This window comes from Saccostrea cucullata, unplaced genomic scaffold (genome assembly GCF_032062105.1).
Source record: "Saccostrea cucullata isolate Sc308-1 unplaced genomic scaffold, CSIRO_AGI_Scuc_v1 ctg615, whole genome shotgun sequence".
Taxonomy (NCBI): Eukaryota; Metazoa; Mollusca; class Bivalvia; order Ostreida; family Ostreidae; genus Saccostrea; species Saccostrea cuccullata.
In genome coordinates, this window is record NW_026926389.1 from 72,609 (window position 1) to 144,697 (window position 72,089).

At 30.9% G+C, this 72,089-nt stretch overlaps 2 protein-coding genes across 5 annotated transcripts; one reads left to right on the top strand and one right to left on the bottom strand.

Annotated features, from left to right (window-relative positions):
- Positions 1–819: 819 nt before the first annotated feature.
- LOC134271525 (mantle protein-like) lies at positions 820–11,329 on the bottom strand. Of its 2 annotated transcripts, XM_062753723.1 has the most exons (18): positions 11,195–11,329; positions 10,600–10,614; positions 7,760–7,780; positions 7,568–7,618; positions 7,198–7,275; positions 6,819–6,860; positions 6,654–6,689; positions 6,183–6,230; positions 5,944–5,979; positions 5,717–5,794; positions 5,525–5,566; positions 5,227–5,262; positions 4,668–4,751; positions 4,449–4,460; positions 4,242–4,331; positions 2,535–2,555; positions 1,665–1,693; positions 820–971 (listed from the first exon to the last, which is right to left on the bottom strand). In XM_062753723.1, exons 1-17 carry the CDS (start codon positions 11,223–11,225, stop codon positions 1,683–1,685), a joined length of 732 nt encoding a protein of 243 aa, XP_062609707.1. In that variant the 5' UTR covers positions 11,226–11,329; the 3' UTR covers positions 820–971; positions 1,665–1,682. The 2 variants fall into 2 exon arrangements, with proteins under 2 accessions (XP_062609707.1, XP_062609708.1); XM_062753724.1 differs by lacking the exon at positions 2,535–2,555.
- An 11,243-nt stretch (positions 11,330–22,572) lies between these two features.
- Positions 22,573–30,971, top strand: LOC134271521 (multimerin-1-like). 3 transcript variants are annotated; one of them, XM_062753716.1, is made up of 2 exons: positions 22,573–23,040; positions 30,470–30,971. In XM_062753716.1, exons 1-2 carry the CDS (start codon positions 22,599–22,601, stop codon positions 30,874–30,876), a joined length of 849 nt encoding a protein of 282 aa, XP_062609700.1. In that variant the 5' UTR covers positions 22,573–22,598; the 3' UTR covers positions 30,877–30,971. The 3 variants fall into 3 exon arrangements, with proteins under 3 accessions (XP_062609700.1, XP_062609701.1, XP_062609702.1); XM_062753717.1 differs by lacking the exon at positions 30,470–30,971 and adding an exon at positions 23,153–23,687; XM_062753718.1 differs by lacking the exon at positions 22,573–23,040 and adding an exon at positions 29,823–30,294 and having other exon boundaries at positions 30,470–30,969.
- Positions 30,972–72,089: the final 41,118 nt, after the last annotated feature.

Sequence of the window (72,089 nt, forward strand, 5' to 3'; positions counted from 1 at the left end):
TTTTTCCCGTTATTTCCCGATCATGACAAGTGCACGGCGAGAGTGACCGATCGGCTAGGGATGCGCACTTCTCCATCTCCGATCCCACCACTTACGTTTTGGAGGTTATTGTCTCCTCCACTCCTATTTTGAATTGTTTAAAGGATTTTGAACTCGAATACTGTTCGTTATCTTCACATATTTCTTTCTAAGCGCCAAGTGTTTGGGAAGGAACAGTTGCTGCCTATTTGTATTATCTACTTACATCAGTCACAGCCACCTCATGACCCTCAAGTCAAAGAACGAGCGCTCTTCTGACTGAACCACTGTGTCGGGGGTCAGTCGTCGTCGTAAACCATGACCAAAATGTACGACCCTCTCCCATTCTGGTCGAGGTTGAACGAAGAGAAAATTCTTCGTAGCTCATTAAAATATTGACAAATGTGAGTGAAGAAAAGTCAGATAATGAATTTTATGGCGCCTTTTCAATATTCAGTCGCAGTATACGAAATATTTCTTGTATACTGTTGATGTCAATTGTTGATTTCAATTGCAATGGAAACAAAACTTCCTACTGACTAAATATGACGTCACCATAGAAGGGCGTAAATATTCAAGAATGCGACACTTTTTTGTGATGAAGCAACCATGGGTAGAAGAGAGCTATATGCGGTCCCCGGATCGGTGTTTGAGACGCTGGAGATCAGCAAGATGTCTTTTGTTTGCTTGTTTGATGTTGCAAGATGCGTTCAAAGATCGATTCAATTCATGACAAAACAAGATAAAGTTCACTTTTTTAAAAAAGGTGATTATTATACACAACAACAACAACAATAAAAATGGTTTTAAAAATATATATCTATTTATACAGACGCCCGGGAGATGAAGAACTTTACATGAGCACCGATGGTTTAATGTATGTACATTTTTTATAAGACAACATATGTAACAGAAAGCCAATCCATTTTTCATAGTCACACACTTGACTGTGTCTGAAAAAGAGAAGAAAACACTTCATATATTTTTAACAATATATGTTGGCTTAGGCAAAAATTACATTATTTTTTATTCTAATGCATGCTCAATATAATTTTTTAAGACTGTACTTTTATTATAGATTTTTTTATCAACCATTACTTGTTATCATCTTTTTTAACTTTACTTCAGTTTATTTAATGATTACCAAAGACAGACATTATATTTTGTGGAGACATAAAATAAAAAAAAAAGTTTGTTATTACTATTTGATAATTGGCTTCGATTTCTTGTTAAAATCTTTGATTTTGGTTACATGGAGTATTTTTTGTCTGGTATATATATTTCAGTTAAAACATTACAATTTACACATTTCCATAGTCGCCAATCAATTAAATTAAAGAATTGTTACATGTATATGTAAAATGTTTCAAACAAATAAATTGCAACAATGACCAATGTCAGTTAATTTATTTTCTGGTCAATTTTATAGCCAAAAAAAGTACAATTTTTGCTGTAGGAGTAAGATTTTTTTTCTATTCTTCACCTCCTAATGTTATTGTACCTGAACATATAAGCTATGTGGATGCCATTTAAAATCCTACAATATTAGAGGCTCTTAATTCTCTAATGACTACCTTGTTACATTTAACATGTTAGATTGTTTATGTGTTTTTGTCTTCAGTTATCTTTTCATCATCATTTCTTACCTTGCTCAGTTGAGTCTTTTACTTTTTAACTGAAAAAAAGTAAAAGAAGATTTAATAAGACCCTCGATATCATTTTTTATTTGTTTTTAGTACTTCATTATATTTCCCCTTTCTTAATAAGTGCATGTTGTTGTTTTTTTTATGTATTTGATATAGAAAATTATCACAGAAAATGTTTAAATTATAATGAGGCAAACACATCATGAATAAAGAAATCAAGATAATTATTCAAATATAAGTGCAATACAAATTAAGGCGGCTTGTAAAAAGTGAAACAAAGATTATTTAAAATTTCAAGCTTAATTATCTTTTACTCTGATTTCGAAAGACAAATCCGAAGTCAATTATAACTATGAAATTTCTATTTCAAAAGATTCACATATCTTTTATATTAGCAAATAATATCATTTCTATCACCAGGTAAAGAAAGAAGTTGTTAGAACAATGCCAGTGTTTCAAATATAGAAAAAGATCGAGTGAAAAAAGTGAGGATTCAGTTTCTTGTAGTGAACTATGTGAAATAAACAAAGGGTATATAGCGATGTTAATTGAAATAAATTGATATATGCAATTTTATAGCATTTTGTAAGATCTGTAGAGCTGACATAAAATACGAACATTTTACAAATGTAAGTATTCATTTCTTTGCTCTTACATTCATTCTTACATTAAAAATCAAGTAAAGCGTTGCGTTGCAGGTGTAAAGATAAATATAATGTTTACATTGCACCGTGCATGGTTTATACTTTCCTTAACCATGTATGTGCAAGTCTCACGATTTCTTTTGTATTGAACAAAGTGACCCTTAGCATAAATACGAAAAGCAAAGGTGCAATATATGATAAAGCAGGTTGTTTTAAAGTCCCTTACAATAATCACCGTCGTTATCCCCTGTAAATAAAAGGAAATCGTAGATTTAAGTTTTCATTTTGTCATCTGAGTGATTGTTACTCCTGTTGCAGTGTGACGAATTTAAAGTGGCATCTACATGATTTCTCGTTTTGAGGTAAAGTGTGATTTAATTCAGAAAAAAATGTTATTTTGTTAACACACGGTACATCAATTGTTAGATAGTTGTTAATAATTCTATGGTAATTTTGGCGGAACCAATTTCAACAAGGACAGAATATTGACGTTCAAGAAAGGAGATATTCTTTCCTAAATTTCATTAAACAGTAAATAAATATCTTGTAATCCTTTTAAGACATGCTTTTGTCCAGTAGCTTCGAAATAGTCAATATCCTGAAATACTTGATAGTAGCCATGATGCCGCAATGAGGATCACTAATCAAATGCATTGTTATCAAAATGTATAAAAACATGGTAAAGATTGGAAATGCCATCTTTTCTGTTTCTTTTTTTTTTCAAAACGTGAGCTTTTTGCGTTAAAAAATGCTTATACCAAAAAAAAATCTGTAATTCAGCAAGAGAATAAATCAAGACGGACAAAGAAACAGGGTATTAATAAAGGAGGATAGAAATCGGTTTCAGTGTACATACAAAGAAGAGAGTATTTTTTAGATTTTCTACAGGAAAAGTGTGCTAAAATACTACAGAAACCTATGAGTTACAAAGGGTATCATAAATCTCCTACAACAACCCAAGTCTACATTTTCCTACTTATTCTCACCAATTCATTTTATGCATAATGGAATTGAGGGATCTTATGCATAATCAAAATTATTCATTGAATATCCTGCAGCTGGACCTCCTATTGCTTGGACGGGTTGAACGGCAAAGGGGGCGGGGCCTGACATAATGGCGGGGCCACCGAATCCTCCTTTAGGATCAGCGTAAATTCCAGGGGCACCTCCAATAAGACCCCCACCAATAGAGGCCATTGGGCCACCTGCAATTCCAGCTCCTCCTCCTCCTATGAAACCTCCACCTATGGAGGCCACAGGTCCACCTGCAGCAATTCCAGCCCCGGCTCCTACAAAGCCACCTCCAATAGAAGCTACTGGACCACCTGCATGAAATCCAGGTCCAGCTCCTATTAAGGCCACGGGGCCACCTGCGTGAATTCCAGCCCCTCCTGCTATGAAGCCTCCTCCAATGGCACCTCCTGGGCCACCGCCAACTACGCCAGCCCCACCCCCAATGAATGCCCCTCCTCCACTACCTTTTGAGTCTGTTATGTATTTTTCATGAAGTTATTAAATAGCACAAAATTCGTGTATTTATCAAATATATCTGTTTCTAACTTTTTATTTCAATGAGTAGTTTCAATACGTGATTTAAATTTTGAGGTCCTAAAATATATCTATCACATTTTCGGTACTCTAAAATGCATATAATTAAATAAAAATTCGCTCTTATAAAAAACTTTTCCAAAATTCAATAATTTTTTCTTGTATAGGGTCAATGGAATGAAATCAGACTTTATACTTTTTAGTTTATTACGAGGCACTATGCCAACAAACAGAAATATTTCTGCATCAAATTTTCCAAGAACTGTCCCAATGTTTGAATAAAAAAGATATTCTCATCTCAAGATTGCAAGCACTAGAATTTGATTTCAAAAGAATTTGAAAAAAGGGTAGTTATTTGCAAATGTTTGCGAGGCTGACAACTCACCATAGCCACCATGGGCCTTAGCCACAGGGACGTGGATCTTCTTCCTGTCAATAACTGGGAACTCAACACCAACTGTCTTTACATTGGCAACTAGAAGAGAATTAACAAAGACATATAAGCTTAAAAAGAATAAAAGAACATGGAGCCAAATGTCGCAATATTGTAATCCATACCACCTCGGATGTGTAACAGTTTCAAAAAATATACCTGGCACAGGCTCTGAAAAATTAAAAAAAGACAAGAATTAGATACTTAAATTGAAACCTTATCCAAGGAAATTTAATATTATCAGATGTTTACGCCTTTATCCAATAGATATCTACTAGTATATTTTCAGATCATTAGTTGTGATTGCACATTAAATGACATCATTATAAGGAATAACTTCGTTATAAGTGTGTTCAGGTTAACTGTGTTGCACTGTACCTTTCTTGACACTGTGGATATGTTTGAAGATATCGACTGGGATCTTCTTAACGACCAGTCTTGGTTGTGGTACGTTCTTGAATACTGTAAGAAATAGAAGAAAAAAAAATTGATCTAGAGTATACAGTAAAACCTTGGTCATCCGGACACATTGGCCTGTCTAACAAATGTTGAGGGGAATAACTGAATAGGAATAAAACCTAGAGTACAGTCGGCTGTTGGAAATCTGAACACTTTACGGTTTTAACAAAACTTATATGGAACAGAATTTGCATCTAATTTCTGCCATTAAAAAGTAATAGATCTGATGCACTATTTCATTTGGAAAAATCTGCTTGTTATGTGAAATATGTGTAAACGTGGGAATAAAATATTATGGGAAAGTAAGAACGTATCAAATTAAACCCATGATTTTTTTTTATAATCTTTGATCAACAAAGTAACGTTTTTTTACAGAAAAAAATATTAAGGGACGATATATCTTATCTCTTGAATTAACTTTAGATGTGAGAATGTACTGATATTTTTATTTATAAAGAAACTAAAGACGTCCACTCACCATGTTCAGTGATTGGCACTGGGACGGGCTGTTTCTCTGGAATAAAAAGTTAATTGTGTTAAAATGCATCATATGTTCATTACCATAATTATTATCATTAAATTTGCACTTTAAAAATACAATTGGTTTATTATTTTTAAGGATATATATTACTGTGCTAGATAAAAAAAAACGGAACGTTTATTTATAAAACAAAGTTTAAAAAAGGCTGAAAATTGATTGTTATTTTAAAATTATTTTATATGTCGTCAGGTAAATTTAAGTTCTTTTTATCTTACGCATTGCTTGTCATACTCACTAATTGTGACTCTTTCCTCGAACACTGGTTTGGGTCTGAATACTGAAAAAAATTAAAATTAAATAATGATAGTTAACCCAAAAATAAGACTTTTCATTAGAAAAGGACAGCTTTCTAAATTTAAATAAGTTATATGATTACAATTTTTACGTGAATGTTATTCCCAATCATATATTGTGCAAATATCCTTACTTTTATTTTCTTTAAAAACGGTCTTCTTCTTGACAACAATCTTAGGGTACGGCTGATCAACATGTACTGGTTTGACGACTGAAAAGGAAAGTAAAGAATGAAAGTCAAAGTACGATTTTAAATCGAAAGCAAAATGTAGAAATTAAGTTATAAGTGTCAATAGTGAAAAGAAAATATGTAACAGTTTATATATATATATATAGATACATCCATTGAAATATATTCACCTGTTCTGACTCTGTGAATTGGTGTTGGCACATCGACTGAAAAGAAGGGAAACAATCAGCCTTCATTAAACATTAAAATGTCCTTCTGTGATTTTTTTTAAAAATAGTTCTGAGAAGGAGATGTAAATTAGATACCGTGTCATCTCTTGTTAAAAGGGTTGCATATTGTTGATCTTGCAGCTTCAATTATCTTGGCAAAACTAGAAAATGGTGTGAAATAAATCAATATTCAAATTTACCTGTTTTGTGTACATCAAACTTCTTCACAACTTCAACTGGCTTGATAACTGAAAGAGGTAAAAATTGCGAATAAATATTTCAGCTCTTTTTCTGTGCTTTTTGGTATATCTCAATTATCGTTCTTGAGTCGTCCCTGCATCAGATTTAGCAAACATTATTAGAATTTGCGGGTCAGTTTTTCTTCTCTTGAATAGAAAGGCATTAGACTATATATAGTTACGAAATTATTTGTCTTTTTTGGCATGAAAATAGATCTGCATAATCAACTTTTTAATTACATTCTAAAGTCGATATTCTGAACTCGATGGATATATCCGAGGATTTGGGATATTGAGGTTAAATACATACATGTGGAAAAAGATAAGCTGAAACTTGATTCTTATTTCAAAGGATTCGAGATTTTAGTGTTTGAGATGCTGAACTCCTGCTGAATTATTTGATTTATTTAACAATAAGTAAATTGTACTCACTTGTGTGCTTCCTGATGAATGGCTTGTCATAAATGTCTGAAATTGAAACAACATTCAAGCTTATTTTTCTTGTAACAGGTGGTTGTATGTGTTTGTGATTGTGTGTGTTCGGGGGCCATTTTCCGGTTTTCATCTATGTAATCTATAGTGGTTTAATGTACTCACATTTCTGTACATGTACTCTGGTCTTTCTGATAATTTTAGGTCCTGGAAGAGAAGAATAAATATTTGCAATGAAGATGATAAAAAAGAAAAAAAAAGTAATTTAAATGTGTTATTTCACATTATTACATGCAACAACCAATGGGGCACTTGTAAGCATTACAGACTTCTTTTCATATCATATATGTTATATTCTTTGGGGAGGGGTATCATACGATTATCTATTTCCTGCAACTGAATCATTTGCAATTTATTTCTTCGTTGCATACATTTTCCCCAGACATCATGTTAATTTTATTTTTTCCACTAGGGAACACATTTGAATTCTGAAACTTCCCCTTACAGAGGTTTCTGCGTGGTCCCGCAACTTCATCATACTTACTTGTGACAATTCTTGGCACTTCGTTGCGGATGACCTTGACCTCTTTTTGGACGATCGGAACTTGATGGATGAGAGGAACTGCAAGGCAGATATTTTTTTTCATTTATCTGATTAAATTATATATATCGATAATTTATGCAGAATCTTTTAGAATTTTGATAAAAAATTAAAACAGGGGTACAATCTTATTTTGATAGAGTGTAAAAAATGCATTTAATAATATTACTTTTTTCTTTTTATAAAAACCACCAAGTGTGTATTCAGTGTTTTATAAATTTAAATACTTTTGAATGAAAAACAAGCTTCTTAATATAGATTCCTTTCAATTTTACTTCGGTTTGGGTATATGTTTAATGACGTCATCACTTACCATGCCTGTGCACGTCGTGTGCTACCTCATGTACAGCCTGCTTAGCATGCGCTGAAAAAAAATGACAGCATATGATAATGCGATCGCAATCTAAGATATTACAGGGAATGCGTAACTAAATTACAATGTAAAATGAAAAAAATGCATTACATTTCGTTTGATTAATTTGTAGTAAAACAGGTTAATACTTACGTACAACATGCACGGATGGCTCTGAAAACGGAGAAAAGGACAAAATATTACACTTTCATTGTAAATCCATTATTTTGTTTAGCTACATAAATATGTAATAAATATTTTATCAAACTAGTTTAAGGAAGCAATTTAAATGAACATGACGAAGTCTGCATAAATACCTATATCATTGAAAGTTTATTGAATCACTTTAGAATTAGATAAGGGGCATAACTACACATTCCGAAAGTACTTTTGGTAGGAAAAATTGAAATTTGCTTCTTAGATTAATTTACAGGTAAGGGGGTATGTAATTTGAAATTGGTGCGATTTTATTCGCAAAGTAACTTTTTCCGATGCCTGGTAATTTGTATGAAATTGATCTAGAACGTACATTTCAAATTGAATAAGATTTTGTATATCTATTTTTTGTAATCTTTGAAATCAACAGTCTTCTTCCATTTAAAAAAAATGGGTCAATGATGATAACTTTCATAATTAATGTATCCTATATAGACCTTATATATAAAAAATTCAACAGACCTGTGTCCTAATTACGGATCGTAATGACTTGATATATATTTATACGCAGTCACGATGCGCCAGGAACATAAAATACATATAAACCTGACTAGGCATGCTTTAGTTACCGCATTTATTATATATTCTGTTAATTGGCGATAGAAATAACGCACATGTCCGAGTTACCTCCCGTAGCTCTATTACTATAAGTATGATTTCTATCCAAGCCAAATAATGATGGTTCATAAAGTACGATTTTCCTATATTACTATACGTAAATTTATAAAACTTTTTTGATAAGAAATACTAATTGCAAATGTAAATATTTACTGACGACCGCGTTTAGCAGTAAAATCATTTTTTTTCTCAATTTGAAAAGCTACATTTTACCCACTCTCTAGAGATAAAGATCATTTTAATGATATTGACTGTCTAACATTAATTAGCAAACAGTTAAAAGAACAAAACCACATAAAATATACTAGTAGGATATAATAATTTGATCGTTAAACAAAACGACTTTTTGATATTAAAGCAATTTTCAGGCCCGTGGAAAACGCCCCTGAATGAATGTATAAAATTCATTAAAATGCATGCCCCCCTCCTTCTCCAATATTTTTAAAATAAATGTACCAGAATGTATCAGAATATCAAACTGAACCCTATCCCGTGTCTCATGAAATGGAATTTTTGAGTTCGATGAATTTTTTTTTTTTGTTTGTTTTTTTTTGTTTTTGTTTTTTTTTTTTTTTTTTTGTTTGCTTGTTTTTTTTCAAATTTCTTTTTTCTATTTGCATGACTTACATGTGCATGGAAAAAGCCATTTATTTTAGCCTATTCTGCAATGTGTAATTTTTTTATGTAGACTCCTCCCGAATGTAAAAGAAATGTTAAACTTAACCCCATTCAGTGCCCCCACAAAATTGAATTTGAGAGTTTGAACAATTTTTTTTTTTTTATTTTCCCATTATTTGCATGATTTGCATGTAAGATTTTGTAATGAGACTAAACCTCACATTTTTTTTCTAACCCTAGCCTTCCCGTTTCTCTACTATGATTATTTGAACAGCTGCTAAGGGCCTGAATATCTTTGACGAGGTTACATAAGTAAAAGAAGTGTAGAATACTGTGAGATTTTGTTAGGGAATCTACTCCCCCCCCGCCTCTTTTATCTAAACCGCTACTATAATTCAGACGTTCATCAAAACAACTTCTTGATACTTAAGCAAATTTCATACCCATAGATCGTGTTCCATTTTTTTAGTGTATTTTTAAGTGTAGTTTGGATATGTAAACTTTCATTAAGACGTCCCCACTCTCTCACCTATTTTCTAATAAATGTACCAAAGTGTCAAAAAAAGGTCAAATTGAACCCCATTCAGTAGCCCCACTGAATCGAAGTTTTGAGTTTCGAACAATTGGCATTTTTTTAAATATCCCCTTCTATTTGAATGATTTGCATGTAAGATTTTGTAAGAAGACTAACCCCCTCCCCTCTCCCCTTCTCACCAACAGCTTTTCCTCTCCCTTATTTAAAACGCTGCTCTGGGTCTAAATTTCTGCTCATGACATAACATAAATGAAAGAATTATAAAATTCTTGTCATATTAATTTACTGTTAGTCTGCTTTGAGATATAATTGCTTTTAACATTTAATGATTTACACACATTGTACATCCATATCACAACAGAATAATTATATAATATTTTCTGTATGAAATTGTTAACATGACAGATTTATTCGTTCTTGGCCGCTTACACCAATGCAGACATAACGACAATCGCAAGAACAAATGGCGTCTTGTAGATAAACATGACATTTTACCATGCATCAGGTACGCTTCATTGCCCAGGGCCCCATACATCATTGAACACTGCAGCGTAATAAAATGCACAGAGGATATCAATTGATCATTACACGCTTGGCTGATTTTACTTAAATACATTAGCATAATTTTGCCTAATTGCAGGTGCCGGATCCTTTTATCAGCCTGGTTTTGTCGAGTCGTTTGTTCGTGTGAGCTCTTTGCGACACACATAAGTCAACGTGAAACCAGTCAGAAAGGATGATGAATTATTTTCATTTACCACTCTTGTTTTATTTAAATTGCAAATAATTAATCCTCAAGTGATTCATTAAGATTAACACCATAAGTTTATTTGACAATCCGTTTAATGAATTGTTTAAAAAAAAAGTAAAATGACTCTTTTAAATTAGCCAATGATATGAAAGTGTGAAAATTCACGGGTCATTTAAGATAGTTTGATCTTTGCGTGTCACTGCCGAAAACGGATCTTGATCTGACATTTTACGACAATCTTGAAAAAATACTTACCGGCAAGAGCCCCGACTGAAAATACAAAAACAAAATCATTAAGCAAATTAATTTACCATAATAAGTATTTTCTTGCAAGATCTCTTTAAGACATTTTTTTCTTTGCACAAAAAATATGACAGCGTAACTCTATTAAGAATATTAATAAATTATCTTTAATAGGATTCATTATTAGTGATAATTAATGCATAAATCTTATTTTGGTAGTGATTGATGCATAAATCATTTCTAAATTTGCCATTTCCTTATTTTCTATATCATAAGCGAAAGTCATTTTTAATAACACTTTTTTTTCTATGAGAAATTATTGAAGATCTGACTATTTCAAATTGAATTCAAATTCACTCTTCAATTTTTTTTCTTTATTCAGTTGATTTGTAAATACACTGGCGGGAAAACTTGTAAAACAATCAATTTAAAATTCAATTTTCTTTAACAATTTTTGATTTAAAAAAGCCAAATATATTTTTGTTAGCATCAATAAAGTGTCACATTTATTCATTTTCAATCACCATTTCATTTAAAAAAAATATTTTGAAAAATAATTAATTTTCAAAAAATTTAATTACATAATTAATACAGTTTTAAAACTTACCAATAAGCGATAACAATAAGGCCGCAATCATGATCAACACACGCGGGTAAGGCAATGTCTTTATGAAGCCGTACGGCGCTAACTCACAACAAATGCTATATATACGTAGCTATTAATTGTCGACAACGACCTATCCATGGACCCGAATTCTTAGTAAGTTCCTTAAAACAACGCCCATTTTTCTGTGGTTTTAAAGGCCCCGCCTTCTGCTTGATTTGCATAAACCGCACCAGTCGAAGTGTTTGCTGCTCATGAATATTCATTTCCTACCTCGAGGCCCGGTGAAGGGTGAGCAAATATATCACAGGACTGACTTGCATCACGTAGAAAAGGTTACTAAATATCCATTTAAACAAATCAAAATGCAAACCTTTTCTACTAGGTAATGGATTAAGATAAGAGAGAATATACTTTACTAAAAGGTATTTAAATTTTGAAATTTGGCATCTGTCACTGAAAAGGTGAATCGATTTGGTTGTATTTGTTAACTTTTTTCGTTCCATATTGCAAGGAAACAAGTTATGTAGTCATTATGCTATGTTTTTTAATTGCCCTGAAGATATTTTATTTCTGTGTAAAAAGGACGCTTGTCATTTTTCCTTCTCGATGGACTACTTGAAATGGTGTACTGTAAATCTAATGGTTTTCTTTATTATCAAAATACAAAAAAAAAAATATTCATATTTCTTTGATCTCAGAATTACACACGTCTCGTGTTAGTATTTATATTAAAAGCATTTTACCCTTAAAAAATCAGCCTTTTTTTACTGGCATATTAAGTAAATTTCACGTTGGTTAAAATGCAGATCTTGAAAATTCAAAAGTACAAAGTATCAATGGCATCATACTTCTAGATACACAATTTAAATGGAAATACCAATGTTTTAACAATGACACAACATCAGCTCAGAGAAAGATTTTAATTCAAATCAACGACCTATGCCCTTTAATTCCATGGTCTCTTTCAAATCTCTTAAACTTTGGCCTCTTTCACAAGTATTAAGGTAATATATTGATGTCTATGACCTATATTATCTTTCACCTTATTTAGAATGTAATCATTCAGGAAAATATGGTGCAAAGGAATTTTTATCAATTTAATGTTTTTGTGACAACAAATTACAAACTGAAATATTTTACCACAACATTAAGAATCACGCAAAGCCTTTTGTTTTTTCTTTGCAAAATTTATTATCAGAGCTTCTGCATAAATTGTATGGATCCAAAACATAGATATATTATTCCCAAATGCTTATGTTATTATGACAAAATGATAGCCAAACTTTTGTAAGTATTTTCCTATCGCTTTGAATTTTTCATTTAAGCATCTCCGACTCCCTTCATTACAAACTTCTGTTCCTGACTTTTTAGAAAAGACTTTTTTTACTTAAATGCCTATGCTTTCAATAAAGCAGCATTTTTGTTAAGTAAAAAAAAATATTTCTCAGGAAATGGCCCTATATGGTCCTGCCATACGTGACATTACTGAAGAAAGGTGTTGGTTCTATACGGTAAACTATTAACAACCTTGACCTTTATCTTTTTTTCATCTATCAGCTCAATTTTTTTCATTGTTATTAAATATCAACATCACATTTCATTTTGTTAATAATTTTGATTTACATAACATCTGGAGACATCTGGAGAAAATGATACTTTTCAAGCCCAAAAGTCCATTAAACAATACAAATTTTGGAGGAAATCAAGGGCCTCTAAAAATCAGAGTTGGGATTAGATGCCATGGAGAATTGAGCTTTCCCTGTCCAGCGCTCATATCCGCCGTGTGCTCCTTGTAGAGTTCTGAAAAAAAAAATGAAAAACCTGTCGAGTATTGAGTTTCTAAAACATTTTCTATGAAAAACGTCAGTCATCACATTATTTGATGATAGATTTTATTTACTGCTAAGGTCATTGTATCGACCATAGAACGCGCGAAATGAGGACTTTCGAAGAAAAGTAAACTATTTAATGTAAAATATATGTTACAAAAAAAAATAAATTTGCTATAATGTGTGAACGTACTTAGAAGCGGTTGTGAAGATGGAGGTAAAAACATGATAAGAATGGATGCAATTTAGGCGAGGATTTTGTGAAGGTTTTATTTTCGGGGGGTTGGGTTGGGGGTTATAATTATTTTTGTTATTATTTTACTTTCATGCAATACAGTCTAACAACACCATCAAAATTGGTTTCGTGCATATTGTCAAGGTAACTGCGAAAAATATTTATTAGTTTAAAATACTATGACAGAATTATCTTCGTTCTTCGATACTTGTGAATGAAAAAGAAACCAAAAATATTATTCAATTTTCCTGACAGGTCATCTTTTCATTTCCCATTCGGAATCTAGCAAGTCAAAACCTTATGAAAGTAATGTAGCTTTACTAATGAAACAATGCATTAAGTGATGTAACGATAATGATGTGGTACCAAAAACGACAATTAAAGTCTTGTGATGTACATTTTGTAGGTCACAAAAGTCACGTCAATTTTATTACTTATTAACGCTTGAATTAAACATAAACTTTCTGAATTTTTGTAGGGTTTTATAATTATGCAAACATTGTTGTTTTTTTGTTTTCAACGAAATAATTTAAATGCTATTTTAAAAGATATTTATTACCAGGATGCTTTATTTAAAGGTTGTTGATTGCCCTCAATTATTAATTCTAAAAGATGAAGAACAAGATTTAAAAGCTATTAAATAAAATAATAACAACGACGAAACAACTTGATTTGCTGATTGACCTGACCTTTTTACCTCCGTGTGCAAACCTATCTCAACTTTATGTGTTATAAAAATCGTAAGCGTCTATTTATTCCTTATGACTTTTGAAAGGTTTGTTGAAGGTCTCAATTCAATACGGCAGAAGAATAAGTGATGCTTATTGATATTCCGAAGAGTACACAAGGAAACGACCCTGTATTCAGTCTTGTGTATTTTTCAAAGTTAAAGGGACATAGACACAGTTTTAGCTAGAAAATTTCAATTTTTTTTTTACCATTTTTATAGATATTTATATAAGGTCTTTCTAATGATCATCAAAAATTTGAACTTTAGTTGTTGAGATACAAGAGAGATTTAGAGCTCCAAACCTTTGTTATGTAAACAGAGTCTGTGTCATGTTTTGTTTACATAGATTAATATACTAATTTATGTCGCTAAAAGCAAATAATTTCAATAAAGAAGTTAATTTCAAATACAATTTGACAGTTTCTAGTGATTCGCTGAATTTCATTTTGTTATATATTTTCTATATGTAAACAAAAACAAGGCATGGGCCTTGTTTACATTTTGAAGAATTTTACGTTTTGTATCTTGATTGTTTATTAATAAATGATGTTCATTTTTTTGCTGATCATTAGATGATGCCTTAGTTAGGAATCGTAGGCATTAAAATTGTTTTTTTAAAAATTCAGTTGAAAGTGTTTCCATGTTCTTTTAACCCTGATGAACAAATTAAACAATATGTACCTTAATGCAGTAGTATCCGTGCTATAAATTTTTAACCATTCAGCAACAGAAATGCTTTTGTGGAAAAAGAATAGGAGGGAGGTCCCTGAAGCAAATGTACACAATATATGAACAGCAAATCTATATTCTTTAAAACGTAAGTAACCCCTCACTAACCCCAACCATTCCCTAATACAAAGTACCTGCACAGCTTACAACCCTTCATCAATGAAGCCAAATTACAATATCATTAGATGTTGTATGTATAATAGAAAAAAAAATAATATCTCCACACAAGGAAAAATGCAAAGTATGAAAGAAATATGCATGGAATACAAGAAACAGAGTAAAGAACGCAGTTAAATAAGTGAGAGATAGACATAACTAGTAGATCAGCATACCGCAACAATGTTTTAACAAATGGAAAGAATGCAACAACAGATCAAAAAGAAAAAAAATATAGATTTGAGCCAATACCCAGACGTAATACACAGAAAATCTCTTGCAAAGAACAAGCACCATTTAGCAGGAATCTGAGCTGAGGTGCAGGTAAACAGATTATGTTGAAATTTTGACGATATAGTTACACCGTGCGAGGAGCGCTAATATGGCTAGCATAAAAGTTTACAATGGCAAGAGGAACAGACATAAAATAGGCGCCTTATCATACATGAAAAGGACGAAACATCATTTGCTGGGTGGCACATTTATTACATAGTATCGGAAGGAACCATTGACAGAGTATAATCACGGTACTTATTAATGTGTCAGAAAACAGTGTTATGTAAACACGTTACAGAGTAATTGCCGCATATTTCTGTTACATGAACATTCTGATATGCATGCAGAAACATATACATATTTATATGTGGTAGGAAAAGTACTCCTTTCTGCGACTTCTTCAGCCAAATCCACCTAACAAAAACTCTTTTTGATTGCATGGTTCTCTTTATATATATTTTTTTTTCGTATTTGTGTGACAGGGCTTTCCATTCTCTTCTTTTTGAAAAGTTATCCGTATAAAGTTTGTACGATATTCATTTTTATTCAAAAAATTGATAACAAAATGCAATTATTTTGAGAGAAAAAAAATTGAAAACATTTGGAGGAAAATTAATCATCATTTACTATTTTTTATTTCCCCATAATTAATGATTCTGGCAATATAGTTTTTCCCCTGTCCGTCCGTCTGTTTGCAAAAAACTTTAACCTTGCCCAAACCTCTTGAATGGGGGGGGGGGTTGGTGGGTGGGGGGGGGGGGCTATGACTTTCATATTTCAAATGTGTGTTCCAAGTGACAAGTCCTTTAATTCTAAGTACCATTAAATTAGACGTCGATACCACGACCTTTCGTTTCACTTTTACCAAACATTTTCAAGTTTTAACCATACCAATATATTTTAAATCTTTGATGCTAGGGCTCTCATATGTCACATGTGTATTTTCCCTTAGCGTTTGACCCTCTTTTTAAAAGACTTTAACCTTGACCATAACTTTCAAAACGTTAGTATTAGGGCTTTAATAATTTACAGGTTTATTTCTCGTGACGTACGTGTTTCATTAAGTCTATAGATATTTGACCTTTTGACTTTGATCTTAGATTTTGGTCCATTTGTTATTTTTTTTTTACCTTGATCATAGATTTGGAACCGTTAAAATAAGGGCTTTCAGATTTGACAGGTGTACTCCTTTTGACAATATCTTCCTTTGGATACCGACAATTTTACCCTTTAGACCTTGACCTAGGATTTTGAATCCCTTAAGCATAAAGCTAGAAGCTTTCCACTAAATTATACAAGCACTAAGTAACATTCATGAAGTACTCATTTTCCCAAATTTGATTACTTTTGTTTTCAGGAATTCTTGGTCAACAAGCTTAAAAAAAATTATTCATAACCTTGATGTCAATTTTATCTTACTTCTACTTTTTATGTAATAATATCAGGCTTCAAATTATACATGAAAAAAGTATTACATTATAACAGCTATTAAAGAAAGGTACATATATAAAATAGATTTTCATATCCAATTCGTACTGATTATGTTCGAAAGAAATAAAGTTCATTAAAGAATCCTTGAGAAAACCGAGTTGCTTGATCATTGCTGTTGTTTCCCTGTTTATATTTTAAATCTTTTCATATTAAATGTCACTTGAAAATTGCAATTAATTAATTACGTAACTTGTTAAAATTGAAAGTTTCGGGTTTTTCCTCTATATGTCGTTAATCATTTCCCCTTTTTTCTTTTGAAGATTTATTTGTCTTCTTTTTTTTAACTAAGTTAAGAAGTTAAGTAAAAGTTATTTAACCCTTGAAAATTACTGCGATCAGGCAAAAGATAAAAAAAAATAATTAGAAAAGCAATTGCAGTTGTTTCTTATAAATGTTAAAAAAGAATAAACGTTGTCGACTTATTGTTGATTTGAGACTTTCTTTAAGAGACAATGCATCCGAATGTTAAGTAGAAAATAATGAGTGCTATTAATTTTTGCTATTAATATGTTATAACGATAGACAAGTGCACACAAATACAATTTTTTATCACATGCTTATCTAATTCTATCTAACTTTTGTTTAAATTTATTTTACATTCAAAAAATGGTAACTTATCATCGCACCTTTGGCATGAGGTACTGCTAATTGCATGTTATCAATGTTAACACAGATAGTTTTTTATGACAAAATCTGAATATGCATCTGTTTCATTTCCTTCTTCCTTCTCTTGTTTGATAATATATAGACTTTCATTTAATTGATTTATTTGTAGAATTTTTTCCGAGATTAGAAAAAAGTACTATCTGGACATGAATAAGTACATGCATAAAAATTCTTTTGCTATATTGCTTCTATAAATATGTATTGTAATAAAACAGCTTTGAAAAAAAATAATTTCAATCGGTTAAAACAGTCATTTGACTGAAAGAAAAAAAATACCTAGAATAAATGAATATAGATATTTTTAACAAGATTTATATAGCGTCAATACTAAACTAATTTATCATATTTCAGTAAATTTCCTCTCCTTTGCCTATACATTTCAAGAAATAAAAGAAGGTATTTATTTCTTGACTATTTGTATCTATAATTAAATATTTATTCTAACGGATACTACATAATATGTTTGTATATTTTATAGAAGTAAAAAATATGTATATGTGAAAGACAAAGACAATTTACATTTTCATACTTTGCATAGTACGTAAATGCCCAAAGCTAATTACTACGAGGGTTGTTCGAAAAGTTCGTGGACAACTGTTGTATCTTTTTAATTTAACGTCATATGTTATCCAAATTTGGTAGAAATATTTTAACAATAAATCCAAATGATTTGTATTTCAATCTTACAAAATATCACGATTCATTTAAAACTTATCCAGATTTTAAAAATGGAAAATCGGATTGCAGAGCAGGTCAAAATTAAGTACGTTACAGATAATACACTATATAATGTCTGTAGTCATATTCTCTGTAAAATGGAGTAAAAACGAAAAACAACCTAAAATTCAAATTAAGAATTGTTACATTGATTTGTATACAAAACTATGGCTTTATAATTTGCTTTGTTGATAAGAAATCAAATTGAGATGATACGTAGTCCTTATTGAATACGACAAAATAGACGACGTTTTAGAACGTCATGGAGCAGCAGATAACGATGCAATTTTGTGATTTACTCAGAAAAACCCCGAATAAACTCTAAAAATGTTGGAGGAATCAAGAAAATATGTCACAAGCGAGTTGTGCATGTATGTACAAATAATACAGGTAGTATTTGAGTGACAGAGGCTCTGTATCGGATTAGGACAATCTGTGAAGGTACGGATTAAGAGTAAAAAATCTAAACAAAGACTGTAAAAAGTTGGAACTTCAAGGAAAGACATAGGCGCTTCAGAGTTGCGTATCCTGTGAAAGCAGACTAATAAAATAAATTAAAACCTTAAAAAAGGAAATTATACAACGAGAGCAAAAAAAGTAAGTGGGCATTAAATTATACTGTGTGAAATGTATAGGGGTAGTATTTTTTAAAGAAATTCTTGACGTATGTTTTGACGTTATATTGCCGTCAAGAGTGCTCCGCGGGTACAAAACATGCTGATTTTAAAATGAAGTAAATTGATTTCTGTTAGATCGAATGGAATGAAACTTCACACATCAACAAAACAAATATTTTTACATATTATATTGTGCTCATTTGAAATATCTAGTGAGTAATATAACGAAGATTGACATCGTCCACGAACTTCTCGAACAACTCTCGTATATTGTTGACTTTCAGCAGACTAATTTCTTGAGTTTTAATTCAACTTCTAACAACGAAATCCAACAAGTTTCATGTACCGAGTCATAATCTTAAAAACAATATATTACGCATGTCAAATGATTGCTACACGTCTTTTACATCGGCAATTTGATTGGCGGGCAGAAGATGCTCTGTTCTTTGTGGCACCTGGTCCCACATGTAATATTCGTGTTAACCTTGTTTCCAATGTTTTTAATTGAACTTTTGAGCTTGAATTCTGTTTGTTAATTCCATACCGTAAGTAAATGTTAGAACAAACTTGTGTGGTGAAGACAAATATCCAGAATAAGACGGAAATGCTATTAGGAAATGTGAACGTATTCTCCTTTGTCTTCAGGGAATTTATCTAAAATTTATACAGTTTAATTAATGCTGTTGTATCTAGCCATTCATGCATGATTCATTATTAGTCTTGTTTGTCCTTTTCAATTGCATTTTGATCAAATTCAGATTAAAATTTTTATTACATTTTTACAGTGATATATTGTAATTTATTCATTGAACTGAAAAGGTTGATATTCTGTCACTGTGTAAAAGGATATCAAAATGATATCCTTTTACAGTGTGACAAATCTCAGAAGTGCGGTTAAAAAATTGACCTTATTAACATTAAGAGAGGGTGTTATTAAGATTTTTTCTTGACCTGATATAAAATACATAGAAGCAAATGATAGAGAAGAGTAAATGAACCGAATAGAACTGCCAAATTTAACCCCAACATATCCAAATATATTAGTAAAATCCAAGCTTACAATTTTTCCACCGTACTTACATGTATCTTTGACGTCTTTTTTTTTTGGTGGAAATTCTATATTTTTAAAGTCGGTTTAATTCGTTGCACTAACTTGAACAGAGGCAAAGGAAAAATCAAAGAAAATGTAATGAAATGAAAATTACTTTTATTTCTAAATAATGTTCCTATGTCATTCATTTGTTATGTTGATATAATACACGAAGAAAGGCGATTACATTTGCAGTTGGAAAATTTGAAAAAGACTCATGCTCATTTTCAATAAAAATAATAAAACATTGCATTCGTCTATATAAAGCATAATGCATAATAAAGACAAAGCTACATCAGAGAATAGTCATCATTTATGAAAGTCATAAATGATGACAAATTTTCTGATGTAGCTTTGTCTTTATTATGCACACTTTATATAGGAATGATTTTTTCGCAGAACTTTTCAAGTGAAAATGAGGATAGCTCTTTTTCATTCCAACTATAATTTAATCGCCTTTCTTCGTGTATTATATCAGCATAACAAATAAATGACATAGAAACCTTATTTAGAAATAAAAGTAATTTTTCTGTTGATTACATTTTCTGTGATTTTTCCTTTGCTTCTGTCTTTTTGTAATGCAAACATGGGCTACATGACTTCATAGTTTAATGGTTGATTTCAATAAGAAAATATAATTTAGCAGAAAAAGTATATGGTACATTATAAACTTGTGTTTTTTTTTTCCTGTGCATTTTGAATACTCAATTTTCAATGACCCACTGTGAAAAAAAAATGGAAATAAATACTTGGTCTGACATAAGGAATATGGAATGTAGTACCATTGCACTATTTGAGTCAAGTGGAAAGCAATAAGTATCTGAATTGCTTATAAAATAGGACGAACAACCTTCACGTGCTGAAAACGAATTGTTGTTATGTGGTATGCCAATCGGTATCGTGATGATATACTAAAAGCATTGTCATTTGTAATGTAGTGAATTCATAATAAAGGATCCTTAAACTCTCTACAGTTTTATTGATTATTTTATGTACTGTAATTTATATCCGGAAACTCAATATGTTTTTGTTTAAAATCTGCACACGCTTATATTTGAGGGCACTTTCTGTAACAACTTTTTTAAAAAAAACATACATTTTTAATAAAATCTGACGAGTTGTGAAAAGTAAAGTGAAACGCTTCATCACACTTAGACTAAGGGCTATTTTTTTTTAAATTTTTTTAAATTTTATATAAGTTTTCGCTTAGGAATTTTATATTAACGCGATGATTCGTTTCTCACTATGCTACTTTCAAAACATCCATCAAAGGATCGGCAGTTATTGCGGCCGAAAATAATGTCCCGTTTATTACTTTTTAAAGAATATGATTCTCACAATACTATCAAGTGATCAACCAAGGAAAATGCACTTAATGCACTATGAGTGATATTTCCTGAAACTGTTAAAATCCCAATAAACCATGGTAGTTCTTTCATTGGTACCAGTGTTTTGGAATAAGAAACCTGTAAGTTTTAACGGATTCCCTGTTGTACACTTGCTTGAAGCATGTTATTTAGTGTTACCCTTCAGATGCACAATGCTTACACATTGAAGAAGGGTTTACAATAAGTGTTAATCAACAGTCTTATTTGTAAGTTTATTAAGGTAACGCAAGTTGAACAAGCATAACTGTGTCCTTAATCTTGCAAAACACACTCTTATCGCGTTAGTCTGTATTTTTTTCCCAAATTCAAATGATACTTAAATATATTGCCATTTTATAAATGTTTGATTTTGCAAAGCAAAAATATTCAATTTTGATGTTGTTATGAAATTTCCTTTTGCTAAATGATTTAACCACTAAAAAATAAGAGCTGAGGCACACGTTAAATGTTTTGAGATTAGTACTATGATTTTTAGCTGTGTTTATTTATAAGAAATCATAACTTGAATAGCTTAATGGATTCTGGAATTCAGAGATCGATTTCCAAAACAAATTTTAACTTATGAATCAATCTACTGTCCCCTGTTTTTTGAAAGCGAGTGAATGTTAAATCTCATTCGTTTGTCAGTCTGTCAGTCTGCCAGAAAACGTTAACATCGGTCATAACTTTGAATAAGAAAAGATAAAGCGTAATTATTTCACATTTACAATACCTGTGACAAGACCTTTTGAAATATGATATGATTTTTTTTAACCCTTTGACTTTGAACTCCTTGTTTAATCTATGTTTAATCTAATTCACTTTTTTAAAAATAATTAACCTAGGTGGTGATATGAATGACCTATGATAAGGCGTTCATACGTGACACAATAAGCTATACAAATAATGATATCTACCAACAAAGACCCCAAAAGTGGAGGACCACAAGTCTGTTATTTGCTTGATATGGGTCTTTCTAATATTCAATCCTTCTAGAAACCTTTGTAACAGATGAAAATCTAATTTGTTTTTGTAGCTATGTATTCCTTTAAATTTCTTTACAATTAAAATCGAATATTACATATATATTTTTGAAGAAACGTTAAAATTTTAATTTTGTAGGGAAATGCTTCTAAGTAGATCAAATTTCCAAAGAATAATGATATATAAATTAGTTAAAAAATTATTTTTCTTTACTGCAGTAAATTTAGGAATAGATTTGAGATCACATTCACAGGTATAGTCTGTTTACATATAAATAGAAAACTTTTCATACGGTGTTCAGTAATTGTTTTGCATTTCCGTTAAATAATTTATAAATAATAAATAATATTTACTCTATTATGAACAAATGAAGATGTGTCCTGTACACTTTATGGAAGTGTGTTAAAGTGTTTCCATAGTAATAAAGAAAATCGAGATCGTATGCACTAAACAATATAAAGAGATAAGAATAATGCTTGCGAAGGAATTAAATCAGGAAACCATTCCTTGATCTATCATGTCGCTCCTTTTACGTCTTACGATATTGAGTTGTTTTATTTGTTTGGTGAATGGAACACGTTTGAATTTCGATGGTGACGAAAGAAATGTTGGTGATATCATCCAAAATCTTGTCAACAGACTTGAGGAACACGAACAGAGAATCCGAGTTCTCGAGACCAAGGATGAAGCCCAGCAACAAGAAATAAATGAACTCAAATCTGTGATTAGAAGAAAAGACTCGTATTTGCGTAGACTTAAGACGTGGATCTCAACAAGAAAAAATGACTTAAAAACTTTGAAAGGGGTTATTGTGAATGAAGAACGAAGGAAACCTGCGAAGGACAGTGTTAAAGATAATAAGAGTGAAAGTAATTTGGTAGGACAACAATCTGCGAGTATTAAGGAAATTCCAAGACAAGTACAACTTCCAAAGAGACTGATCAATAGTCAGCAAAATGGTATGTTAATCATAATACTACATTTATTTACCAAAAAATCATATTACATTTTTAATCTATATGACATGATCAGAAAACAAACATTCAATGTCAGTAATTAATTATATTTCAGTTGAAGTTGTTGCTTTCTATGCCTACATGAGTCACAACGAAATATCAAACAGTCCTCATCATATACTGGTCTTTGATCACGTGATAACAAACTCAAGAGGGTCATATAATCCTTATATCGGAGTTTTCACAGCACCAGAGCATGGTTTTTATGTCTTCAGCTGGACTGTTGCATGCACTTCTGGGAGCTACGCATATACTGAAATCATAAAGAATTCCGATAGCGTTGGTCAAATTATTGTCAATAGTCTTGCAAACATCCTTGATCAGACGTCCACAGGAATGGTTACGACGGAACTGAATGTTAATGATGTTGTACACATTCAGACACACAAGAAATCTGGAGCTAAAGGGACAATTATTAGTTCAGATTCCATGCGCACTTCCTTCACTGGATGGAAACTATGATAACATACTGCAGTAAAGATGCTGTTTTGAAAAAAAAAACAACAACTTATTACAACTAAATTTTACCTAAAATAGATAGAGATAATGGGAGATTTAAGTTCTTGGGAGTGAACAATTTAGAATGTGTTTCTGGGTCTAAATGCTACAAACAAGCGTTTTATAGTTTGTAATTAAATGCAGTATAACTTTTGTTCCATAAATATTAAAGAGCTGATACTTAGATATATATATTAGGTGTCTCTATTCTTAATGTACTATAAGGGTCAATGTAATACTTACAGGTAAAGGTCAATATTCTGCTGTCATCTACTAAATCTTTTAAAATTTTTGTCATTGAAATAATGTTTACATCATATTTTACTCAAAGAGGTAAAGCCACGAACCATCATATTTGGCCCTGTGTTTTTCACAAAAATCGAGTTTCTATTCATGGCTGGTATTATACGTTAATTATTAGAGGACAGCATACTTCTTTTCCTTCCGTAACTCATTTTTAAAAATAACGCGCTTTTAGGCACGTGCGATTGTTTGAAGATGCGACGGTTTCATAAAAACGTTTAAAAATGCCGATTTTTCGACAGATTTTCCCTAAATTAAGTGTGGCCACAGTCAAGAATATCTTTCATACTTACCATATGTATAAATATTGCTGATACGAATCTACACGCTTAATATAATCGTTGTTCATACGTGTGGCCAATATGAAATATGCCTTTACATTTAAATTCTGATGTCGCAAAGATTCGACAGTTTTGTTTAACATTCGGTAATATTTAGTTTATATAACAGTAGTTGTATAAAAATTACATACAATATATTTTAAAAATAGTCAGTAGTTCGTTTGAAACAAAATTTGTGGAGAGGCATGATCTTCGATTTATATTATCTGAATTCAAAACTCAAAAAACATGTTACATTTCTCTTCGTCAGTCTTTGAACATGACGTTAAAAGTAATACAAATACGTCATTGTGACATCATAAAGACTGTAATCATTTTAAATGGTAATTTATTTTTTTTTCAAGATGTGAGATGAATCACTTAAACTTTACTCAATATCATTAAATTACATATATTAACAGAGGTCTATTTCTATTATCTCCAATTTCACCCCCTTTCAATCGTCTGTTTTCGTTTTAAAGCTGTACACTATCTTCGTTATAATTAACAAATGAAAAAATGGACCACCCCCTTTTTCTGGATCCATATCACTCTGAAAACATGGTATATCATAATCACGTCTGCCCTTCGTCATACAATCAAAATAATATTATGCTAGCTTGCTGCTAAAATATTAATAAAAAAGAAATAATGTACGATTTTGAAGGATTTAAACATCAATTGTCTGCAATTCCACGAAACAAAATCTTGAACTTGGATGAGTATATGTCAATATTTCAAGTTCCTTATAATATTACGAGAGGTGTTACATATAATAGCCGCAATTTATATCGATCTATTTTACTTCTAAACAAAATCTATCATATTCTGCTTGTGTATTCCTCTCGAATTGTGATGCCTTCAGAAGAATTATACTTTAAAGTTTTAATTCTTTCTTGAGAAGAAGTTAAAAGAGCTTCATTTTTATACCAAATATATGTACATCGCATAAATACAACACATCAAAAGTTAGCCTGCACCGGTGATTCATTGTTTACATGTTGTGAATGGTGGAGCGGATCAAAATCCTTTTGCGATATTAATTTTATTAACGTGTCTAGTACAATACATGTATGTAATCTCAAACTGGTCCACATATATCAAAATCGAATTCATACGTGCATGTATTCAACAAGCCAGTTAATCCATTTTCTGAAGCTCTCGACAAAAAAATAATGATATCTGTATATACGTATCATAGTAATAAATTATATAAATACTATAGCTTCAATTGTACTAGTAAAGGAACCGATCTGGAATAAAATTCTGTTATTTTTTTTAGTTAAAACTATTGGGCAAAAGGATTTGGACACAGATAAAATATGCGAATGATCAAATATGCGAATGAAATTCTTTCATTATTATCAATATTCAGACCTACGACAAAAGTTAGTGTCAAAAACGTAAGTTTTTACACGTGGTAAAAAAATCTGCGTTGACACTCGCCGTCGATCAGCAACGTCACGTCTTTATGACGTTATTTCTCTGTTTTAGTGAAAATGTCAGAAGGACTCTTTTCTCATGGACACTATTATAGGGGGGGGGGGGGTTCATTTATAAATACAAACATAAATCAACAGGGTAGGGTAATTTACTTTCCTTATTCTATAATTGTAAAAATATCCCCGGCTGATCAGCAACATTGATTTTGTAATTGTTGCATGGTCGAAAGCGTTCCATATCACAACAGCGGGGGTGATCTTTAATCTTCTTTATTGTTAAAAAAATATAATATAGATCTTAAACTGCATAACATATAACTTGCCTTGATCTACACTTGAACGGACTTGCATATTCCAGTTTTTCATCAAAAGGGGTATCAAACATTATATAAAATGACAGCAGTTATTTATTACATGGGGTGTACCAGAATATCAGAATTATCTCGTGCATGTAATTTCGTTGCCTTCATAGATGATAATTTTAAAATAATCTAGCTTGGTATTTAGGATGTGTTATTTTCACATTTTTCTCTCTATCCCAAAGATGATAGCGATTTGATTGGAATTTGTTGAATTGGTAAATTATAAACATTATCTCCTTTGTCTGTGTACCCGGTATTCATCCATGCTCGGATCTAAATGAAGAGACTGGGATTTTCGGAGTTTTAAATACCTATACTAAACTAAGTTAAAGTGACTTTGGATCCCTCCTTGATGACACTGAAACCCTGGAATCTGTGTCGAGTTTGTATAAAAAGTCATGGTTTTATTTGTATGGGAAACACAATCATCATCGCAAACCACGACCACAATGCCCATACTTTTCCATTCTGGGGGAAGAACTGTATGCGGACTCCAGACCGTGTCTTGAGAAGATGGGGGAAACAATCCGAAACACGAGAAAGGATTTTATGTGGATTTATTTTGTTTATTTGGGGGGTTTGCTGTTAATTTGTTTTGTTTGTTTGCTTTTTTTTTTTTTGCATGAGAAGAGATTTCTGGCTTGTATATTTTTTTGACTGTAAAAAAAATTCTGGATCTGCGCCTGTTCATCTGTTGGCGTTTAAAGAGGTTTAGATAAAGTGGTTATAGATTTGGTGATTAATTTACAGTTTATCCAAACAAGTGCCGTCAAATGTCTTTAACTATGAATCTCGAATGAATTTCCAGTATGCATAACAATGTAAACTACCCTAGATCTTCTACCGAAGGGATAACACTTGACGATAAAAACGTGTGAAGGTATATCGGTAAAATTATATCCTTTTATATGTATAGCAAGTCCAAGGGATTATTTTAAACAAAATGTCCATAAAATTAAGCATGATACGCAACAAATACATGTATATATAAATGATAATGTTAATTACACATGACCCTTGTGTTTTGAATAATCGCACAAGTTGCAACGGCTATTAAAACAGCCTTCTGTTGCCTATACTATTATTTCACCCCCCACCCCCCCCCCAAAAAAAAAATGAACACTTAACATTCACTTTTTCGTGACTTAACGGATTTATCAATACTGTGGATGCAGGTAATATTTACACCGTGAATAATTTTCCCCTATTTTCTTTTAATGTATCATTTTAAAAAGTTGTTTTTGATTAAAACAGGACAATATAACACTATTTGACACTTTCTTAGTCAAAGCAAAAACTAGCTAGCTACATGACATTGTATTTATCTCATGATTGAAAACTTCTTAACGGTCCTATGATAAAATTCTTAGGTAGGGTTTATTTTAGCAGATCCCGCTTCCAATAATGGAGAATTACCTTCATTGAAATTACGTTAACGTCTTTCCGATACAATATACATGTGTATATATAACGTCAAAAGTCATGACGTTATACATGTAGATTTTACTTAAAACAATACCATTTTCAAACGACTATAAAAAGAAAACTGGAAAAGATATCACTAAAAAATAAACTGTGTTATAACCCACAAAGTCTAACCTATCACAGATTAAAATATCATTTCTTTTGGGGACAGGGCATATTTTGGCACTTCGTGGCTGTAGCTCTTTAATAGCATCAAGATAGCTTACTGAATTGAAGTAAAAAGGTTTTTCGTAATAAACAGCACCACACAAGTTTGCAATAGATCAATCAATAATTTTACAAAGGACTCATTCTCAAGTGGAATGTCTGCTTTTACAATCTTTTGACGGTGGTCTAATAAGCCAAATTTCAAACTATGTGAACAAAAAATCTGCGGTTGAATTTCTTTTATTTTATATATAAAAAGGGAATTTGTACTCTACAACAAAATATCAAAGTTTCAGAAAAAAATAATTTGGGGGGGGGGGGGGAATTTGGCCTATCTATTATGTTCTTCCTTAAGGAAATCATTGAAGGTCATTCAAAGTACAGAGTGTGGGAGTGGGAGAAAGAGGAGCGCTAGATGTAGATTATAACCTGATACATAAAAAAGAATTATATTGATTATCTAACAAACAATTTTCTCTTAGTAGAATCTACATTGACGTCACTCTTACGTTTGGTCGTCCATCTATTATTTTCCACAAAAAGAGAATTGAAAATTATATTGTAAACGGAATTTATTTTCTTTTTTCATCTTGCTGTACCTTTGTTAAGGAAGGAACTTAGAACATTTTACAAAGCTTTTTTCAACACATAAAGAAAATAAATGTAAAACTGATTAGAAGCGAACCAGGTTCCTTCATCTTAGTAGTCGGCTACTTATCTCACTGTGCTATCGAATCTGTTGAATGACATTGATTTAAAAAAAAAAAAAACTTCAATACAATCTCTCTCTCTCTCTCTCTCTCTCTCTCTCTCTCTCTCTCTCTCTCTCTGAGTATATATTTATATATTAAATAGTACTGCTTATTTGTTTTGTACATTTACAGTGTACCTAAAATGAAAATATTATAATTTATTAACAAATAATAAATACAAGCATATAAAAACGAGGATTTTACTCGGTTTAATATACTCGTAGCGCTACACTACTTGCACACTGAAGTAGTAGGCCTCGGTCCCTGCGAGGCCTCGGCTCCATTACGTTTTAGGAATAGACTTTTAGATTTACCCTTACGTGGAAAACGTGCAATTCAAAGAAGCAAAGGGTTTTATCGAAGAAGCTGATTTAAAAAATAAACGCAGAAATAACTTTTAAAGTAATTGAATTGTTTGAAAACATTGTTATTGGAACTGTGCAATATGATATAATTAATCTATCATTTTATTTTCTCCCGGTTTTGTAAAAGTGAGTCGACATTAAATTTCATTCGTTTATCTGCCTGTCAGTCCGACAGAAAAAAAAAATTAAAATCGGTCAGAAGTTTGAATGAAAAAAGATAGAGCGTACTTATTTTGTATGTACAAAACCAATTGCATGACCTTTCCAAATATATGATTTTTCATTCCGTGTCTCTGAACTAAACGTTTAACCTATTTTTGAATAACTAACTTTAACAAAAGCTCTTCGATAATATATGATAAGGAGTTCATATTTGATACACTATGCCATAAATAATGACGTAATAACTACAAAGACACCTTAAGTCGAGGACCACAATTCCTTGTGTTTGTTTGTTAAGGCTCCTATAATATTCTATCCTTACAGAAACTGTTGTAGCGAAAGAAAACTTAGGGGTATAAACGTTAAATATCAATAGTAATTTGTAATTTATGAACTTGAATATTATGATTCCAATTCCTGTCGCCGTTGTTTTAGTTTTGTAGCCAGTTCTTTTGTAGTCCTTTCAAATTTCTTTATCAGTCAAGTCGAGGATTTCATTTATATTTTTTAAAGAAAGGTTAAAATAGTGATTTTTATGTAATTACTTCACATTTGATCAAATTTTAAAGATTAATTATAAAAAAAATAAGCTTAAATATCATTTCTCTATACTGTAGGAAATTTAGGAATAGATATTAGGACCAATTAACAGGTGTATTTTATTTACATATTTTTATATAACTAGATATTTTTTTTATTTATTTGTACATGTACAGTAATTGTTTTATATTGTCTGTTAAATAATTTAAACATGTAAATAATATTAACTGTTTTGAACAAATGTAGATATATGTCCTGTAAATTTTATGATTGTGTATTAAACATGTTTGTATAGTTAGAAGTTAAAGTGCGTGAGAAACAAAATTAAGTGATAAGAATAATGATTGCGAAGGAATAATATAAGGTGACCATTCCTTGACCGAACATGTTGTTCCTTTTACGTCTAATCATATTGTGTTGTTTTATTTGTTTGTTGAGTGGTTTGAAATTTGATGGTGACGACAAAAATGTTGGTGATATCATCCGAAATCTTGCTAAAAGACTTGAGGAACACGAACAGAGGATCCGAGACCTCGAGACCAAGGATAAAACCCAACAACGGGAAATAAATGAACTCAAAACTGTGATCAGAAGAAAAGACTCGTATTTGCGTAGACTTATGTCGATAATTTCGAAAAGGAAAATTGGCGGACAAACTTCAAGTGGAGCTATTTTGAAAGAAAAAGGAAGAAATCGCATCCATGATGATACAAAGGATCATATGGCCGAAAATAAATTGGTAGGACAACCTTCTTCGAGTTTTAAGGAAAATCCAAGTGAAGTACAGCTTCCCAAAAGACTGATCAGTGCTCATAATTCTGGTATGTATATCTTCATTGTATAATTTTTTACATAAACTCATATCAATACAGTGTATATGTTTACCATCTGAAGGTTATGGCCAGCAGACAAACAGTTTATTTGTGTAATTCAAGACTTGTTTTATCTTTGATATAATTATCAATCATAAAGTAAAGCTTCTGTATTCTGTTACAGTTGGAATTGTCTCATTTTATGCCTACATGAGCCACTATGAGTTAGCAAATGGTCCAGGTCATAATCTCGTCTTTGATCACGTGGTAACTAACACTGGATCGTCATATAATCCGCTAACTGGATTTTTCACAGCACCAGAACAGGGTTATTATGTCTTCAGCTGGTCTGTTGGATGCCATTCTACAAGCTACGTATATACTGAAATCATGAAGAATTCCGATAGCGTTGGCCAAATTGTTACCAATAGTATTAATGACATTGGTAACCAGCTGTCCACAGGATTGGTTATACTGGAACTGAATGCTAACGATGATGTGCACATACAGACACACGCGACACAGGGAGCTAAAGGGACAATTCTTAGTACAAATTTCATGCGAACATCCTTTAGTGGATGGAAACTATAATTTCAAAAATGCAGTAAAGTCAATGTTTTGAAAACCTGTTAGAATTAAATTCCAACTGCAACCGGTGGAAGCATTTGAAAATGTAATGAATGTTATTATACTTCATGCAAGGTTCAGAGGGAGAGAGAGAAAGAAATATGCTAAAATCGTTATTTTTATCAAATCTGAGAATCTGCTTGATCAGGAGTTCCTAATGTAATGACACCTTGTATCCTGATAAATAACAAAGAAATATATATATAGGGATCCTTTTGCTTATCAAACAAACAATTCTCTGTCAGTATTTTTGGTCGGCTATACTTAAGCAATATGGAGATTTGAAAGCTGTATAAACGTTGTCTAAAACGAAGTAAATTGTTGACTTAACAATAACTTTGTCAGCAAATACAATTCATCAGTATGCCAAATGCTGACTGGCGTTTTTCACAGCTATTGTTAAGTCATTATACATGTATTGACACAGAATTGACGACATTTTTTCCGTTATTACCCAATCATGACAAAAAATACACAGCTGGTGTGACTAGTCGGATGGGGATGCTCAATCAACAATGGCATCTGATTATTCTACTTCTGATTTTGTGTAGTCCGTGTTTGCTCTGCTCCAAATTTATATTGCTCGATGGGTTTTTGAGCTTGAATACTGTTCGTTTTCTCAATATATATCATTTATACATCATGAAGCTGTAAATGTACAATTAGGATATACTCAAGCTTTCAATGTAAAAAAAAGAATTGTTTAAATGTAAATATATATCTGTAGATATTTCCATACAATATTTGTACTTATACATCATTTAGTTCAACGTTTAATATGAGAAAAGACAATGTGTAAGTATGAGGAGATAACGAAAAATAATCAAGCTCAAAAGTCAATATAATATTACAAAATAGGAACTGAGCAATAATATGCACAGCTCTCCAAAATATCAGAGATGTGATCAGGAGTAAACATTTACTGCAGACCGGTAACACCAACACCAAAGTTTTTCAAAGTGTCAAAGTTTTCGATAAAGTTTTTCAAAGTGTCAAAGTTTTCGTCAAGGTTTTTCAAAGTGTGTCAAAGTTTTTGCCAAAGTTTTTCAAAGTGTCAAAGTTTTCGCCAAGGTTTTTCAAAGTGTCAAAGTTTTCGTCAAAGTTTTTCAAAGTGTCAAAGTTTTCGCCAAAGTTTTTCAAAGTGTTAAAGTTATCACTATAGTAAATCAAAGTTTTCAAAGTGTCAAAGTTATAACTATGATTAACTATAGTTTACTATAGTATATTTTGTCAGGGTATAATCGGTTTGAAAAAAAAGTCAGGATTTAACCAAATGAAAAAAAAGACTGATGACAGATAAAAAAAAAAACAAGAGGCACGTGCATCGTACAGTTGGCATTATAAATGATAATGGTTTAGTTTTAACTCATATGCTTGGTAAATGTGCGAAAAGTAGATGTCCATATATATATTTTGCGATTTAAACCCCAGTCACATTTCCAAAACGACCAACGACCGACGGGTTTCGAAGCAAAAATGGGATTCTTCGGGTGATAGTCGTCAGTTCATCGGCCGTTGTCTTGGCCGATTTTGACCTCTTTTTTTGTCGGCCGACCAATTTTGTGTCCATCGGTCCAAGTTATAATTTTTTATGCGTCGCTGCCGATTCCTTCAATTAAAGTTATCCGTCGACCAACCTTTGATCATCGTCCGACCATCTGCGGTCAGTTTATTAAATCGGTCGTCCGTCGTTGGACAATAAAGGTGTTTAAAATTTTGACCGACGCTTAAAATCAAACTGTAGCTCAGAGCTCGATGATCGGACGACGATTGGCCGACTTGTGAATATTTAACCTAGTAAGGATACACAACACAAACAAAATTTTGATGCATGGATTGATATAAACTTTTGGAACGGAAATTACATGAATAATTAATCCGTAAGATATAAAGAAATCTTAAGTATTCTTTGCTGCTTAGATATGCACCATTTGTCGTTTTAATGCAATTCCGTACAAAATTTTGCACACATTTTCAACATTGAGTTACAATTTTATAAGATTCTGCCACTTTGCCTTGCAAACATTACTCACGTAACCTATCTGAATATAGATCTATGAAAAAATATTGCTGAATTCTGAAGAAAAACGATTTTTCGTGTTATTTATCTAAGTCATCGGTGTCCCTAGGAATTAATGTGACTGCTCAGTGTCGCCCAATATATATATCTTTCAGCCGATGCAATCTGCTTAAATGTGACCTAGGCATTAGAGGCTTAAAGGTGCTATTGTTTAGCTTAATTACGTGTATTTCTGATACAATTACAAAAACAGTTATACTGTGAATTAATTAATTGATGTACGTGATTGAAAAAAAATATCAGTGATGATATCAACAGATATAAAATTATTTATGACCAAAAAAATAGTAAAACATATGTAGATATCATATTTAATATCAGATTCAAAATATATAGTAGATATTATTTTTATATAAATCGATGTTTCTTCGGTTTTTATATTTGCTCTAATGAAAAAAATGTCACCAACCGATAAACACTGAATACAGCTACAAAATACATAAATGAGTAAAAATATATAGTTGAATATCTCATCAAGATTTATATATATATTTAACTTACAGAGTATGTTTTAAGAATGAAAAGATTATGTAGGTCAGGACAGATTAGACGGTGTAATATTCTGTAAATGGCTGCCCTAAGGTCAAGTTAGTACAGCTAATACAGGTCAATGCCATTAAATTATCTCTTCTGCAGGTCAATAGAAGATAGTACGTTTACAAGGTATCATTTGTCATTGGCATTGTTTAGTGCGTTACATACAAATATCAGTCTGAATTTGCATACGAAATTTGTAGGGTTTATAGTATGTAATTTTTTTTTCTTTTTATTCATAATTAGAATTTCAAAGATACTCCTCAAGTTTGGTATTTTTTCTGAAGTGGGTATTTAAGAATAAATTTACTTTAATAAGCCTGTGATATTATCAGACATATTTCAATGAAGATATTTTTTTTAGTTTTAATATATACTAAACTTATATATACACATTTAATACACATATACCTCATTTCTGGAGGTAAAAAGAATAATTAAAAGAGTCATATTTATTCTACAAATTTTATTTTTGAAATAACTTAACATTATTCATCAAATTTCAAGTAAGAATTTTTAAAAAAAATCAACAAAACCATGTAAAAATATGTATTTGAAAATATTTCATATAAAAAAAGCAGGTTTACTTGAACAAAACTATATGTATAACTGCGTAGATATTTATAGTGCGAAAAAATGATTGAAACAATTAAATGCTTTGTTTACCTAGACGAATACAGCATTAGATAAAAGTACATCTGACGGGTTACTAATTACCTACGGATGATAACCATATACCTAAATTCACTTTCTTTTGAATGAAGCATGCGATTTTTTTTTTTCCTTTTCTAAAAATTCTTCTTGCTTTCTGTCTTGTATAGTGAACGACACTTTCATATGTTACATTCAAAGGAAGTAACAACACTACGTTTTGGATACTAGTGTGAAAGGCATGTAGATAAGAGACGGGCCTTTCAAGCAACGTGTATAGTTGCCGTATTTTATCAAAATTTAATACCTTCTCTAAAACAGTACATTTTATATTTAAAACTTTTAAGAGAGAATTTGTATTTGATAAGTGTAAAATATCGTGTGTTTTTTTAATAATGAAGGCTTTTATTATATGGCTTTCCTAATTTGTATCTTCCTTTTTTGCTACAGTATGTATATATTATGCAAAAACAATTTTTGCATCAATCAGTAATTTTTTACTAAATATTAAGGTAGACCTTTTTTCCGGTTCAAATATTAGATAAATAGTGTGCAAAGGTTCCTGAAAAGGTAATAAATCATATCGTTATATTTCAAACCCGAAACACGAGGAAATCTGACAAGGAAATCCTGTTCACAAAAATTAAGAAAATACGGTTCGGTCATCGATTCAAATAAAGAACAAAATATTTTACGGAGATATCGATAGTCCACTGCTTCACAGTATTCAATTTGATTTTCAAAATGAAAATCAACAACGTCAGTAAAACAAGATTTATCTAAAATCTACTATTATGGTCGAAACAATGTCCATGTCACAATGCTGGCTGACGTATTTTAATACTTATTGTTATACCATTATTAATTAACACACTTAATTTTCAAAACTTTTTTCCCGCTCATGACAAAGAGCACTAAATGAGTTTGACTGGCCAACAGGGAATATTCACTTCTCCATATCACCTAATCCAACTTCTGATCTTTAATGCTCCGAGCTGAATTCGCTTCTGATTCGTATTAATTGAAAGAACATTTAAGCTTGAATACCGTTCTTTATCTCTGAATATTTTACTATCAAGTGTCCCAAATTTTACATCCGGCCCGAAATTTCCTGATTTCTTTCCAAGAACAGTAAGCCTCACTTGCCTGTCACAATGTGTTTTGTGCAATATTTGATGTGGCAAGCATACAGGTAAATTACTACTTAAATATGTTTTTTCTGTATTAAATCATGTGCAAAGATTTTTTTAACCAGGAGTCTAATAAATAATAAAAGGGGAAATAACTAAAATCGGACTTTATGTTAAAAAAGAGTTTATTGGAATCTGGTACCCCGATGATTTGAATTTGAATACATTTTCATTTAAGGATTGTAGCATTTCATGTTTTTTTTTTTTCGCAAAATGATCTTCATTTCTCAACATAATGTTAAAGGTGCATGGACACAGATTTGAAGTTAATATGTTCTGTATAATATCTCGACCTATTCCAATTTCCGCTTTGTTCGCGACGAGGTCTGAATCGCGGAAAATAAAACAGCGTAGATTTAATACAAAGTTTTCTTCTTGTAATAGAATTATTTCTTAATGCTTGTATCGTAGAGGGTAGAAATATAGCGGGATCAGAGGACAAGCGCAAGATTTAGGTATAATATATTACTTATTGACAAGCTAGCTAATTATATGGGTCACGTTCCTTGCGAGAAGGTTTTAAACTAATTAGACTAACTGATCTGCTAGTCAGTTTGAAACAGTAAATGACCTATGATTGTTTAAATCTTAAAAAACAATATCTGTAGATTTGAGAGCTAGTAGGCAACACAGGTGTGCAATCAGCTGAGCGGGTCTTCCGAAATTGACGAGGTGAAGGGAGATGACACCCGTAAGAAGTAACTCAAGCTTAATGACTTTACATTTTACATCCAATCCTTTCATAGGCTTAAACAGTTGTTAATAATATAACCACTGGGACTTTGAAATAGTGAAAATTTGATTCGCGTAAATTTAATGTAGTGGTTTAGGTTCCAATTCGCGGTAAAAAACCTGATATGCGGTATTTTAATAGCATTTTGCACAAAAATATATCAAAAATTTTATTTCATCTTAAAGTTATTGACACTTCAAAATTTTGGATGGGTTTCAATAACTTTTAGATGAAAGAAGATTTTTGATATATTTTTGTGTGAAATACTATTAAAATATGTAAGTCGTGATATTATACAGAAAATAAAAACTTCAAATCTGTGTCCATGCATCTCTAAAAGATAATCCATGCATATTATTTGCTGTAATTGATACACCGGTAAGTTATAAGGAGACGACACCAAGAGGTTGAACATCTTTCTCCTTCAATGTTATTTTTCAGCGATTCTTCGTAATAATAAAATTTACCTCATCAAAAAATTTAAATACATTTAATATATCTAAAGCATGTAATTCAAAAAATTTCATAAAAATGTTATCCTAATTTAATTTTATATAATTCATCTATATCTTATCTCTTGGTAAAATATGTACCACTGTCTCGATGCTTATTAATTCAACACAGAGTACATTTATTTTGTACAAATAAAATTGTGATGCATTTTTTTCCCTCTCATTAAAATAATGGTTTTTTGTGTATAAATGAACACATAGGCCTTATAATTGATCGTAAAAGTATTTGTTTGTTCATAATAGATTTCAGAATGTCTTCGAGAAGCATATTAAATACTTCCTGAATTCACACAATTTAAGCTGCAAGTATAAGAACGATTATTCATCTTCCTCGATCCATAGATAATACATCACAATAATTGCAGATTTCTTTTGTAGTAAGATTGATTGATTGAATGTTGTTAAACGTCCCTATCGAGAATTTCCACTCATATTGAGATGCCAACAATTGCCGGTGAAGAGCTATATTTTTTTTCCTTTAGTCAGCACTCAGGGCACCTGAATTAAGAAGAATCGATTAAAACTAAATTAATTTTTAATTTAAAACAACAATGACGTAAACTTTGGTTTTAAAATTTTCGCCTATTTCAGTATGGACATGTATCAGGTGCCTCTGACTTATCCATAAAAGAATCATATTTCAGCAATTTTACATTGTTTCATTACATAAGTATTTTTTGTATTATGCAAAATTTAATTTTTTGAATTATGTAATGATTGATTGAAAACGACATTTTTTTTTAAAATACTGAGTCTATAAGTAATGAATTTAAAATATTTTTTTTAATGTACTAGAAAAAATTTAAAGGTTTCACAATCCGTTTCTTTATAACCACCTTTCAGCACTTAAAGGCACATAAATAATTATTATTTCTCTGATGTGTCAATTACTAGCAGTCATGATCGCTAGGGACATGGATATTTTATTTTTTAAGCCTAAGGTGTCATACAGTGCAAAAAAGAGGGAAAAAAGATAACAAAAATTGATCAATAAATAAAAAACTTGTAGAAAATAAAGAACACCGACCCCCGGAAATTCAAAAGATGAGGTCTAGTGCTTAGTAGGAGCAAACCCCATTCTGAATTGTCACACACTTTATGATTTTCCATTAATTAATGTACAGCAAAACTCCGTTATAACGAAGTCACTGGGACCTATGAAATTACTTCGCTATATCTGTAATTCGTAATAAACGTATAAAAGTATAAGAAATTAATAAAACTCATATAGCTGGGGATCCGAGATGACTTCGCTATATCCGTAAATTCGCAATATCCGTGTTCGTACTAAACGAGTTTTGCTGTATCGAAAATTGATGAGACTTCTAAAGAAATATATACAATTTGGAAAATTGTAAGCTAGTTTAAAACTGTATACAACTCCTTTGCTGATTTGCTTCAAACATTTTCGTAAATAAAATTAAGTCATCACGTTGTCATTACGAGCAGATTGAAAAAACAAGGTTAGCTAGAATTTCAGTACGTTGCTCCTACATAGAATTCACTGTTGTTCCTATGCAAATACCTCCATAAACAAAATAATGCCAATGCGTTTCACGACATCTTAAGACATAATTAAAGAAGAATAAAACATCGTCATGTCTTTAACCCCAGTTTTTCATCAAATATGTTTTTGTAGGAAAGCACAGGCATAAATATTGTCTTTTCAAAGAATTCATGAATGTTGTGTTCAATTGGTGGCTGTTACATGAAAAACCACCAGAATAATGCAGGTGTAAATTTCACAGCTGTTAATTTAGATTACCGGGAACTAACACCGATCAAAAAACTGAAATAGACAGCGCCCTTGTGATGTCATTAAAGGAAATTAAGGTTCCTGCCATAACTGATTAGAAGATATATATAACTCTAACATAGAGACGTTTTAAGCACTCTTTCCTGTAACAAGGTTTTATCGACACATGACACATGTTTTGTTATATAATTAAAATTAATGAAAAAGCAATTAAAATAGAGCGCTGACGTGTTTGACACTAGAACTCCTTTTTCATTCTTTATTATAGTTTTAGTGGCGGTTTCACGGTCCATATGGATGGGTTGATAGGAAAATTAAATTAATTGACCTGACAATCGCTGTCATTCGTTTATACGGAAAATCATTAAACCATTGATAGATAAAGGATTTTTGATTCAGATTGATACAATTGCTTATAGGTGCCTTTTTTCCACATTTTCTGACATGGACCATAAAAGTACAAGTGAACTCGTAAATTTACTTACTTTGTCACTGGTTATCTGCAAAATTATTTTGTTGAAAAAAACACCATGTGGTGTCCAGGTCTTCGAATAATCTATAGGAATGCCTTTGGGTACTAATTGCGCCCCGTCATAGCAGAGCTACTTTTGTTTGAGACAGATTTGTCCAAAATCTTATACGTGAAACGAAAAAAAAAAAACAGTTACTGTGGCCTTCAGCTCGACACAGGTATATTGAAGACGTATTTTTAATTAATAATGGTTATTTCCATACTTACGTCCATACGATATATCCTGATAAGCTGAAGATAGAAAATACTACGGATCTGACACGTCTGTTTCAGAAGTGGGATAAAGTGCCATGGAGAAATGAGTATCCCCTGCCGACCGGTCACACTCGCCGCGTGCTCATTGTCATGACCGGAATATAACGGAAAAATTCGTCTTCAAAACGTTATTTCAATATAATTCATGTACTAATTTGACTGATGTAACAAACTACATAACTCAAAATTCTACCCATTAATAGGTTTTATTAGAGATCCAAGAAAAAATACTATCAACACCATATAATCCCTGCAAGGCTTACTTAGAACAAGGTTGTTGAAGCCTCTGTAACTTTGATTTCTCTGTGAGAAGCTTTTTTCGGTTTTATCTTTGAAAGTACTTATAACATGCTCTACTAAAAACCATCAATAAATGACCTAAATTAAATATTTACAAATTTATTTAAACATGTTGATGAGTTCATACGATCTTCAAAAGAGGAAAGGAAAAAAGCAAAATGTCCACGTTTTCATATTGTATACGTCAACCGTACACTAAACAGTTCATAGTTATGCGTTTTGCATTTAGATTTTACCGTGAGAGTAAGAATCAATTCTCAACAGATAGAATCAGATATTTTTATGAATTCTCATTAATAAACATATGTTAAATATTTTTGACAGTTATTTCTCTAATATTACCTTACACTCATGAAGAGAGGTCGAGAATCATACATATGTATTTACCTTAGAACAGTTAAAGTGACAAATGGTCTAAAATTTATTATCAGAATGCCAGAAATTGGTTTCTATTGATATAAATTAGCCATAAACAATACGTTCATAGATTTATAAATCATTTCACAATTACATGTCTGAACATAAACTTATTTATATTATGAGGTCCTGGACTCTTTACATTGTTATCCTTTAATGTTTTGTTAATTGTTTACAATCGAACAATACAAGCATTAGATAAATATATCCATTTAATCAATTTTGGTCTAGAAAAGCCTATGAGGGAAATGTAAAAGGAAACGGATGCTGTGGTCCTTTACAATAGATTATACATTGTAAACCACATCAAAAGATTTGTCATACATTTATAAATTTCTTTAAAATATGATATTTCTTTGTCGTCCCCTTTGTGCAGTGGTTATCGTGTTTGCTCTACATTTAAGGGGCAAATCCCTCTGCTCCAAATTTCACGATTTGGTTTTTAATTCCAAACATTGATTTTCATCAACAACTATAGCATTTAATTCAAAGGGGCAATGAAGTGTTGCTTACTTTTTCAGAAATGAATATGTCAAATCATGATGTGAAGAAAACTTGATATGGTAAATAGAAAGATCAATTATTTTTCATCTCGCAATAAAATTAGAAATGTGAGGTATATAGAGAAATAATATTTACTCTCATACCTATCTAATTCTCATTAGAAAACATACTAAAGCGTTGCATTTTAAATCAGAATATCAAATTATTTTCTCTGTTTGCAAAATAATACGCATAAATCATAAAGAGTTATCTTTCCATTATCGCCCTTGAAAATATTTTCAATGAAACAAAAAATTAATTAAATGTTTATAAACAATTCTGCATCTGAAATTTCTTTAACAATTAAATAACTTCGTTAAGAGATAGAAATATCTCAATTTACACCGTTTAAAGGAACCGAGTTTAAATGTTTAGGTAAACTATTATAAGAAAGATATGGAGATAAAAAACAGTAATCAATATAAAATTCCGAAACATCAGAGGTTTGCACCGGTCACATCCGCCGTGTGAAATTGTCATGATCGTGAAATAACGGAAAAATTCAAATATAAAACTAACAATTGGTATGAAAACCTTCAGTCAGCATTTATCAAATAAATTGTATTTCTGACAAGGTCATTGTATCGACCATAGAACTTACGAAATTTGACTTTAAACGAGACTGCTGATAATTAAATGCTTGTCAATAATTTTATCTCGTTTTAGAAATTGTTCATAGGTAGAGCATGCTCTTGCGTATCGAATAAACTGATATATATACACTCCGTATGCAGGTGATGAAGGTATATTGCTGCATAAGTAAGGGAAGCTGGCGATAGAAAAGTTTATGTTTATCATATAAATGTTTTGAAACAGGTAAACTATTATATCTCTCCTGGATATAAATAATAAATCAAAATATTGGCAATAGAAACTAAAAATCCACATCTGAACATTATAATAGATTCAAATAAGTTGACTATAAAATACTTCTTGTGAATGAAATCTGATATGACATTTCACTGAAATTCATAGGAAATTGTCTTCAGAAAGTTACCTCTCTTAGCAGTGGGATATATTGCCCCTTAATAGATCAGTGAGGAGTTAATCCTCACGATTGGGCGGAGTGAGGAGTTAATCCTCAGGTTTTAGTGGAGTAAGGAGTTAATCCTCACGGTTAGGCGAATGAAGAGTTAACCCTCAGGGTTTAGCGGAGTGAGGAGTTAATCCTCAGGGTTTAGCGGAGTGAGGAGTTAATCCTCAGGGTTTAGCAGAGTGAGGAGCTAATCCTCACGTTTAGGCGGAGTGAGGAGTTAACACTCTAGGTTAAGCTGCCATTGCGTGTTGTGAAGATTAGACCTTTTAAAAGAAACTGCATGAACAGATGTCCTGTGTTACAAATACCAGCTGTTTAAATTCAGTGCTATTAAAAGGGCCCTAATTTTAATACCACCGCAATAATGCAATTGAGTCTCAATATAATTTCAAAATTATTAAAGAGTCTTTATACAAACAAACTTAAACCCTTTTAAAGAATACCCTTTTAAAGAATAATTGAAAATAATTATTGGGAAGTCTAATATTATTAATTTGAGGTACCACTTGTATTCTTAATTTTATAAGATCTATTTTCAAATAGAAGAAATTTTGGAATAACTCACTTCAAGACTCACTATTCTGTTTTAAATGGAGGTATAAAAATACACTTATCCCCACAATGAAACCGGTCTTGATCGGCAGGTAGTTTTTTTTTTATTTAAAATACATTCCAAAAGGCAAATTATTGATATTTAGGGAAAATTTCTGAAGACAGTGGGTGATGAAATCCCTTTATGATACGATTTACACTTGTAGTTTTGACACGTTTTATCACGATTATTATAATTCAAAGAAAAGAACTCCTTTATCAAAACACGCAGTATATACTTAAATAAAAAAGTTAAGTCTTCTACCCAAAAAAAATATAAAAACCATCATGTTGTTTTCAATGAATGAAAACATTAATGAATAACATTGTATTAAACTGATGGCACTTCATCATTTATTACGGATTGTAAGACATTACTTTGCACTATTTTGTGAGTAGGCACAGCTAATACATTATCTCAAACGGTGTGAAAAGTCGCCATGTTTCCAGAAATAGTGCCCAACCAGTTTGACCGCCAAAACAATTTACATATGTATCTGATTCCCTTTCTTTCACAAAACATGTATGTCATCTGATTGATAGTACGGGACAGGTAATAATGATAAATAATTATAATCATGATAAATGTTATTACAGGAGTTCTGTCGCGTCACTGTAATTCTAATTAGAGATAATTGTTTTGGCAGATATTATGAAAGAGAGCCTTGTTTTTTTTGGGGGGTGTCCAAACTTAATTTATAGTAAACAAGGATATTTTTTTGACAATGCATTACCTTTTAATATATTCCTTATGCATAAGATTGATATGATGAAATGAATTTTTAAAGAAGACAATGTTACGTGATAAAAGCCACATTGCACTAAACTTTTATACATTGTTAGTGATAAATTCTATATCTAGAACACTTCTTCCTATTCTCCATTTGTTTTAGTTTCCAATATTATTTAAGAATACTTTTATCATAAACATGTAAAGAGAATTCTCTTCCAAATTTGTGTCAGGCAGATGAATAATAACGCTAATTATAAATGCCAACAATTAGAGGTTAAGGAGAGATACTTATGATCTTAAATAATGCCAGTATATCTTAATAATACAGATGATTTACGACGGAGGAATAAACTCTTTATAAATCGTTCTGCAGAACATTTTACATTAAGACTGAAATTACATCTGTTTATATCAAGGACAAAGCTATTTATATAAACATCTCTAACTGTTTAAACAGTTTTTATTATCTTATAATTAGACTCAGCAATTGCCTTGCAAAAGCAATAATGCCGTCAATATATTTTGAAATATACATTTTTATGCCCCCTCTTTTCCAAACCGTTATGAAAAAGGAAAAAGGACAAAAATAAATTGAAGCTGTATTATATTCATCAAAATAAAGGTCTTGATCAATAAACAAAAATTGTGGTTTATATAAGCATCAAAGGCTTCCAAAAAAAAAAATGACCAATTGTTCTATTTACAAATAAAATATTTCTTACATACATCTCTAAAAATAACAGAAGACAAACTCTATATTAAATATTGTTTGCCGAAAACTATTGCAAAACATGTATATACAGTTTCTTCATACAAAGCAAACTCAAGAATAACATTTGCAAAGGTGTCTTCAATCATCCAACAGTTGAGAAGATCATGAGAGATATAGTTTGAAGAATTTGATGAAATGATGAAATGAGTGATTGTTGTCATTATCACACTATACCAATGGAAATTTGTGACAATTTGTTAGAATTGGAAAATTTTTAATCTTTCAAATTAAATGCATTTATAGAAACCAGAAAAAAGGTGTATTTGATTTTTTTTATGTGAACGATATTTAATTCATGGTTATTTTCGGCATTAGTCTTTTGGCTAATTCAACATGTCAAATTTTTCAAACTTGCTGAGAATAGGACATGTTTAATTTATTATCAAATTAAACAAATGCAGAAACGGAAGCATTAATTGTTCTTAATTAATACTGTAAATTAAGATTGTTTGAAACAATGGTAATTGCCACAATCATCTTTTTTTGACAATTATATTTTATTTGCAACAATCATATAAATTTTAGAATCCTTAAAAGTGTTACCTCTCGTCTGTTATCTTATTTACAAGGGACACTTCGATTTAAAGAGATACTGTAAATCGCTAAATTTTTAGCGACACCTTATTTTTGCAAATTAGTCATTTACGCTTTATAAGGCATAATTTTCACGAATTGTTGCTATTTCTTCATATAATCTTAAGTTCATGTAATACTATTTTACACGAGAATGATATTTTCACGAGCTCACTATCCGCGTAATTACGCGAAAAATTTTTTTTTTGCAAATAAAGAGTGATTTACAGTACGTGTACTTCTCGTCCACAGGTCTTAAATGTGCGAAATTATGATTGCATTTATGAGTCGAAAATGAGAATAATATTAAATTTAATGTACTTTACAGAACTTCACAGTATAAGAAATGTATACTGTACATCCTTAGTACACGCTAAATGTAAGTGTCTCACCACGATTTCCCTTATGACGTAATAATGAACACTAACAATCTTTTTTCATGGTTAAGTTGTAATTCATCTTTATGAAATAAAGATTCATTAAATTGTTTTGCTAATAAAAACAGTCAACTTCGATTACAAAGAATAAACTTGAAATATGAGCCTATCATGAACAAACAGAATAACTATTAAAAAGACATTATATAATAAATAATCATAATATTAATTGCTATGAAATTGCAATGAATTTATCATTTCTGGATTTAAGATTTACACCTGATAAAAAGTAATAATTTATAGTCGTTGTCAATTCATATTTAATTAATGATTCGTTATGATTCAGCCATGAAGCGGAAATAAAGTCACGGTTTTTTTTTTTCAAAAATATTTTGATGAGATAGGTGTTGCATAATAATCCTTTTTTCACTAACAACCATTTTCAACGAAGGAATTATCAACGTGTGTGTGTGGTACTGAGTAGAAAATTATGTTTCGGTTGATTTACTGATGATATTACATGTAATAACTGTATACGGTGAATCCTTCGCAACTGTATTATTTTCGCCCTCTTTCGCCCTACACTCGGTTGGGTGAATTCAAAACTGGGCGAACTTAAAATATACAGTATAGTGTCTTAAAAAAAATTGTGACCGGAAGAATTTATAGGCAGGGCAATTTTTTTTGCAAATGTGAAACGGCGAGAATAAAGCGGGGCAAAAATAACCCTGTACGTGTATACAGTATGTAGAATCCTGGTTACGGTAACTATAAAGTGATTTTCAGAGCGACCATGCGTTTTGAGACTTTTCAAAGTATTTTATTCATTACATATTTTTGTGAATTAAAAGCATTAAGGACAAGAGTGTATCAAATTAAACAGCCAAAGATTGGATATTTCATGGGAGGGAAAGCGTTTTGATTACGTTTAAAATTACTAAAAATATTTTATCACAAATTAAAAGTTCAATATCATTGAGAAAATAAACCCTTTTCATATTACACTTTTTTGAAGTTTCCATTAAAAAACTAAATTGTGAGTAGACAAAAGAATGTCATCTGTTTTGTATTGTTTCAATGAACCTTGGAAGACTCTTGCTTTTTTCATATATCATTAGTAAGAATCGTCAAAATGTCGTGCATTTCAGTGATCCCAATCGCTCGGGTCCCCTGTGTATTACCATGATGCACGGAAATTCAGATGAAAATTAATATGTGGAATTTCCTTTTATTTGGAATTTCTGGTGACTATTTAATTTCTGTGGAATTTCCTTTTATTTGGAATTTCTGGTGACTATTTAATTTCTGGTTTGTAGTGCATAAAATATAAAATATAATTTCAATAAATTTCTTTTTTGATACTACAGTAATACGCATTTAGTGGAACATATATAATACGCTTGAGTAACTTGTGAAATGCATTAAACATAAATCAAATTATATGGTTTTGATCTGGATTTTTCTCACCTAACCTTAGGTCAATGCATGACATCCCTAACATTTACTTCATTTTATGCATTGACTTTGATTGTTTCTAACCAAGAGCTTATAGTTAGACCAGGTTGCTAAAGGAAATTACTTATTTTAAATGATTTTTCATTTTCGAGGATGCCGAGTTAAGACAGAATTTGGACCTCTCCACCGGCAAATGGCGGCATCTCCATATGAGTTAAAAATTCTGGAAAGGGACGTTAAACAACATACAATCAATCGATCGATCGTTATCGAGAAAAAATGAAGATTCATACGTTGTGGAATGAACACTTTGTTATTAGAGAACACAAAAAAATAATTAAGTCTCAAACAAAAATGAGAAAATAATACGCTATTATTTATTTAAGACAGCAACATAATAACGCAAAAATGTAAGGGAAAACTAGGGGGAAATACTACTTGAATAATTAAAAAAAATGATTTCTTTGCCGGATGTCTTCTCATCATTGAAAAATGTGAAACAAACCGGATGTAAATAGTTGTCTTTATCAAATTAATGCTTGTTCAACGTCATTTTTGTCACAAGATGAGCGTTAAGTTTATTCCATCCTAATACTTATATTTAAAGGTATAGTAATTAATCCGCCAGTAAAAAACATGACTTAGTTTTTTCTTTCTGCAATGTCAAGTATATACAGCTCAACAAACTTTTTAAGCTCACATGGTTTTTCGCACAAATTAAGGTCACATTTTCATAATAAAAATTACTATTTTCGAAGATCAGAACGATGACATGGCCCTACGTTATATTACATATATAATGTCAAGTATTATTATCTTAAGTTTCCAAAGTGGATGTTTCAGAGGGGAATTTATCAATAAATGGTACGATGTTTCTACTATAGGCTTCTACCATAGGTTATTTTCAAATCATAAAAAACATGCTTTCTTTGATACAATGTAGTTGAAAATTTTAAAATTTCTTCTTAAAGGTGAGTATCTTTTTTTAAATTCTTTGCTCATTTACCATACTCATCTGGGTTTTGTCGAAATGTAGTACCGCAAAGAGATAACATTGCAGAAAGAAACCATACTACAGGGTAGGATTATGAAGTATTGTTTATTTTTTTAAATAGTAATTTTTTTCTATGAAAAGGAAAAATCTTGTGCATTTACAGTTTGAAACGTTAAAATTTTGGTGTGGGGTGAATCTTTCATGATTCTAGATTTTAGAAGGTGACTCTGAAAAATGCCACCTTATTAACATACAAAGCAGTAAAACAGATGAAAAATACTATTATCACCCTGTGCCCGTATCTATGTTTCTACAAAGAGCTACTGCTTTCAAAAGAATGGACAAAAAGACAGCTGCAATTGGCAAGAAACCACAAAAAATCAAATGGAAATAGTTGTTATTTTTCAGCCAAGAACATATCAAAGTTCTAGCAATTGATTTGTATGAATTATGTTTTGGTAAATGAAATGAAACTCAAATAATGTAAACAAATACTTTTAAAATGTATTTTGATGTCTCAATACACAATATTACATTATAACAATGTGACCTTAATTTGTGCGAAAAACGATGTGAGCTTAAAAAGTTTGTTGAGCTGTACATGTTATTTCATATGAAAGTGTTTATAGACCTGTTAAAGATTGAGCATAGGTTAAAGTGGAAATGTAAACTTTGAATTAATTTTTTGTCACCGTATTTAAAAAAAACATTGTTCAAGGAAAGAAAAGAATGAATGTTTATTAGTTTTGTAAACTAAAGAAAAATTCTGTCAGATGTTTTTTTTTAAATGTCAGCGCTCTATTCATAGGGTCAAAGTATTAAGGGTAATTTTTGCTGCCATACCAAAGGAAGTAACCTTTTAAGAGAAGGTAAGAGAATAAATTTTTAATGAAAAGCAGCTGGCTATATAGATAGATTGCATCAGGTGAAAAAAATAATGCAAAAGGAAAAGGTTACGAACAGTGATAAATCTATGAAAAGAATCATACACAATTATTATCTGTAAACAGGAAATAAAATCGACGACAAATTGCCCATAAACAATTGTTATTTCCATTTTTATATCGATACGATATATTCTGTTGAGCTTGAAAATAAAAGATATCCCAGAATCTTAGTCAGTTGTTTCATATCTGGATAATTTACTAGAAGACGTCAACGGTAATCTAACAGCAAAGCTGTGTGATTAACGTGATGAACGTGATGAATTTCACTTTTCAATCCTCAACGATCTTTACTTCAACAGCAATACCTTCTACACCTGCATGCAGGGTTTAAGTCTCTAGTAAGAGCACACTCTTCATATCTACAGTATCTAAAACGTGAAAAATTATTTACAAACAAATTTATGAAACACAGCAGCTTGTTTGATTGGATGGTAGAAGAAGCCCACTCCTCCATGGTACCTAATGGTATCTGGTCCAATATCTGATGTTTTAGATTTCTGTGTTTGCTCTGCACAGTATTTGAAAGCATCATTTTTTAAACAGCCACATCCACCGTAAGCCTTGTGTATTTATAAGTATGTAGAATATTCGGAAGTTAAGTTCAGTGAAAGCAAAGGCCTAAGATCTGCCCAGAAACATGTCAGCCAAGTGATTCAAAAGTAATTTGAAAAAGTCACAGAAAAAATTATATGTCCAAGGTCTATCTTTAAAATGAAAATATGTAGTGAGGGTTTTCAATAATAATCAGATACCAGTTAAACATAAGACTTAAAAAAAAAGCATAGGTGTTATAGGCCGTAGAGCAATAATTAATACATTATCATTAACAGCTGCAATATCTTTGGCGTATTTTTTCATAAGCAATATATCATAAATAGGATAAATAGGTATCTATTTGTCATGAAAACAAGACTTCATTCATTTACGAAGTTAAAAAAAGTTTCTGATCAAGAAATTGGAACAATGTATTCGCATAGTAATGCTTTTTTAAAACAAATAGATACAAAGCATTTTATTGTTATTTAAGATATCAAAACAAATGATACCGATAATATTTTAATGAATTCATGAAGTGAGCAGGGGATGCTCACTCCTCCATGGCACCTGATCCCACCTCTAATGTTTTGGAGGTTCGTGTTTGCTCTGCTCCTATTTTGTATTGTTTTATGGACTTTAGTATTGAATACTGTTTTATATCCATATTCTCCATTCTTAGCTCATATAACAAACTCTTTTGTACTTAATTTTTACAGAAATCACATATTCGTCGTCTGGGACATCAAAAAAGGAAGCGCATGGACGACGCAATCGTTCCACAGAAGATACTTCTTTTCCAAAGCATCTGATAAATGATTATTTCCCGATTAGGACACGGAGCATAGGACGGTTGTGACTGGTCGGCAATTGATGTTTACTACTCATGGCATATGATCCAAGCTCTTGTGTTTTAAGGGTCCATGTTTGCTCTGCTCCTAATTTTATTGAATAATAGACGCCTGACCTTGAATACTGTTCGTTATTCATATGTATTTCATGAACCACCTGATATGTTTTTTCACAGACCAGTCTTTGAGGTGCTCTAAATTTGTATTGCACCAATTAAGATCTAACATGTATTTACTGTTCTTTATCTCCATATTTCTTCAAGCGTAAAACAAATTAAAATACTTTTAAAAAAAATCCTTTTCATGTTTATGTAACTGATGCAATTGTATGCTCATCCCTTGCTATTAATCATGTAAACAGGAAGACAGAACTATACGTGTCTCTTTAATAATGATGTATCTATGAGGGAAATGTGAACCAGTTGCCTCTAAACTTAGTAGGTTGTTATTACTTAGAAATGAATTAACAGTAAACTTTAATGAATTGAGTGAAATGTACTTTCGATGAAAACGGCTTGACACTATATCTATTTTAGCTATTCTGTATCAAACCTAGAGTAAATTCATAATTATGAATCAAGGAGTTAATGTTTTCATCTTAGTGGAGAATTATAAACCAAGACATTATTTTGCAAAAAAAAATAATAATAACAAAATGAATATCCTGCCTCACATTTGGAAAACATCTTTTTCTTTGAATATTTATAATTCCCTTTCCATTCACTTAATCCCATCAGATTGGTTCTTTTCTCTCTTCAGAGAATAAAATGTGTCGTTTTATAGATTTCCTTGAAAAATATGTTCTTATATGCATTGGCAAAAAAGACTGATACGTCTGATAACACTTTGCAAAGAAATATTTATAAACAAAGGATCTTTGCTTACTGGAACCATATTGTACCAGGATCATATGACATAGTTTTTTGCATTAAATGATATACCCTTTCCTTTAACATTTAACAGCAATCATTTTCTTTTACAATACTTTATTTTTTCTTAATATCTATCATTTCTGCATAGCAGTCATTTGTTTTATTCTTGGAGATACATTAAAATACGATTTTGTTCCGAGAAATTGCCTTTGACTGTCAGTCAACCATCCAATCAAATTTTATCTTTCAAATTACTAGCCAATCATCTATACCTTGCATTTCTGTAAAAGTGAAACAAATTGATGATGAAATATATCTCTTGACATCCATTTTTGACTCTCGGATCAATCTTTGTAATGTAGGTACGGGGAAGAATGACAGTACGTATATTTTATGGATTGTGGGTCAAAGATGACTTGATGTGTGACATTTTATTCAAGTTGAATTGTTCCAGTCTATATCTTACCAAAAACAATCAATTTCATTAGTTTCATTGTTCATATACATGTATTCATTTTACAAATAAAAAATGATGACTTTTTGACCCAAAAGAATTTTAAAATATTTAAAACAGTTTTAAAGGAAATCAGTTGCTCTGTTATGTAATTTTTTGAACACATTTTTTCTACTTTAGGATTTAAATTTTACTTTTTTTAGTGTCAGTTTCACGTAGATACAAAAAAATGAAAATTAGGAATTAATAAATTGTGATTCGAATTCAATACTGAGACCATAATGCATAATTTATGTAATTAATTTTTGTAAAGTTTACTGTCCTCTCTTTAATTAATTGAAAAATTGAAAGACGGTATGGAAAAGAGTGATTCCTGTGTTTAATATCTATTCTTAGTTTTAAAACAAAATGTTTTGAATTTGACTATTTTAATCAGTTGCGTCTGAAAGACTACTCAAACGAAAAAAGGAATGCCTGTTATTTTAGTAACTTTAGGAATACTTAATTATCAAACCTAATTGAATGTGAATCAAAGGTGCGGTTTTATAGATGAAATAAACCACAAAACTGCATTATCTATCAAATCTTCATGTGTGGCATTCAGTTGCATTGCATTGAATTATATTCTCAAAATTATATAAAGGCTTTTTTTTTAAAGAAATGAATATGCACATTGCTTTATGTTTCATTATTAAGGCCTATGAAAGGTTTATATGCTAAAAGCTTAACAGGGTCCTGCATATGAATACCGATGAAAGTACATTTTGAATTTTCTTTATTACCACTCGTGTAGAGAATAACAGTTCTTTCGTGAAGTGGTTTAACCTGATTCACAGGGGATGCTAGCTTTTCTATTGTACCTAAGGTCACTTTCGATGATTTTAGAGATCCGTCTTTTCTCTGCTCCCGATCTCTGAGCTTGACCTTGAATACTGTAAATTCCTAAATATACGCTGAGAATTGATTATTGCGATTTTTCCAGGGAGGCACCAATCGCGAAGTAAAACTACCTTTTTATGGTGTTTAAATCAGTGTACTTTCTCTTGATTAATCGTTCACTCGCGAATTAATGTTTTCGCAATTAGATGTTAAAGTGCCATTTTGTGATAATAAGTACTCGCTAAAATTTAGGAATTTACAGTACAATGTACTTTCCTTATCACCATATTCCCTGTTTGGGACACAACATGTCGCATCGTGGTAAACATACAAAAGTATTTAGCTACACTAGTGTATTTCGAACCGAAAATGTGATTATAATTATTCTTGGCAGGAAATTTCAATTATCTTTTGTTTAATGAATTCAAAGTGCATCACGAACTTTGAATACAAGCATGCATTTTGAGCGATATTTTATTGCTTAATATTTCGTGGAAATTCAAAAATCTATAAAAAGGACAAGTTTTTATGGCAATTCCTTGTTGGTTGTGTGCAATGAATACCTCTAACCAATGATCAAATACTTAAAATGATTAAATATGCCATCTTGGTGAAAGAAATATTCTTCAAGTTTCTACAGAATTTCAAAATAAAACAAACACCTGTCGAATACGATATGATCAGCTACGGTCTTTGCTTCATCGTACCATTGCATTATCGTCATTATATTGTTGCACCATCCTATCACTGTCATCGTACCATCTGGCATCATGACTTCATCGATATCTTCTTATCTCTTCGTTGTTTTCGTATCATTGCGTCCTAGCACTATCGACCCAAGCCTTGATAATGCGATGGTGAGATAAGCATTTCCATCTTATTCTGATTTCTTCAACACAAATGCTATACAATGACATTAAGTAAAGTTATCGGATGAACGTATTTTACTCTCTTCAATATACAATACCTCATTTTTTGTAATGTTAGAGCTACTCAGATAAATTGATTCAAGTACATGTAATGTTTTTTATTATTCTGAAAGTCTCTTCTTTACTGAAAAAAGTTCCATGAATGCCTATTATTTATAATATATATCATGGTTTAGGAAACAACTTTGCTCTGTGATTTATCTTTTTAGTTGGTACATGCGCAAAGGCTACATCATGCAACTTTCTGTAATTGATATCATCGTTGTAATTTTAAATTTTCCCGAAGCTCAGTGCTGCATGAGAAATATCTTTACAAGTTGAATTAAGTTGGGAAGCGTCGTTTTTCATATGATATCTCTGTTTGTAGAATATGTTCAAAAGAAAATACAGAAAAGACATAAAAGTGATACTCAATTTTATTCTACCTGAGCCAGCATAATTTTCGAGGAACACTGACAACCACCAACCCTGAAATGAAATTGAAAATTATAACAAAGAAGTTTGAATGGTCAAGCTGATGATAAATCAATATTATTTTTGCAAAAATTGTTATAAACGGACATTTCATAAGCCACAAAAGAAAATGCCAAGGTTATCTGGTTAAGGTCACGTTCCTAATGAGCTTTTTAACCCCACTGACAGCTACAAATGAACTGATATTTAAGACAAAATACAAATCATGTTTTTCTCTTCTAACACAAATGTCAAAGATGTGTCTAAAATTACCCTTAATTAATTTTACCACCTGCTCTAAGATGTCTTTTGTAACAAACTACGTCAAATATTTAACAATACAATGTACCTTAAGTTATGAAAGTTCGAAGAGAGTATTCTCATGTTTACCTTTTCAATAAATAAATGTTTGTAATTGTTTTAAGTTGCTATATTTAATCAACATTTATCTTTGCGTATTTTAATTGTTTTCCAAGTAATCGTATAATGGGATGTTTGATTTCAAAAGTAAATCCTCTGAATCAATCAGTGACAATTAAATTGTTCTCTTATTTGCCTCTGGAACTCACATATTCTGTCAACACAATGACAGACCTAACAGATGCATAAAGTTTAATAAATATTCTCGTTTGTATTAAGAGGAAGAAGGACCCTAAGCTGAAAAAATCTTTGTCATTCATTATTCTCATATTTTGTATATTTTCAATTTAGAATATCCCACATTAGTGAATCCGATAAAAATCCTTAAAGGGTTTAAAATACATTATTTTTTTATCTGATGAATGTATTACGTAATAGATAAGGGGCTATATGTACTATAAATGGTGAAAGAGGAAAAATTCAAAGGCAATTCAATGCTTTTCTCTAATAATACATCGTTGGAGTAGCCAATTCCCCTAGCAAAAAAATACTATAGTTAACTATAGTTAACTATAGTTTACTATAGTTAAAAATACTATAGTTAACTTTAAAAAATTCAAAGTTTTCGCCAAAGTTTTTCAAAGTGTAAAAATTTTCGTCAAAGTTTTTCAAAGTGTCAAAGTTTTCGCCAAAGTTTTTCGAAGTGTCAAAGTTTTCACAAAAGTTTTTTAAAGTGTCAAAGTTTTCAATGAACTTTTTCAAAGTGTCAAAGTTTTTGATAAAGTTTTTTGAAATGTTAAAGTATCCAAGTTTTTGATAAAGTTTTTCAAAGTGTCAAAGTTTTTGATAAAGTTTTTCAAAGTATCAAAGTTTTCGATAAACTTTTTCGAAGTGCTAAAGTATCCAAGTTTACAATAAAGTTTTTCAAAGTGTCAAAGTTTTTGATAAAGATTTTTGAAGTATCAAAGTTTTCCATAAAGTTTTTCAATGTATCAAAGTTTTCGATAAAGTTTTTCAAAGTGTCAAAGTTTTTGTCAAAGTTTTTCAAAGTGAAAAAGTTTTCGCCAAAGTTTTTCAAAGTCTCAAAGTTTTTGCTAAAGTTTATCAAACAAAGTTTTCGCCAAAGTTTTTCAAAGTGTAGTTTTCGCCAAAATTTTTCAAAGTGAGAAAAGTTTTCACCAAAGTTTTTAAAGTATCAAAATTTTCGCCAAAGTTTTTCAAAGTGTCAAAGTTTTCGTCAAAGTTTTTCAAAGTGTCAAAGTTTTTGTCAAAGTTTTTCAAAGTGTCAAAGTTATCACTATAGTAAATCAAAGTTCTCAAAGTGTCAAAGTTATAACTTTTGTTAACTATAGTTAACTATAGTCTTTTTTTGTTAGGGTTACTGGTTGGAAGGCGATGCTCACTTCTTCATGGCATTTGATTCCACCTCTAATGTTTTTCAGGTCCATTTTTGCTCGGCTCTAGATTTTATCCTTTATATCGACTCTTAGAAGGAATACTGCTCCTTATCTTTATTTTTTATGAAGTTTGCCAGATTTTTGATGGAGATTTTTGTAATAAAAGCAATATACAAATACTTCTTCCATCGAAGGAATTTAAACACAATATCAAATTGTATGGTAAATGACTTACTCAAGGGTGATTATAATTCAAGTCAAAAGTATTCCGACAACCATGACTAGTTCATTATGAAATATATGGAGATAAAGAATAGCATTCAAACTCAAATGTCCATTAAATAATACAAATATAAAATTTGAGCAGAGCAAACACGGACCTCCAGAATATTAGAGGTGTGATCAGCTGCCATGGAGGAGTGAGCATACCCTTTCGATCAGTCACACCCTCCATGTGATCCCCGTGATAATCGGTAAATAACGGAAAATCCGTCTACAATCCCGAGCGTATCTATATATCAAACAAATTACCCAAATAGAATGTAAATGTAATCGAAAGAAATAAAGCAGGTGGAGTCCATAGACCTCAACTTAAGTAAAAAATCTAGTCATTAAAGAAGTCAAGGGGAATATTATCATAGTAAAGGGATTAAAAATCACTTGGGAAAGCAAGTCACATCTAAGTATTAAACTAATTACCATAAACAATTGAGGAATAGTCAGACTAGTCAAATAGCAACTTCTAGTCACATAGAAAAAAGCTTATCAAACTATCAAAGAATTATAAGTTTTCGGGTTTTCATTCATTTTTGTGCTCTATGTAAGATCAATTTTATTTAGTTATTTAAATCCCTTTCTCCTATGTAATCCAATCAAAACTTTCAATCATAAATAAATTCTTATTATCATTCAAAAGCTTTATTTGCAAGTGCATAGAGTGAGAAAAGTAGGTGCTTGCCGTCATGTGAGCGGTATATAATTTGAGAATTAATCTTCCATACAATAAACTGGTAGCTTATTTGATGAATTATAATATATTAATCTGACGTACATGGACAAGAAAAGTAAGAAAGTGTTTAATGAATGTGCATAATAATAAGTACAATGTAAACTGTAAATTTCATTTATGAACTCATATAATATATACAATATGAATCTATCTATGTATCTCTCTCTCTGTCTCTATCCATCTGCCTCTCTGTCCCTGTCCATCTCTCTCTCTCTCTCTCTCTCTCTCTCTCTCTCTCTCTCTCTCTCTCTCTGACTCTTAATTTTTGAACTGATTATCTCCTTATTCGCATGCAAGACATGTTACTATTTAGAAATGATATAAATATAAATGAATTGAATAGAATGGATAAAAAAAATAACACACGCGTGTCGAATGAAATTTAAGATTGCATGTTTCAACTGTTTAAACAATTTTTCTCGGAAACTCATGAATATTTTGTTTATTATTCCATTTATTTCTTTGTCAAAATAAAAAAAAAACTATTTGAAGCATATAGTTTTCTAATCTTAGATACAGGGTTATTTTCCTCGTGTTACTTTTGACATTGTATAATTACACACCATTATGCCCGTTTCTAATACACCCGGTCACACCTCTGTTTAAGAAAACATAATGTTTTCTTTTAATTTCTTCGCATATTAAATTAGCCCAACTTTATTCGTGGGCGAAAGGGGCCGTCATAAAAACCTGTATATAGTACTTATCACCTTTAAAACCACAAAATCATCTAACTTGGTGGGCGTATATTTTCGTTGTTGGGTAAAACGTTATATAGTTGTTTGGTTGAAATGTAATTTCATATGTTACAAGAAGATAACTCGTAAATACGGAATATTGAATGAAATAATATGCAGACAGAATTAATGCTCGTAAGGATGTAAAATCGTTGATAAGAATGATCAACGAAATTCAAAATCATTAATTCACCACGAATATTGCTGATTTTTTAATATCTGAATCTTCTATCAACAAATTCTTTCGCTAATTGCTCGGCACTAGAAGTGAAAGTCACGGGTCTTTCGGATATGACCTTAAAATGTAAGTCTCGTGTCACGGTAGGCGTTGGCACGATAAAGAACCCCTCACTACTCAATGGCCCTGAGTGCCGAGTATAGGTGTAAATTTGAAGCCCTTCACCGGCATACGGTGACGTCCCCATATGAGTGAAAAATTCTCGAGAGGGAAGTTAAACAATATAAAATCAATCAATGTATCAACCAAAATATTTATTTTTTGTATACGCTATTGGAACGGCTTATAAAACATAAATTTGCTACTGTTGCACTTTTGGATATTCTCAATACGTCAACGATGCATCTTATTTTTCGAGTTTTTTTTATATTTTATTTAAAGGGGATGAATTTTTAACACACATTTAAAATTACAATTATCTATTATAACAACATGATTACATTGCAAAATGTCTTCATTGCATAAAAAGAGAGTCCTGATTACTATTTACAAGCGTGCATTTTATATTTATCCATCATACGAAACGTATTTTCAATTCATCAAAATAATGATACGCTTTAAGACCACGTAAAATATATGCAATACATGGTTTTCTAGAAGTTCACATAATATATCATTATTTTTCATTCACGGATTTACTCACGGAAATTTTTTCAACTTGGAGAAATCTCGGACTCCATTCATTAAAAATGTACCTTAATTAATTGTTGCCCTATGCTATTCATTGCAGATCGAGTGATCCATTTAAATTTCACAGCGCATTAATTAAACAGTTTATTGTAAGCTATAGGCCAGAAATATTTTTATCGTTTAATTTCGCAAGAAATACAATTATTCTATCATAATTCCAATCTTCATTGTATCTATTGAATTCCTGTGTTTTGATTGGACGAGAACACGTTTAAGAAAATTATTACACATTGATATTTTTTTTTTTCAATCAGAACTACTTTTTTGACTAAGCTTCTACATGTAGTTTATCGTATAAACAACGAAAGCAGTTATTTATTGTCTGTTTTGGATAAATTATAAATACAAGAAACTTCAAATTTAATTAATTAAAACAAAACTGGTGACATGCTAGGCTGCCCAGCTGACGGACGCCATGAAAATGTTAATGTCACTGTTCGATCACGAGTGTGAATTTTAAAAATCGCTGTCTCAACGTTCATAATACGAAGATAATCAACTCAGTTTGTATCGTTTAGACAGGGAAAAGAAACGTACCTCAAACTCTTGCCCTATAAGCATCAAATTCATACTTACTTTCTATATTGTTCCTCAATCTTTGAACAAACAAGTGCAAATAGAAGGCCTCGTCTGTCTGCAACTTTCGCTATGAGAGTTGTCGTTTATGTCAACATGGCCATGGTCAAGGACGAACTATTCTGAAGTAAACTCGTAATTACGATATTTGTTGACTTAAACAACATTCGATAAGTCTTTATAAGTTTATTTATCGATTGTTTTGACAATTTAAGTTGAACTCTATCGAAATTCATCTCGATTACGTTCCTTTGCGGTAAAATGTATTCCTACGCCGTCCAGAACTAATGCATTGTATGGAGGCCTCAAAGAGAATAATTTGAATATTTTTAAAAATTCGATATTGGAATTATAAGAATTAAACGTTCTTTTTGAAAAATTTATCGATGTGTAAACTCTTGACATTTTACTCACAAACTTAACATAAAAGTGCTTCGCACTTTTATTCAGTTTGTGAGTAAAATGTCAAGAGTTTACACATCGATAAATTTTTCAAAAAGAACGTTTAATCCTATAATATACTCATGTGAGAATTTCGACAAAAATCTGGTAGGATTACAGACGAAGATGTGTTTAACGTACTTTTTTTCTGTTTTGCAATTGCCTTCAGAATATTCTGTCTACATGCAAGATCAATTCAAAGGGACCACTCTCGGTAGCCTAGTGGTAGAGTGTTCGCTTTGTGATCGGGAGGCCCGGGTTCGATTCTCGTTCGCGGCGCCGCGTCATACCTAAGATGTAAACAAAGGTGATGACTGTTCCTTTGCCAAGCGGTCGGCACTAGAAGTGAAATTCAAGGGTCTTTCAGATATGAATTTTAAAAAGTAGGTGTCGTGTCATGGTTGGCGTTGGCACGATAAAGTACACTCACTGCTCAATGGCCCTAACTGCCGAGTATAGATCTAAATTTGAAGCCCTTCGCCGACATACGGTGACGTCTCCATATGAGTGAAAAATTCTCGAGAAGGACGTTAAGCAATATAAAATCAATCAATCAATTCATAGGAATCACGGTGGAAGTCAACAAGAGATGCCAACTCCTCTTTGGCACCTGATCCCACTGCTGTAGATTTCGGTGGTCCGTGTTAATGGACTTTATTATAGTATCATTTTTTGACTGATACTTTACTGAACATATTATTCATAGTTTTCATTAACTCTTTACAACTTACTGAACTGCTATGCAACATACACTTAATGTTCACGTCATAGAAATATGAAGTTACCTTTTCCACGCAGGCATTTTTTAGCCCGGTAGGTACAAGCTTAGCGTAAATAATAATATAACAAGATATTTTAATAATAAAATAACTTTTCTTAAGTTATGAGATTTTAGCAAGTATAAAATAGAAGGAAATTGACATAAAATTGAAGATTAAATATACTTTTTTTAAGTGCGTGAAAAATCCGTGATTTCGGGGAAATGGTATATGCGTGATTTTGCGTTAGAAATAGGAAATGGTATATGCGTTAATATGCGTGACTGCGGTGAAGGGGGTTAATACGCTAAGAACCAAATACGTTCCTTTTATATTGAATCGTCAAATGTGGTAAGTTGAATTAGAAATACTCAATTTAGATTCACAGCATGAAAACGAATGTTTATAAGTACCATGGAATTATTTCAGTAAGTGAAGGTCAAAGGAAGAGGCGAACAGGAATTTACAGGTTTTTGAGACTTTATTTCGCGGATGACTCGTATATAAAATTTAGATTTCATGAACCGGTTTTTTTAAAGGTCATTATAAAACCAAGATAATCTTACACCAGCCCTTTAAAGTTCCTATAGTGCCTTTTTGGTTTTAAATTGTCTTTTTTTTCCTTTACGTTTTGATGTCGTTTAATTTCCTACAATTTTATTCTAATCGACTTTCAAGTAACCCTTGTAAGACATTTTTTATACATTTTTTTTATGCTTGTAATGTTTGTTCTCGAAAATTCCACTCGTTACTTTTTTATCCATTAGTTTTTGCTAATTGATGGTTATTTTGTTGTTATATATAGACAACACAAATCTTATTACACAACCAAAGGCAGATTGATAGTTGCTCATTTGAAATTCAAAATTGATGTGGGTTTTTTCTTATTGAAATTATAGAAAAACATAAAGCAGCATCGGAACATTAATTAAATTTAACCCAACCCCCTCCCCCCCCAAAGAATCCAATAATCCACTTACAAATATGGAACTTTGTTAAATGACATAGAGACATATCTTTTGCAAAAAATCTTCATTTTCTGTATTTTCTTTTAAATTATAAAATAATATATACATGTCATTCATGATGGCAGACACTTGAAATTGAGTTTATGGATGGAGCACACGGCGGATGTGATCGGTCGGCAGGGGATGCTTACTTCTCCATGGTACCGAATCCCACTTCTGATGTTTTGGAGGTCCATGTTTGCTCTGCTCCTATTTTGTATTGATTTGTGGACATTGGATCGTAAATATTGTTCTTTTTTTCCATATGTTTTATCTATCAAAAGCCAGAATTTATTATAAATTATTCTATAAAAAAAATTGATCATTAAAAAATCCTTCGTTGCTTTTGCTCCTTACTGATTGTTACATATACCACTTGTTCTTGCATGGATAAAATACATGACGTCAAAGCTCATATTCATATAAATTCAAGTACGTCCCTCAAAGCTGGAATATATTGATGAGAGAGACAAGTGACAATTTCACGTTTAAAATGAGTTTGCTTTCCACGTCGTTCGACACATCTCACTAGTAACTAAACCGCTTCAACGTTTCGTTCATATTTGAAATAAACATTTTTTAAGATAGATAGCCCCATTGATCAAGGCGACAAGGTTCGATGGGTGCATGGTGTGTTTATTTAGTCTGTAATGACATAGTACCTAAAATGGACCTCAAAAGAAATGTATTTTACGGGTCTTTTATGGTGTGCTATTTATTCCGTTATGCTTGTGGAACCAAGAACATGCAAACACTTGTAAAAATGTCAAGAATATTTGAATCTCTTTGAAAATCTTAATTTATTGGGTGATATATATCGACATTTGAACAGTAAAACACATGTTAAAAGAGTTGGATTTCCGGGAGTATAGTTTAGATTGAGCATACATATAAGACGTAAGAGGTTTCGTCACGTCGTAGTTAGATTGTTCTTCAAAATATTTACAGCTTCCTTATGTTTTGGTATGAAAGCATACATTTGTTTTCCAGTTTAATAAAGAATTGTCGATCGGTAGATTCGTAGGCGAATGGAATTTTACCTTCAAAATGATAATTTTGCCTTAAAATTTACCAGTATATGGATCACAAATGATTTTTTTCTTTCATTAAATCACTTTTGGAATGACTCTGATATTCGTATTGTGATGCTGGGTACACCATTGCGGTAACTAATTTTCATATTCACTCAAAATTATTAAATAGTATTAAATCCTTAAAAATATATCGAAACAATTTTGTACACAAGGAGTTCATACTACTACAATAAGAAGCAAAAGCAGTATACTGTACGAACTGAGCACAAGATGACATGCAATTCAGTCGAATGAATGGTTACGAAAAGGTCAGAAAATGTGACTGAAAGGTAGACTACATAATGTCATTCAGTAACTCTTCAGTTTACTTTTAGCCACCGTTCAGATAAATGAATGGTAGAGATCCTGTGAGCAATCCTTCTGCTTCATAGAAAAAAAAATGTTGAACGCAATACTTTTATGAAAAAAAGAAGGGACTTGCTGATTGCAATTGGAAAATTTTACGAAAAAGAAAGAAAACTACAAGAAGTTGATATATAGCAAAGGACGAAATGCCATATTTGTTTCATCTATTTTGAGGTCTTGACACAACTTAATTGAATTTTTTTTTACAAAGGAAATGATATGTTTTTATCCGTTGCACAATTATGTAATTCACGTCCTTAAATATACGTGACTTTTTTTTCTTGAAAATTTATTTTTACAAAATCTATGTGAAAGTCACCATCTGTGATTAATATCTTGTTCAACAACACGGAACGTGTTGATAACTATTGAAGAAAACTTCATACAATCACCTCTCGATGTATCCGTAACATTTAGTTGTCCCAGGAAGCCATGTTCTTTGTTCAATTAAAAACTACAGCACAATTACAATCACGCCTTGGTAGCATTATCTTAATCACTATTCGCTGTTGGGCTCTTTTATGTGGCTAATGTTCATTCCACTTTTTGTAAACTACAGACATAGAAATGGCCAACACGAGAATGAGACACATTATGTTGATTTTTCTTTGAATCCTCCCCCACCTAATGTATGTTGCACATCTAAGATGAATAAGAGTTTCTGATCAAACACGATCGCGGTGTCTATAAAACATTGCAATGGTGAGAAAATTGCAGTTTTAACAGATAGATGTCTATGGTATTAATGATTTACAAGAGCTACTAAAGGTTAAAGAAACTGTCTTTTATTGCGTCTATAAGAAGAGTAAGTAGAATTAAAATGACCAAGTTGGGCAAAACTAAGGGATTGTTCTCAAAAAATTCCAAACTTCAAACAAGTGTTTATGACATACAACAGAGGCCTGTGAAATATACATAGGTGAAATCTGATGTACGGTTAAGCAACCCCCGCAGATAAGTGAAACTCACTGTTATCAAATTATATATAAGAAGAAAGTTTTTCATATGATATGAAACATTTTGCAAAAACAAAATTATATGATAGATTATATTTGTTAACTTCCAGTAGATTATTTCAACGAATATAAAAAATTATAAAAAATTAAGCGATGTTTTGTCGTCTTTGGTATCAAATAAGATGGGGTATGTGATGACAAAATATTAATAAGGAAAGTTTATAAAGTATGCATGAACCCATAAAGTTCGTCATACAATTTAATTGCAAGTCAGCTCTTATCGTCTCTTATAAGTATAACATCCAAATGTGAAGCATACCCGTTAAGGCTTCTGTTATTTCCAGTTTGTTTTTAATATATATTAGGTCAACTTCACAAGAAGCTGATAAAACGTCCATATTTTACTAAATATCGAATTGAAAGTCACGGCAAGTGTTCTTTTTTTCTTTTCTTGTGAAACTCTTTGAATAAATCCTGCTGCAAATAAACATTAAAACGGGGTCGTTAATAATACAAATGTAGAGCACAATTAAATCAAATCAAAATAACAACAATTTGTAGGAAGATCTTTTCTCTTAGAACTATATAAATGCCTATAATGAATTTTAGTATCCTTTTAAAAATAATTTGTGAAGAACCTTCAATAAAATATAAAGGTTTTTTGAATTGCAATTTTTTTACGAGCATATGCCTCCTGAATTTATCAGACCATTATTGAAAAAAAAAATAGTGAAGTAAAGCTTTGTTCGAATCTTCCAATAACTAAGTCATCATAGTAAGGGAATGTTTAAATATTAACGAATGTAAATATTAAAAAAAAATATGACACACGTTGTTTACAATAACAGTAAAACTAATTCTTGAATTTTTCCCTCTTATACTAGTGTCCTTGGTGCTCTTAAAAACAACATTCATATCTGTAACACTTCTGAGGCTCAAAGACGTACATTACAGGCGAACATGTGTTCTTAAGTTCTCTACACTGTTCTTGAAAATGTTTCTACGTCCGAGGTCTTTCCCCTTGGTGGCAAACATCCAGAGTTATTGGAAATTAATACAACATAGCTTTGTTTAACGTGTTTGACTCATTATTGGTCTTTCTTGTTAGTTGTCACTTTCGCTTGACCAGGCAGGAATTCGTTAGTTTGTTTTTCAGGCATTATTTCCTGTTAAAATTTCTTTGAGTTTATATACCTTTGATAAAAACAAGCAACAAAATTAAACGTAAATGAAGCTTTATTTATTTCAAATCAGACCTGAAACATTCAAAGGAATATGATGTATACTTTCCAAAATATCGGATTTTAAACAATGTGCGTTTATGATAGTCGCCGCACCTAAATATAACGATATCCCAGCGCCTTTCATTAAAAAATATTTTCAATTTTTTATTACACACTCACTCTTTTCATAATTAAGCCCTCTGTCAAAATTTATATATTAAAAATTCACATGATATACAGTTATACATAGAACGTTTTCATATCTCCATTTGTTGTACACCCGCTCAAAATTGCTGAAACCATCCATTAAGATGTCTTTAGTACATTTTTTAAGGATTAATTAACGTAAACAACATATTTTGAAGCAAATTTTACAAACAAACTTTAAAACAGTAAAACAACAATGTTTATGATCACAAATACCAATGCTGTCATTTAATATTCAATTAAAGACTAGAAAATTAAGAGAATTGTGTCTTTTAAAAAATTGGAAGTTTGGGTGATTTTTTAAAATCTTTTAAATATGTTTGTCTTTTTCATCCTGAGAAAAATACACTTTAAAACGTGATGTTCCGTTGTGACGCGGCGACACCCCCTATGCTTTATGTTTTAAATATCTATAAAATAAATTCAAATAAAGATTATTAAATTAAAATGTCATTGTTAATTAGATTTATATTTGTGCATCTTTTGGTATATTGTATTTGATAATATGACGTCAAATATAAAAGATATGGACACTGTGACATTACTTTTGGATCAACCCTCGTATATACCTTTAACAAGCATGAGCTTTACTTCAGTTCCTTGAATTGTTTTTGTTTATTTTCTTTGTCTGTTTCTTTGTTTATTTTCAAATAACTTAGATATTTAATGATCATATCTCAGATATTCTTTGAGGAGGTTAATTTGTAAAGCAAAATGCATATATTTTTACAAACTATTTACAGAATTTTAGATGTAGCTGATGACAAGTTAACTTAAAGCTTTTTTTCAGAAATTTGACGAATAATTATCTCCTTTTACACTGTTCGAATGCCAGTTATTGCTCTCATAGTGATATCCACTATAGCTTGATCTAATATATAAACAATAATATACAAAACAAAAGATGATAAAATCTGCAATTTGCAAATTGTTGACATTAGAATATTTTTATATCCTTGAAATTTCAATTAAGTATTTAAATGATAAGTTTTATAAAAGCCTTGCTTGTGGAAGTTAAACAAAAAGATTACCAATAAACCGCAAAAATATCTGAAGAACTCCATTGACTCTGATTGAAGAGTATTTGAATGCCAAGTGTAAAATTCTTTAAAGAAGTTTTGTAAAATATAATAAAACATAATATGTGACATATTTATATAAAAGATAAACAAAATATTGCAATTCCTTTCCTCAAACCCTTTGAAGCAACAAATTTATTTCAAAAAGGAAACGTATTAATAAAAAAAAATGTTATAGATTTCATTTGAATTTTTGTTCGTGTAATAACATTGAATATCATACTTATTGGAACCTTATAAATTCAACTTTATTAATTAAGAGCTGTTTGCTCCTGTTATTATCAAACATAAGAATTCTTCTTTGATCTGAATCTTCTGAAAATCTTCTGAAAAATTATTTTTGATATGTCTACAGGGGATGTCTCCATGACAAATGCCACCTTCTTACGTTTTGCAACCTGCACAAACTCAGAAATAAAAAAGCAATTATTATGAACAAAACAACATTATATTTTTATTGTGTATTTCTAACACAAACTATTTTGTTAACATTTCTTTTAATGCCAACTGCAAAAAAAAAATCTTCACATTCATATTTATGTAATTTGTTAATAGAATGTCATCATTTCTTTTAATTAAAAAAAAATGTTATCATTATTTCTGTTGTATTTTTCTTGTATCATTTTGCTTATATTATTATTCCTATACATGCATCATAATGCATATATTTAAGATGGTGTATGTTATGATAATATATTTAAAATGCATTAAATATTACTTCTTTATAGCCCGAAAAAGTAACAGGAAAACAGCTGAAAGGTTAATCGAAAATGGTGTTAAGGAAACGAAAACATTAAGTACTCTCTAAACCCCGTTAAGCAGAACTGCCAAACAGAATTTTAAACCGCAAAAATTTTGAACATTCAGTTTGCTTTTTTATTTATATGTCAAGGTTTTTAGAGAAAAGCTATTTAAACGCTAGATTTGTTATATAAGGTTTTAAAATATTTATCTGTACATGCTTTCGGGTTTTGATATATATAACAAGCGAGATATCTAAGTCAAATGAAACAGGAATCCAAAGGAAACATGCCAAAATATTTTACTAATTGAACTGTGTTATTCATCGCTATTATTTTTTTTATTTATTCATTTTATTAAATAGGTTTCTATACATTTTTTAAAGTGGTGGTTAAATAACCAAAAAAAATTATTTCCTATTAATTTGTTTGATTTTTTTCTTATAAAATTTAAGTATACTTTAATTTATATAGTTCGTTTATCTTCAATTAAGACTTTATTAAGATATCAAGTATTTAAAACAACTCTACTGTCGAAAAATATATATCATTTAACTTTTATTATGCAACTGATATATTGTAACGCAGGTAATATGTGTTTAACATTTAAGACGTTTTCCTGAAATTCAAAAAAATACCATAACTCCATACTTTCCTTGTGAGTATATCCCTAAAACAAACAGATTTAATAATAAGAAATAGCCTTGTTGTGTATCTTTTTATTCTTAAGTTTTTTTGCCAAAAAACATGCCTGTTTAAAATGAAAATTGTATGAAGTATACACGTACCTAAAATCTTAGTAGTGTTTTGTTGCCCTAGAATAATTAATAAAAGTGGAAAAATATGGGTTATACCGCTCATTAAAGGTAACATCCTTGTGGTGGGGCTGATAATAAAGTTCTTAACGTGTTATTTCCGGCAAGTCTTTATTGTTGTTGAAACATGACTATTCTTTGTTTGTAATCATTTGAATATTAATTTTAGGCTTATATAAAAAAGGATGGGCTATATTCTGTCAATATAGATGGAAGAGAACTTATTCAATTAGAATGAGAAAAAGAATTACAGACACGTCATATTTAATTAAATGATTGATTGATTGACACAGAAAAATATTAAAGGGAGATCAGTGTGTGCTTGACTGTTGAGGTTTTGTCAATCCTGTGTCATTTCTTGCGACATCAGTGTCATGAATCAAAATTGTAATCGATCAAATATTGTGATAATGATTAAATGAGTTGGTTATCAATGTATACCGCTAGGCAATGTGATTATAACCCTAATTTACTCTCAAAAACTAAAGGTATTAAATCTAATCTATACCGATAAATGATTTATAAGAAAAAAATCTTATTTAATCAAATTTGACGTTAAGTTAATACGAAATTATAAAAGAAATTAAAGAATAAAGCATTTTCACATATTTTTTTGTTATAGTTATTGAATACATAATACAATTGTGTGAATTTCAAGCATTTTTTTTCAAATTGAATTCTTTGAAGTTTATCGAGTACCTTTGTCTTGACAGAATGTCAATATATCGACAAATGTAAGCTATGATATTTCCTTGTCCAAGGCAAAGGACTTAGCAGACTGATTGACCAATCGACAGAAGATGTTTTTTTCTTTTTCGCACCTGATCCAAATTCTGGTGTTTTCCGGAGATTAGTTTAAGCTTTCCTCTCTTTTTGGATTGCTTATTTTGTAATTTGAGCATAATAACTACTCGTTGTTTTCTTAACTGGGTATCGTAAATCAGTTAATCGATTTGCTTAATAAGAAAGGCACTATATTAAAACAAATAATTTACTATTATTAAGTAAAATGTCAGTGTACAATGTGGAATATCGTATTGTCTGCTCATGCATAATTCAGGTTAAATTATTTATTTTAAATATATCACAATCTGGATATTCAGAAGCTATTAAACATTTTTCAATACCTCCACTGCATTTATCTAGGATTTTTCCAGCTCCTAAATCAAGCTCCTTTCGGGACAAAAATGTCCTTTAACTGAACTACCAAACCTAACCTTTTAAAACTCTTGATCGCGGTTATAACAAAAGGACAAATTGTGATATTTAAGCACATTGTCATTTAATGTAAGGGAGTTAATTACTAAATGTGTCATAACTCGTTATTTAACTGTTTTGTGATAACAAATAACAGTGGTTTTACATTCTAAGAAACACTTATACCAAATCAGTTATTCTCTCGTTACCACTGGTTTCTTTGAAATGGAATTATTAATTATACACATAAAGGCCCTATTTCATTAAAAAAAAAAAAAAGCTCAAGAATAGTTAGTAGAGAATATATACTGTAGAAGTGCTTTTTTCCGCGTGGTATTAATTTACGCTATGTACGCGGTTTCAGATAATGAAATGGAACTTATATATGTAACACACATGACAGTCAAAAGTCCTAATTTTTGCGGATTAAAATTGAGACGAATAGATGGTAAAAAAGTACGTCTTAAGTATTTTGTGGAAAAGCAATTTTAATTGTGATTAGTTTGACATCATTATTTTGATATCATTTTACAGAGCCAGCAAAATATAATATATTTTTATATAAAGTATAATTATATAAATATTATCTAATTGATTAATTAAACCTTCACAGTTTTCAGGACATCCGTTAACTTTTGATTTTCCTTTTCAAACTCTTTATGTTACTTGTTTGTTTTTTGTTTTAAAACATTCACGTGTTGAAAATTAAGGTAAAGGTTTTAAAGATCTAAACATAAACATGTATACTTCGTTTGATTGAGAGAGTTTTATGTGCATGTATATAGCTGTTGTAATGCATTTGCATTCATTAATCAATTGCAATACCCAGAGTTAACATTTTTCAGTAGAAATACTTTCATAGACAAAAAAATCAAATATAATCCATTTCTATTTTGAATCTTGTTATCAAGAAACTTAAATAAAAGGGAGGGAAATAAAACAATCAGCATGTAAACTGAATTAAGAGATAAATCTAATTAAATACTGATTGCTTTTTAGAGAATCCATTCGAAATATAGAATAGTATTTATATATTACATGTTAACTTAGATAACCTTTTTTCAAAATATTTATCTGTTATAAAAGTTTTCTTTGTATGTTTTTAAAGTCTTTTTGAGATTTAATTCAAATCGAGAGATCACCACAGGCCGTTGAAGGCCTGAAAATTTGAATATATGCTGGATACAAAATGTATTGGGCAGATTTGTATTTTGTGCGCCAGCATCTACTGCAACAAAGCGTGTTCTTATATTCGGTCTCATTTGAAGGACCCGTGTGTAATTGGACTGGTATTCTGCGATGTAATTAGAACTAGTACCTTACTCTGCAGCTCCGGGTAAATAAAACTTTGACCACTGCACCAAGATAACAACCATTTTAAAACGCTTGTTTGAAAGCAAAAACCTACTTTATCAAAGAAACTATTGATTATCTAATTTCCATTTTAAGGAAACAATATATAATGAATGATATTTCATAAAGACGTATTATTTTGCTTATTAGAGTAGAAAATGATAAAAATCATAACTAAAATGAATGTGCTTTTCCGGACACCTGGCCTGAATAGAGATGTCTAAACAGAACAGGGTGACAATTGTACTTATATTGATGGTATAAAAGGTAAACTGTCATATATTCAGAAAATGCGGTTATTTAAGTACAAGACGGACTTTTCTGATGTGTTAAAGTCTGTCATGTTAAATCGGAATAAAATACGTCATTCTGAAAACTTGTGATTTAATAACCTAATGAATATTGATTAGGCTGATCGATACCAGAACATGTACAAGACACTGCTGTTTTATTCAATAACAGCTTCAAAGAGGGGTTTATTAGGAAATGATCAGTGACATTTTAATTGAAATACTGTCAACTTGTGCTTGACTCTGTCAAGTATCGGTGACCTTTCTATCAAAATCACGAAAATATTAAATTTTATAAAGCAAAAAAAAAAATTTCTATCCATGATCTTCCTGAAGGAAAACCACCCTCGTTTTTACTTTTTGTACCACTAATGTACTTTAATATCGAGTTTTATGACCAAAAAATATCTACAAGTTATGGAATGCAAATTTTATATCTTCAAGTTTGAATATTGCAATAAGAAATTTTTACTCAAAAGCAGTAAACTTAGATTGAGGTGAGAAGTTTAGAAAAATCGAATCTATTTCAATATACAGAGGAAATAAATGTATGCTTATCTTTATGCATCTTAATCGACAAAAACTCATTAAAATCAATATTCTTCTTAACAACACAGCTACATATAACAAAAATCAGACAGGTAACATATATTATTTCGGTTTTCCTCTAATTTTCTTTTCACAATTGTTTTTAATTATAAAGATCATGGCAAAATATAGAAGGACAATAATATAAAGAATTAGAATCCGATACAACTTTCAGATAAATGTCCTAAAATGATAATGTTTCTCCAGAATATGGAGTTAAGAATGTGATTCAAGCTCATTAAGTGTACTGAGTATTCTGTTCCTATCTCATGACTTTCCAATTAATTATTTTGATTTTACAAAAATAATTTATTTGATTTTACTGGATTCGAAATTCACAAAGAGGGAAATGAACTAATAATAATTTATTGAACTTGCACTGAAAGTAATATTTTATAATTTAATTTTTTGTAAACACATAATTTGTAGGACATCTACCGAATGAGTTCTCTGGCATTATGAAACACCGAGATATATTAGTTTTTGTTTTGCAGACCAATACAAAATGCAAAAAATATTGTTAATGAGTAAGTATAAATTTTCAGTTATCTTGTTTATGATCGATTTTATTTAAATAAAAATGTTATGAGGTTGAATTTGGGAATCATCAATATTTTATTTTTCATTAAAAGGACTTCCCATTTAAAGTGATTTTCCGTGGAAGTTTTTAATTGAATAACAAATGTAAAAATAGAATAAGTATGCTGCTTATATTTTCCTTGAAATGTATCAAGATACTTTCCTATAGAAGAACCTTAGAAAAAAATTACCTTCGTCTTTGAAAAGATAACCACTAGTAGAGTGTAAAAGAATTATGAATCCAAATTCAAGATTCCAATTCTATGCTGAACGCAAAACTTAACAATTTAATAATTCTCTGCAAGACATGATTTTCTGATCCTCTCTACTTATCATGTGCTTATTGTATTTTAAAAAATCTTTATTTTTTTTTTATCAAAAAGAACTGCTTGAGTTCGATTACTCTGTGAAGGAATCAGTTATATGTATCTAAAATAAAGCCTTAAACAGTTATTCTGATCAACATTATATTTGATTATCACATATAAACAAGATAACAGAATGTTACATAGTACTTATATCAATAGCATGCATTTAACTATCCCCTATGCAATCAAAGTTTGAGAAAGTACAGTGTGTAATGCATGGTAAATAATTATGTAGTCCTGGGCTTTATATTCCATCGCCGATTAAATCTTTTCAGAAAAAATATCATCTTTTTTGTCTCATTAATTTTACCTATAATTATAGATAAGTGGGCAGAGGTTTTAGATCATGTGACGCATACTCTCCCAAAAATTTGAAAGGGCAAGTGTTTGTGAAAAGTTGATATCAGAAAGACAAAGTCAGCAAAACTGATAACACTACTTTTCTTGAACTGTATTTGGTCATTAAATAAAAAAAATTACCTGGTTTGTGATACAATTGAAGATAAAGTGCAAAATATTGGCATCCCTTGCATACAAATACCTAATGATTGTCAAGCGACTGAGACATGAGTGTCTTTATTGAAAACAAGAGTTAGAAATAAAATATTGGAAGTTACTTATGTTCGGCTGTGATTTACGAAGGCAATGAAGAGTGGTTTTATCAATAGTTCAAATAGGTTAAAGTGTTAAACATGCTAAAATTATTATGATTCCCTTCAAAGACATGAAAAAATTCATAATCATATTTCTTTGAATTGTACATTTCTATCAACCTTGGGTTTTTCGTATTTTAATCGTTGTTACATAGGACTGTCGTTCGTTGACCTCTTTCTATCTAGTCCATGGCCTTGTATTATGGTACACTAGGACCTTGTATTATGGTTGGAATTCAGTTCAAACACTGATTCTGCAGTCCAAGTTCCTGTGTTTCATGTAAGAAGGGGACCATGCTTTTACCAATGCGCAATTTCATACATTCCAAGGAAGTAATGTTTTAGTTTTTGAAAAAGACAAATGTAAAAAAATCTCAGGGGAAAAGTTTTTAAATTCCTGACTTTTTCAGACAGTTTACTTCTTCTTTTTAAATATTGCTTTTCCTCAAAGATATGGTTTATTGTCATAATTTTTTAACTATTATTTCTAGACAATCAAGGAAAATATATGGAAACAATGAAAA

Coding starts and splice junctions, on each gene's coding strand:
- LOC134271525 (XM_062753723.1), bottom strand. CDS start 11,225: ATGATTGCGGCCTTATTGTTATCGCTTATTG. Junction 7,619..7,759: donor GCCATCCGTGCATGTTGTAC/GTAAGTATTAAC, acceptor ATTTTTTTTCAG/CGCATGCTAAGCAGGCTGTA. Junction 5,263..5,524: donor CGAGGAAAGAGTCACAATTA/GTGAGTATGACA, acceptor TTTTTATTCCAG/AGAAACAGCCCGTCCCAGTG.
- LOC134271521 (XM_062753716.1), top strand. CDS start 22,599: ATGTCGCTCCTTTTACGTCTTACGATATTGAGTTGTTTTATTTGTTTG. Junction 23,041..30,469: donor GATCAATAGTCAGCAAAATG/GTATGTTAATCA, acceptor ATTCTGTTACAG/TTGGAATTGTCTCATTTTAT.